The sequence below is a fragment of the Megascapheus bottae genome, chromosome 6 (genome assembly GCF_031878675.1).
Source record: "Megascapheus bottae isolate mThoBot1 chromosome 6, mThoBot2.hap1, whole genome shotgun sequence".
Taxonomy (NCBI): domain Eukaryota; kingdom Metazoa; phylum Chordata; class Mammalia; order Rodentia; family Geomyidae; genus Megascapheus; species Megascapheus bottae.
The window spans coordinates 25,640,996-25,701,943 of record NC_143514.1 but is presented as its reverse complement, the minus strand read 5'-3'; the positions used below and the strand labels follow the sequence as shown (position 1 = coordinate 25,701,943).

Here is a 60,948-nt window from a genome sequence, read left to right as displayed (position 1 = left end):
GCTTTTGGGTGAAAATCCAGAAGAGCCTAGGCCTACATTTATTAGCACTCCTAGTAATAATAACATACTTTTCATGAAGAAACATGCAATTAGGAACAATACACAGACAAGTCTCAGATTATTCGGAAAATGATTGTCCAGAGTATCACATCTGGATTATAAAACTGAATGCTTTCACATTTTTCATACCTCCTTACTATGAGTGATAAATATCTCATTGAAAAATTACTAGAAAAGTATTAGCAATGATATAAAGCCCTAGCTAGTACAGATATGACTGTACTCATCTGGTAAGGAAAATATTCACCATGCACACATCTTAAATGTCTCCGAGCATCCAAACATCTTAAACCAATGTTCTTACACTGCTATTAAAAGGTACTTTTGTTGTCTTGCCCCATCAATCCGGAATCCCTAGTCCTTTTAAAAATTATAATATCCAACATATATAAAATAAAAATCTAATGCTGTAAAAATCTCAAAAATGTAATGTAACAGTGACTATCTAAAGAGCTTCGCTTTATGGAATAGCTTTGAATATTTATTGCCCATATGATTAAAAGAATCTTAAACATGTCGGTTTAATCCTGATGATTTCGTAAACAGAATACCACTAAAAATTTTATTGGCATGAAATACCATACTTCTAGTTGTGTGAATTTTTTACGTCTTAAAGCCTCTTAACATAATCGTGTATATCTATGTACAAAACATACATAAATTTCACTTTATTTAAAACATATGAAAGAGGTAATTCCAAAATCACACTAAACATAATAAATATAGAACTTGCTTTGTTAAAAATCTACAGTATACATTCAAGTAAAGGCTAAATTTCCAATGCCAACTGTATTTGGGACAGAAATTAAACATTTACAATAATCAGTTTCCTAAAAGTGCTATTTGAAATCCCTAGAAATCTCATTCTAGTGTGTTTGTCTCCAACCATACATCCATACATTCCTTTATTCACAGAACCAGACACTTCTGTTACTAAAAATACATATCCAAAGCTTTTATATCCTTTTCAATAGAATTAGAATTTCAGCTCTTTGGGGAAAGACAGGGAAGTCCAAACAAACAACTCAGACATCTTAAAGTATTAGAGATGACTGGCTTTATGACACACCCTGTTTCAACTTAGATGTGAAATCTGATGCACATCTTAATGGAAACAATTCCAGCACACACGTCTAAGGTAGGTCATCTTTTTCCAGATGAGAACTTGTATAGGTTAAGGAGCAGCCACTGTAACAACCTTCCCGTGACCCAGGTCTAGAGGTCACACTCCATTTTTGGTTGGCACATTCTCTCCCAACTTGATTTGGTTTAGTTTCCTCAGGAGTTATACTATTCAGTATATTGATTGAACTGTTGGGAAAAGAAAGAAAGATCTTAATAACTATTTCACCTTCTTAAAAAATACTTTTAAACTGTACCATGTCTTATGCTAGGTAAAAGAGAAGAATATGGAAGAGAAGTGTTTCAAAACTGCCTGATAAATGACTTTTTTTTTTTTTTTGATAAAGTTGAGGACCATACTCAGGGCCTCATACCTTGCCAGGGAAATGTTCTTCTACTGAGTTATATCCCCAGTCTCTAACGTTGGTTTTAACTCTAAAATGGAAACAATAAATCCTAAAACTCTATACATTTTACCAATACTTAGAAATTTGTTTATAATTAATTCAGTCCTGGGTGCCAGCTCAAGTGAGATGGCTGAAAGCTGGTTATGTCAGTGGTCTGGTTTAAGCTATACTGTGTAGAATCCAAAGCCATCTCTCATTTCAATTCCAGTAAGGCATCCTAATTAGATCTTTGCTATAGAATACTCATGTTAAACTGGGGTAGAAGACAGCAAGCAGGACAGTTACACATGAAATCACTGCTGAACATGAGGGACGGACACACAGGGCCTCATGGTCTTGTTTCCTGCCCAGATCTTGGATCTCCCCAGTCTCATCTCAGGCCTTTAGGTACCATGGTCCTGGCTGGGCTGCCATGCCTGTTTACTAAGTTCTTTGTAGGGCCCTCAGTATTTACCTGAACTCCTAAATCCCTTTTCAAAATCATATAAATTAGAGCGCCTTGTTTCTCAGGCCCAACTAGCAGGCCTCCAAGGCCACTGCCTTCTACTTTAACTAGAAGAGTGGGCTGGGAATGCTAGCTTGGCTAGCAAGGCCTTCACAAAGACCTGAATTCAATTCCCAGCACCAAAGAAGGAAAAAAGGGAGAGAAAGAGGGAAGTGGACAGGAAAATGGGAAGGGAGAGGGGTGAGGGGAAGACAAAAAGGAGGGGAGGGAGAAGGAAGAAGCTTGCTGACTTAATTCCTTTGATTTTTTTGTTTCTCCATCTCAACACTAGGAACTCTGATCCCTCTGTGATAAGATCTGTGTTCTTAATGTCAGAAAATGACTCAACAAGAAAAATGTCAAAACACATCACTCTGAGACTGTTTTGAGTTCCCAATGTGCCCCAAGAGCATAGCTCACCAGTGTGAACAGGCCTCACCACCAGCGGGGCACACACACCAGAAGAAACCAACTATGTCCTCTACAGTAACTGTCAAAATAGTTTTCTAAGATTTCCTATAACTCCAAAAAATAAGAGTAAATCTTGAGGCTGTATGGCTAAAATTAAATATTATATATATATATATATACATACATACACACACATATATGAACGTGTAGGTACTGGCAGGGCCTAAAGGGCTCTACATCACTTGAACCACATCCTCAGTCCTGACTGCTTTTGCCCCAGCTAGAAGGATAATCCTCCCATCTCTGTATCCCACACAACTACCTGGACTTTACATTGCATTTTTCAAATATGAAATACAACGGCCTATATTATATGGTTTAGCTCCAAGAATTAGCAAAAGATCTACTATGCTCAATATCATATTCCCAGCACCTAGCACAATGCCTATATATACTAGACATCCTGTAAGTAGTTATGGAGTACATCAATAAATTCTTCTCTAGAGCCTTTATTGTTTGTAATTCTATAAATGTTCTAACTTCTTCATGGGAATGGAATGCAAGAGCAAACACTTTTAGAAATATGTAAAGGCATCACCAATCAAATACCTATGTTCAGATGTACAAGAACGTGCAGTCTGACAGGAACGTGCAGTCTGACAGAAGTCTGAAGTACAAGGTGAAGCAGGAAGAGATTGAGTCAGCTTAGACGTGCAAACTGGAGAGCCAGACATATCATGAGCCTTTTGCCGTGGCCTTGAGGGCACTATGAGACTGTCTGGATCAGAACCTTTACCAAAAAAAAAAAAAAATTAAAAAAAATTTTAAGGAAAGGAAAAAAGGCACCACATAGTGACATAGCTAACTATGTCTGAAAGTCTGAGTGAGATATGCCATCTCTGATGCATATGGTGTAACAGTTTTTCCTTTTTGTGGTGGTACTGGGGTTTCATCTCAAGACCTATGCTTGACAGTTTGGTACGGATAAGCTACAACTCCTGCCCTTAGATAAAATTTCATTTTTATATTGGATTTTATTGTTGGGATAATGTATAGAGGGGTTACAGCTACATTCGTCAGGTGGTGGGTACATTATTTCTTGAACCTTGATATCCTTTTCTGATGTTTTTGTCCCCGTTTCCCTCCCTCCTCCTCCTACCAATCATCTTATTTTCCCCCTTCCCTTCCCTTCTTCAAATAAACCAATAGGTGTGTAGACAGTATACTAGTATTTAAATTCAGATATAGTAACCTCACGAGATTAACTGTAAGTGGAAAAAAAAGAGAGAAAATAAATAACTTTACCTGGTACATTAAGAACAGCAGTCACAAAGATAAACCTCTTGTTTCATTATCCTAGAGTTCATTTTGTTTAGTTTCATACTGTATGACCTTATATATAAAGCTTTTGAGCTATTGCGATCTTCCTGTTTCATTTTAAATATAATATTTCTACATAATAAATTTTCAGGCTGGGAGTATGACCTGGTGGTAGAGTGCTTACCTAGCATGCAGGAAGACCCAGGTTTGATTCCTTGGTACCACATACATAGAAAAAGTCGGAAGTGGTGCTATGGCTCAAGTGGTAGAGCTCTAGCCTTGAGAAAACCCAAGGACAGACAGTGTTCAGGCCCTGAGTTCAAGCCCCAGAACTGGCAAAGAAAATGGATTTTCAAAAACATGACATCTATATGCTACTCATAAAGTTAAAGCTGGGAGTAGTGGCTCATACCTAACTAGTCCAGAAGTAAAGAAGAGAATAATACAAAAGTTTAAGATAAGAATGGTCAAAAAGTTCACAACCAGCTACTCAATAGGCTAAAACCCTTGGAGGACTGAAGTTTGAAGCCAGCCTAGACAAAAAAAAATCTACAAGAGTCTATCTCTGATTAGCAAAAAGCTAGGCTGGTAGCACAGCTCAAGTGCAGAAGGCCAGACATGAATACTGGCAAATAAAAAAAAAAGGCTAGGGGGCGGGGGGAGGCTCCGAAGACCTCATCATCTTAATACCCTGGCTGCAGTGGCATATCCTTGTCATTCCAACTACAGCAGAGGACACAGTAGGACTGCAAGCCAGGGTCATGCTCAGGCTAAAAGTGAGATCTCAAGAAAGGATGAAGGTGTGGTGCAGCAGCTGAGTACCTCTGTTCTAACAAGCATTTGGCTCTGATTATTCCAGTTTCTGTATTGTCAAGAAACCCAAGTACAAAATTATTTTGATATTTATGGTTCTATTATTGACACATTTTTGATCCAGTGGGAAAAGTTGATTTCAGGGTTGAGAACATCGTTCGCTTGTTACAAACCTTGGGGCAAGATCCTGGATTTGATCCCAGCACCACAGGATTAAATATAAATTTAGTTCCAATTAAAGAGCTATCTGAAGGTTTACATTAACTTTTATTTAAATGCATATTTACATTAAAGAGCTCATAGAATACTCACTTCCTGAGAAGGCACTGAAAAGTTTCACATTTTCTGAGTTCTGGTGGTCAAAGGTAGTCATATTTAAGAACTGCTGCTTTAGCCAGCTGGCTCTTTCTTCCTCAAATGCCTTTCTCTACCACAAAAAATGAAACAACAAAAAAATAAGGACATGTGACCAATATTTAACCTCTACACAGCTGCTTGTAACTATAACTTCTCAAGACGTTCCCATTTCTTTTGTTAAATAAACTGACCTAGGAATAAACTAGGAAACAGTTCAATTTAAGAGCAAAAGTCCAAACATCTCAATATACCAATAATCAGAACTGCCACATTAATTCTGAAGGAAAATGAATACAAAACTCAAATGGTGTGTTAGCAGAACTCTGAAAAGATAGCACACACTGTAAGCACAATAGTGTAAACAATAGAAAAATATTCTATACTTCAAATACTAATCATTTGGAAAAAAAACTTCTGGTGTCATCAAGCATTTCTCCCCCCCCTCTACTAAATCGTAAGGCACTGGCAGATGATGTCAAATCTGTCCCTTATGCACACAACTGATGAATCCTAAATGGAACACTCTCTTGGCACCAGGGGAGGGGGACCAAACCACTAACAACAGAAACTGCTATTACTCAGTTTCTCTCCCTCTCCCTCCTCCTCTCCCTCCCCCCACCTCTCTCTGTCAGCTGTGGGGCTTGAACTCTGGGCCTGCTCCTGAGCTCTTCAGCTCAAGGCTACTGCTACTGCCCTAACTCTTGAGCCACAGTGCCACTTCTGTTTTTCTGGTGGTTAACTGGAGGTAAGAGCTTCATAGACTTTAGTGCCTGGGCCAGCTTTGAACCTTGATCCTCAGATCTCAGCCTCCTAAGTAGCTAAGATTACAGGTGTAAGCCACCATGCCTCGCTTCCACTCCTCTCTTCCCTCTCCCCCCCCCCTCTTTTTCTTATTGGTCATGGGGCTTGAACTCTAGGCCTGAGTGCTATGCCTGAGCTCTTAGCTCAAGGCTAGCACTCTACCTGCTGAGCCACAGCACCACTTCTGGTTTTCTGGTAGTTACTTGGAAGTTAGGAGCCTCATCCTCACAGACTTTCTTGCCCCAACTGGCTTTGAACCAAGATCCTCAGATCTCAGTCTCCTGAGTAGTTAGGATTACAGGCGTGAGCCATCGGTGCTGGCTCAGTTTCTTTTTTCTTTTTTGGCCAGTCCTGGGGCTTGAACTCAGGGCCTGAGTACTGTCCCTGAGCTTCTTTAGCTCAAGGTTAGCATTTTACCACTTGAGCCATAGCACCATTTCAGGCTTTATTTGTGTGTATGTCATACTGAGGGAGTCAAACCCAGGACTTCGTGCATGCTGAGTACTCTACCACTGAGCCACATTTCCAGCCCTGGCTCAGTTGCTTAAAAACCATCTTCACCCATCTCAGGGTTTCATTTAGCAAAGGATAACAGGAAGTACAACACATTGCTAAAAAATGTCAACAGGTTGGGCTCCGGTGGCTCATGCCTACAATGCTAGCTTCTCAGGAGGCTGAGATATGAGGATTGTAGTTTGAAGCCAGCCTGGGCAGAAGAGCTCATGACATTCTTATCTCCAATCAAACACAAAAAGCCACAAGTAGAACTATGGTTCAACTGGTAGAACACTAGCCTTGAGTAAAAAATAAAAAAGCTCAGGGACAGACCAGGTCCTGAGTTCAAGCTTAAGAATTGATACAAAAAGAAAAACAGAAAACAGTAGAAGTGTGTCTTTATAACAAACTGCACTGTTGGTGTGTATGTTACTGGACGAGGGACAGAGGTAGGGATTTAGATGTTACTGTACTTAAAAAAAAGTTTTCAGTTATTCAAGTCATGCACAGCAAAATGCTTTAGAGAACTGGACAGCAAAGAAACACATCCAGCTGAATTCTACCTCTATCTCGAATTTTAAAAGCAGTTCTTTCAAGTACCTCCAATCCCAGGCGAATAGCAGCTTCTGTAAAGCTCCGTCTTTCTCTCTCAAAATTCTTTTTTTGCTCTTTAAAAAGTGACCATTCTTCTTTGAGGCGCTCTTTTTCTTCTAGCAGGTAGCAGTCTTGCAGCAGAGAAGTGGTGTCATCATCACACGCAGTAGCGAGCTGCTGCTATTAAATTGGGAAACATAGTAAGTGGCAGGGGACCCATAGACCTCAACAAGCTGGAATGAAGCCAGGATGACAGGTCAAAAGAGTCACTAAGTCAAACTTTTGAGTTTCTCTTTTCCCAAATGTTATCAATTCTAACTGGCCAAACTAAGCACCTAAGGTATATTCTTGTTAGTAGAGAACTTAGCTTAGATTGGAAAAACTCTACCAAGTTTAAGAACCAAATGAACAGATAATCAAATCCACTAATATGCAATGCAGCAAAGCTCTGGGGTAAATTTCAGAAGTGTAAAAAGCTTCAAAAGGTAATCCAAGCCAGGTGTTGGTGGCTCATGCCTCTAATCATAGCTACTCAGGAGGCTGAGACTTGGGGATCACAACGAGGAGCCAGCACTGGCAAGGAAATTAATGGCCAAAAGGGGCTATGGCTCAAATGGAAGCCTTAAGCCAAAAAGCTCAGCGACAGCATCCAGAGTTCAAAACGTCTGATTTAAGCCCTTAAACCAGCACATATGCAAAATAAAGGTAATTCAACATTTACCTGTAAAAGTTGCTGCTGTGTTTTAATCATTTCTTTACATTGCTGAATTTCTAACTCCAGTTTCTCAGTTTCTTGCTCATGGTCTTGTCGTGAGATTACATCTTCATCATTAAAACCTTCCACGTGTACCTTTGAAACTAACACAAACCCAGTAAGCTGAAAGGCTTACAAACAGCCATTAGTAAGTAATTTATGGATGCTTTGAAAATATACTTAAAAATCAAGGCTCTCAGAACTTTTTCTATAATTTCACAGGTTATTTCCTTTGGCCTTTACATTTTCATAAGCTATAATAGAATTAAATGTACATTATTATAAAACAAAATTTAAGAGCAAAGTAGTTTAAGTTCATGACACTATAAATTCATAATCAGGACATTACAGTCTTAGGGTTCTTTTTAGAGTGCCAGAATTTAATTTGTAATCCATATTTATTCAATCAAGACTATGTTCTGATTAAATATAGATGATGTGACTGTACCCATAGAAGAATCCTGATAAATATAACAAATTCATAACCTCTATTTTCTTGTTGAAATTGTTTCAAAGATCAACAGTGCTACAGGTCTTGCTCTCACAATTAAATTCAACAAATTCTAAGTCCAAGCATACTTGCTGTTTACTAACAGCTACGAGTGAGATGTACGAGTGAGATGAGTAAAGTTTTGTAAAGTCATGCTAGAACTATAATAATTTTGCTGAATTCTCTTTTCTATAGAAGGCAATAACATTAAATACATTATTTTGATCGTTTAACGTAATTTTCTTATAATAGACTTCACTGCCTAAGCACAAATCTTAATTTTCCAGATCTGAAACCATGAGAGCTTAACCGAACAAAAACAATACATCTTTATGTTAATGGGTATTGCTTGATGTTCAAGATTTACTAGAGGAAGTCAAAAGCAGGTGGCTAGTAAGTCCAGCTACTCATGGTAGAAATTGGGAGAACAGTGACTTAGGGCAAGCTCAGGTCAAAAGAAAAAAGAAAAGAATAATTTCCCCCATTCTCAACAAATAAACCAAAAGTGGTAGTTTATGCTTACATCCCAGCTACATGGAAGGGATAAGTAGATTATAATTCTGGGCAAAACTGCAAGACCATATCCAAAAAAATAGCAAAAGCAAAAAGTGGTAGAGCACTGAAAAAGTAAACACAGGTCCTGAGTTCAAACCCCAATATTATTATGCCAGGCATGGTGGCTCACGCCTATAATCCTAGCTACTCAGGAGGCTGAGATCAAAACCAGCCTAGGTACAAAAGGACCTGAGACTCTTATTTGCAATTAACCTCTAGAAAATGGGAAAAATGGGCTTGGCTCAAGAGTGGGGTGGTATCCTTGAGCTAAAGAGCTCAGGGACATGGCCCAGGCCCAGGGGTAGGTGGTAGCCTTGAGCTGAAGAGCTCAGGGACAGTGCCAGTCTGAGTTCAAGACCCATGACCCCCCCCCCGCCCCCAAAAAAATGTTACCGAAGGAGATTCAGCTCTTATTTCAACTTTATGCAGCATTTAGAGCAGACAGATTATGTTATCTCTTTTTCAAAGAAAAGCAAAACTCATTTGGGGAGCAAAGTGAGTTTTCTCACTGAAGTTCCTGTTTTAAAGCAACAAGAAAGCCAAGTCATATATTCAAGTCCATCAAACTGAGCTACAAATGTCAGGTCTGGACTCATAAAATGGTTTTGCTGAGTGACTGGAGGTCAATAGCTCACTACTAATACCTCATATTACTGCATTACCTTGGTTATCAAGTTTTTCTACATGACTTTTCAAAATTCTCCACTGTTTTCTGATGCTATTCGTAAGCTGTTCTCTCACAGTTTCACAGGAAAGGTCCCATACACTCTCTCGGCTCAGTTCCCCTGCATCTTCTTCAATATCAGAGATCACCTACAAAAGGAAAACATGAGTTTTACAATAGCCCTACTCAGGCAAGATCACCAAACAGATTATCAGAAACAGACTACTTAAATAATTGTTTCTCTTCTGAGCTGGGAGGAGGGGAGAGGGTGTATGAACTCAGGGCTGAGTATGCTGTCATTCAAGGATGGGATTCTACCACTGGAGACACTGCTCCATCTCCAGTTTTTTGATGGCTTAATTGGAGATAAAAAGTCTTATGGACTTTTCTGCCCAGGCTGGCTTTGTATGAACCATGATTCTCACAGCTCAGTATCCTGAGTAGCTAAGATTATAAGCATAAGCTGTGGACATCAGAACTGGTGCTGAAGCTTATACATATATGACTCAGTGTTTAATATAAACATCCTGGGCAAATGCCATTAACAAAGGATGGAAATGCCTGAATTTAGATCTTTTCAAGTTCAATTCTAATCTAGTTAGTGCTAGACAAGTCATGGAGCCATATTAGTAAGAGATCCTCATTACCTACCTAATGCTGTGTTATATGCTCCATTCACCAAGTCCTGTTACAACATGGGAAAATGCGCTGAGGGTATATTAAGTGCTGTACAGTTAAGAACTGAAACATGAAGTCAGAAGAACAAGTCTCTAATCCTACATTTTCCTCATATTTGTACACAAGAAGAAATCATCTTTCCTTATATTGTACTAACCTATGAAATTATAACAAGTAGTAACTTTTACTGATAAATGATATTACAGAGGATCAAAATAAGATAAAGAACCAAAGAAGAGAATACTGAAAAGCATGTATCACAATGCCACTGAGGTTTGGCAAGGCATTAGGAAACCTGATGAGAATCATGGCTTGAATGTTTGTGAAAATATCACTTCCCGCAATCTTGATGTTAATGGAACAACGTTACACGGAGTAGTCCTACTGATCCACTGCCCCTGGACTCCATAAAAATTTAATAGCCCCAGTCTGACCATCCAAGGCCAAACACTTCCACCAACCAATGTGAGGCAGTAGCTGGTAACACATAACCTAGTATATGACACATTGCCCAGCTTTCCCAGGCTAACCCCACTCTCCAAGTCTACAGAGCCAATAAAAGCTGGAGTTCTGGGACCTCTCATGTGGTGTTCCTCTTGAATCTGCCACTTGATCTGGGTTCATTCTACTTTGCATTCATAGATCAGAGATCAGCTCCTTCTTATGATTCCCACTATATGTCCTTAAAATTCTTTCTCTGTTAAACCAGAACTTTCTGGCTCTCAGATCTGATAACCTCAATCTCTGACATTTGGGTGAGCTAAGCCAGAAGACTTGAGAAGGTGACTGCTTTTTCTCTAAGCACTGATTCCTTATTGGTATGGGAAGATTACCCTTTTCCTCTTTCGTACTGGACTGAAATGAAACTTATAGTGGAGGTATACTCTTCCTCTATGCATAAAGACCAGATTACTACCTATTAATTTCCCTTTTCTATCCAACGCTTCGGCTACAGGGTTAAACTGTAAAGATTTGGGATCTTTCAGTAGTTGTTCCCTCTCCTCCATTTTATTTGTACTAAGATTGTCTTCCTGTTCAAGGTCTTTTTGGAAATTTTGTTACCTTAGCCCTAGTTAGAATGTAACATTCTATAACCCTTAGACACAACAAAACCAAAGATTCCCATTTTAAAAAAATCCAAAGGCAGCAAAGTCTGCTTAATATTTGCAGCTTGTGTGAGAGCCTCAGCTTCGAGCCTTCTGAATAGGTAGGATTATAGATTTCCTTTATTTATGACCCTGTAAACATTTAGATTTTAAGAGGAGCCAGCTCAAATGCTACCTTCTCTGTGATGTCTTCCTTGATTTCAACACAGAACAATCCTTTCTCTACATGTCTGCTGAATTAAAATCTTTTCAGAATTTTCTTTCCAGGAACTATTAACACAATGATCCCTAATCAATCTGTGAACTGAATTTGGCTCCCAAAGTTAAACATTTCATCTCTGTAAAGTATTTCTATTATTTAAAATAACTGAAAGGCTATTTGGCAGAGTGTGGGACCTGTGTTCCCAACGTGGACTGGGATTCAAATCCTTTTTCTGCCATGTTGTATTGGGCAAGCAACTATCGTGCCTCAGTTTCCCCAGTATCTAAATCATCAAATTGTGTTAACATTGTGCACTGCCATCCTTGGAATATACCTTCCACACTGAGAAACACTATGAAATGAAAAAAATGCTCACATCCCTCATCACAGCACTTAGTGTCAACTAATTCCTTGGAAGATTATCTCCACTGCTACCCAAGATGTGTTTGGAAACACACAGGGACATTCTGTGGTGTCACAGTCCAGTGTGTAATCAGTAGTATAAAGACTGTATTAGAAAGAAAAGGTCACTTACAGTTCCTGTGCTATCCTCTGCTCTTTCCCTAGGTTTCTTCTTTTGGGGAGAAAGAAGTGAAATCATTTCCTTTTTCATTTGCTGAAGAACCTTTTTAAGGTCAGCATTTTCCATTAGGATTTGCTTCTGACGGTACTCATAATCATTCAGGAGGATGTTATACATTTCATCCTCGTTCCTGGCTTCTGTTTTACCAGTCCTCCAGGACCCTCTTTTTCCATCAGCTCTCCCCACATAATTTAAAACATCCATGGCTACAAATGTAAAGACACAAAACAAAACCAACTCTTATTACAAAAGCATGTAAACTCTACTACTCAATTTACCTTAGGGGTGCCAACCAACCTGGGGTACAGATTAGAATTTGGGCACAAATCGCCTAATGTCAAGTTCAACCACTCAAGCACTGTGATACTGGTGAGTTATTTTAACTACTAAACCTGTTTATTCTTGACATGATGGGAAGAATAGCAATATATGTCAAAGAAATTATGACTAAAAATACAGTTAATACATTTAACATCACAGAAATGAATGTAGTATATAGTAGTAAAGTGAGCGCTAAATTAATCTTACCTTACCATTACTAGTATCACTACAAAGAATACACAAGTATGGCCTACAGGCCAGCTGCCTAATTTTAATGAGTACAATTTTATTAGGTACTAGTGGCTCACGCCTGTAATTCTAGCTACTCAGGAGCTGAGATCTGAGGATCTTGGTTTGAAACCAGCCCAGGCAGAAAGTGCCTGTGAGATTCTTATTTCCAATTAACCACTCAAAAACTGGAAGTGGCACTGTGGCTCAAGTGCTAGAGTGCTAGCCTTGAGCACAAAGAGGGTCATGGATAGTGTTGAAGCCCAGAGTTCAAGCTCCACAACCGATCAAAAAAAAAATACATATACACAAATATCAGAACATAGCCACATCCATTTGGTTACATATTATCTACAAATACTTCTTCCTTGAAATGGCTGAGGTAGTAGATCTAAAACTAACATGTATATACTCCATAAAACCAAAGACAATTGTCTCTGGACCTTTACAAAGAAGGTGTGCCAAGCACCACTGACATCATCTTCTTCAAAGGAGTCAGGGCTCTTGTGGCCCACAGATAGAAAAGAGCACTTGGCATAGAGGGAAATAGGAGTAATTATGAATTTGCAGCAGGTAAAATCATTACTGAAAGCATTACTTCCAATTGAGTTTGGAATAGGAAACTGACATCTGACTATAAGGGTTTTCTGTTCCACAGTACAAACTTTAATAAAGCTTCTCTAATTAGATGTTACATTTTATATGATCAGTCTTTTATCCTGTTCCTTAACTTTCTTCCTTCATGAATGGACATGTGGCTAACTGACCTTGAAAATCAACGATTATCCACCCTGAATAAGATATGCTAACTTAGGAGGCTAGATATTGGTGGTTCACAACTCTACTCCTAATTTAGCAAGTTGATCTCTGAGGATCCAACTCTACTCTTAATTTAGCAAGTTGATCTCTGAGGATCAAGAGTCAAAGTCAGCCCCAACAGGAAAGTCTATGAGATTCTTATTGGCAATTAACCAGCAAAAAGCCAGAAGTGATGCTGTGGCTCAAGTGGTAGAGCCTTAAGCAAAAAAAAGTAAAGGACAGCAGTTTGGTCTTGAGTTCAAGCCCCAGTACAGCACCAAAAAAATGTACTAACTTAAAATAGCTAAAGTTTTCTATTATTTCATCTTCATCTTCTTTCAATATACATGCATATCTATGTATACATATTTTTGATTTTTACTTTTGTTTTTTGGCAGTACTGGAGTTGAACTCTGAGCTTCATGTTTGTTAGGCAGGCACTCTGTCACCTGAACTACCCACAGTCCTTTGCATTTTGTATTTCAGGTAAAGTCTACCATTTTGGCTGGGGCCAGCTTTGGAAAGTATGTCTTCTATTTGCAGTCTCCTATAGATCTGGGAGTACCAACGTGGCTAGCATGTCCAGCTTGTTGCTTGAGATGGATTCTCACTAACTTTCGGCTCAGACTAGCCTTGAACTACCCTAATCTTCAACCTCCTAGTCTGTTTCCAGAGTAGCTAAGATTACAAGATACAACATGTTCAAATCCACTTCTCAAAAATATTTTAAAATGTTCAGATAACCTCAATGGACTGTCAATGATGGAGTCAGCACAACGGCTTACAAAGAGCAGGCGAGTCAATCATGTGACAGCCTATAATGCATACTCATCCCATTTCAGTTTAGGAGTATCACTGTGAAGAGGAGGCTACAAAGTGCCTGTAATCCACTTGCAAAGTGCTCTGGTCAGTGAACACATAAGACTTCCTATTCCCTAAATTTTATCAGGCCAGCAAAACCACCTTGTATATCATTACTTCTGCTTAAGTAGTTATACTTCAGCAGTCTAGAAAGTTTACAAAAGAATATTACAGCTGGGCATGGTGATGCACACCTGTAACCTCAGCATCTCGGAAGTACACTCAAGAAGTTAGCAAGACTGAACTCACAAACAAGCCACTGAGTTCACTGGCTGACTTCACTGTGGCTGCTGCTACTCAAAAGGTGGAAAGTAGTAGGTTTGAGGTCAGCTCTGGATAAAGCACAAAACCCTTTCCAAACAACCAACTAAAAGCAAAAGGATTAGATGTGTGGTTCAAGCAAACATAGGCTCTGAAAGTCTAACCCCCAGTACTGGGGTAGGGGAACCCATAAAAAGTGTAATTTTTATGGCACATCTTTCTGCTCAGTTGCTTTGAAATGAGAGATACATTTATTTAAAGGGATTTAAAGCTGAGTGTGGTGGCAAATGCCTGTAATCCCAGCAGTTAGTTAGAAAGCTAAAATGTAAGGATTTTAAATTAAAAGGCCAGCCTGGACTACATAGCAAGACTCGTACAAGAAACAAATTCAAGGGGACACAAACAACATAGTCTGGAGAACAATTTCATGAAGTTAATTGTAAAGATGGTTCTCCTGGTATTCTAAAACACATGTTGACTCACATTTTCAGTTCTATGCTATGAAAAATGAGCTTTCTCTGGCTAAATTTTTCTCAATCCTATCATGTTAAACAAACACATGTAACAAAGGAAGTAAACCAAAATGAGTTACTGTTCATTAGTCAGTTGTCTAACTTCTCACTTATAAGGACACATTCTACCTGAAATCACTACATAAAGCAGTTGTGCTCAAACCTCTCACACTTACTACTCACTATACTAGCTAGCTTACTGACCTGTATCTTAGCCAGTTGCTTACCTATTTTTTTATCTTTCTTGTTCATAACAAGCTGATGCAGGCGTTCCTTTAGTTTATTATATTCGCGTTCTTTTCTCTTCATGTCATGATTATATTGAGTAGCTCGACTTGCAATGATATTTTGTAATTTTTGTACCTGAAAAAAAGCATTTTCTATAATATAATCCATAAGCCCAATAAAATTCACAAATTCAAAAAATATAAAGCATTCTAATTAGGCTTATTCCTTTTTCTTTTGGCCAGTCCTGGGCTTGAGCTCAGGGTCTTAGCACTGTCCTTGGACTTTCATAAGGACAGAGCTCTACCACTTGAGCCTCAGCATTGCTTCCGGCTTTTTTTCTATGTATGTGGTTCCGAGGAATCGAACCCTGGTCTTCATGCATGCTAGACAAGCACTCTAGGGCCAAACTCCCGGCCCTAATTCTTTTTTCTTATAATCATTGGAACCATTTTTTTAAGTATCATTAAATGAATTACAAGAATTTTTCTTTTTAATTCTGAAATTCATAGAAGTGCTAACTTTGTAAGTTATCTTCTACACATGTGTTACCTTTCACTATGGTACTTCAGAAACCAGAAACCCCAAGGGAAGTATTAAAATAGAACACCATCTGAAGTAAACAGGGTTCATCAGGTCATTTATTTCACACACTATTAAGTAATCGAGTATGAAAAATTACCTAAATAATTCCAAGGATCTTGGAATTATTATTTAAGTATTTATATTATCTAAGTCCTTATAATTATTATCTAAGTCTTTATAGCTAATAGATACACAACACAGAAAAGAATGTATTTTTATTGCTATTCTAGACAGGGACTATAGGGAAAGCTTCAAAACAATAGTTTCTCCTTGGGTATATAACAGAATAATATTTTCAAGTACATTAATTCATTCAAGTAATCACTAAAGAAGAAATTAGCTTCATTTTAAAAGGAGTCATGATTCTTATCAATAACTAAATTAGAAATTAGAATTTTTTTCAAGTAACCACTAAACACAAAAACTAATATTGTCTTGGAAGTGATTTTTTTTAATGTGAACTGCACCTGCTACCTATTTAATCAAGTAACTGGCTGACTAGAAGAACAATGCCAATGTTTAAGACAGTGAAAAAAGGGACACATTCGATACCAAATATAGTACAACAGACATGAAAGATCTGCACCTCTACCTGAGAAAAAGTAAGTAAACCAGAGGGTAAGGTGGATGGGGTAAGACCCTGGTTATTACCAGGTATGGCTTAATGTAATAAGTCACCTGCATCCCCTGGGCAGGGGACATCGAGAGGCTACTGCAGAGAATGGTTTTGACTGCTCATTACATATGATATAGTGTTATATACATTGCTATGTTGTAAACCATACCAATTTTACATAGGAGGAAGAAATTATTCTTTTTCTTTTTAGGTTCTTTTCTTTTTTATGTAAATGATTATTATGGTTATAACAACAAAAATCCAAAATTCACTTAAGCTTCATGTGCAGAAACTAACAACTCACCTCATCTTTCTCATTTTTCAGTAGCTGATGCAAATTCTTGTTCTTGCATTGTAACTGTCTGTCTCTCTCCTGAAGGCCAATCATTTCCCTTCTGGATGTTTCCAGTTGTTCCTAAAACACCCAGATGCACTTTCAGTATCTGATTCAGAGCATTTGAATTCTTAAAAGGTCAGTAACAGAAGTTGTGCACACTAGCTTGCCACTTAAAACTGAAGTTTAATAGCACAGCAAATTTTTAGAGCAAATATTTTATAGTGCTCAAATTAAAATTATGAACTTTATGTAAATACAAAATTCTGTATGCATACATAAAACAGCTTAAAAAATGACTGATTCCCTTGAAAGAGTCATCGTATTTCATGATGTTGCTACTAGACATTTAGAACGGTCTCTATCTTTTTTTTTTTTTTTTTGGCCAGTTCTGGGGTTTGAATTCAGGGCCTGAGCACTGTCCTTGGGCTTTCTGGAGGCTAGAGGGCTACCACTTAAGCCATAGCACCACTTCTGGCTTTTTCTATGTATGTGATACTAAAGAATTGAACCTAGGTCTCCGTGCATGCTAGGCAAGTGCACTCTACCACTAGGCCAAACTCCCAGACCCTGGTTTTCACTTCTAACAGCATACTTTTGAAGATTTTTCCAGCTACAGCTATGTCACCATCCTCTGAGAGGGTCTGACTTTGGAAAAGAGCTAAGCACAGAGCAGGGTGGAAACACTATTTTATGCATACTTGGTTCAAGTCCCAAAGTTTCTGTGAAGGCCTGTGAATCTGTGTTTTGTTCAGCAGGCTTCTGAGTCTCTTCCCCTCCATCTCAAGCAGGAATACATGCTCTCCCAACAAATTTTCCACTATATCAAAATGATATTTTGGTATATCTTCCTTAATGCCTACTTGCTTTCTGTACCACATCTTTCAGACTGCCTGGAGTCAGACTGCCTGATCTATTACCATTCTTCATTCTTTACATATCCCAGGACTTTCTGGACTATTTGCAGTGCACTGCCTGTATGATAACATTTATTCAAACCTTCATGATGTTATAGAAATTACATGCACCATATGGAATATCTTTTCCAGATGTTAGTAAATCTAAACTCATTTAAATCTCAGCTCAAGGCTGAGCTATGAAACTAGTCCTCACCTCTTATATACCAAGAATAATTAATGAAGCAAATTATTATGGTACTATATGTTGCAATATACTAAACATTACAAATTCCTCACAAGCAGGAGCTAGGGTTTTACTCATACTTAGCATACAGATAACTCAATAGAAATTTAATTTTCTTTTAGAACATAAATATTTCCTAATCTAACATTAATGCTTTCAATAAAGACATTAGGAAGCAATACAGCTGATTTACATAAATTATTTTTGGCTCATTTTTTATCAGTTTAAAGAAAACTTGAAGCTTTAAAAAATAACCATAATACTTATCTGATAGTCAATGAAATTTCTAGCTCTGAGTTCTATAATAATGACATTAAAACACATATTATAGCTAGGTGTCAATGGCTCAATCCTAGCTCCTCAAGAGGTTGAAATTCAAGGATCTTAGTTCAAAGCCAGCCCACACAGGAAAGTCCTTGAGACTTAACTCTAATCCATATTAACACCTGCCACAAGTATCTGATCAATTAACCACCAGACAACTGGAAGTGGAGCTGTGGCTCAAAGTGTTAGAGTGTTATCCTTGAATGAAGGAACTCCGGGACAGCATCCAGGCCCAATGCCAGCAAAAATAACAAAAACCAACAAAAACACATTATATTTAATTTCTACCTTAAGTTTTGCATAGCAGTTCTGTAGATGGTCCATATCACTTCCCAGTTTCAGATTCTGTGTTTCCACATTTTCCTGAGCTAAAAGGTTCTTCCGCTGAAGTACAAGTAGCTCATTCATACAATTTAAAACAGCAACTATATTTAATTCTCTTTTTGTCTCTTTATTTTTGGGTTCTTCATATAATGAAGGAAAACCAAAAGTAGTCAGTTCCTGGAAGGAGAATATATCTTACTAGGTAAACGCTGGCCAAAGGGTATAAAATTTCAGTTAAGAAGAACAAGATCTATTGTAAAACATACCAATGTACTTCAGCAGCAAAGCAATAGTTCTCTGTACAATATCATACAATAGCAATAAACTTTATTAGTGGAAATTGCTGAGACTAGACATAAAGGATTCTTGCTACAAAACTACATTTGAAACATGCATATTAATGATCTCAACAGAGCCATTACACAGTGTATCTATATTTCAAAACGTGTTTGCTTGTCCATTAAAGCCAAGTTAAATTTTTAAAGGCTTGATCCCAGACAAGTTACTGAGAGAGTCTTTTCTGAACTAGAAAACTATTCCCAGATATTTAAGAAAACACTAAATATTCTAAAGAACAAAGAATTTAAAGAACCATGATTATTGTGGACTCTGCTTTCCAATCATCTGTGAGCTGGCATAAGGAGCCTGAGATAATAAGATGGCCCAGCTGCTCAAAAGAGAATATCTTATATTAGACTAGATGATCAACAATGCACCTGTACTTGGTATCTTTTTCTTATACCCTTAATAGTTTCTATTATATAACATGATATATTACCTGATCAAGATATGAAATACTTTGCTCAATATTTTCTTCTGTGCAGAAGGCACTGAAAAAATTGTGCACATTTTTTGATAAAGGTATTGAAGAACAGAGCACTTGCTGTGAGTATAAACTTGATGGAGACATTTTTGTTTCTGAGGTATATTGAGAGATATTTTTGCTTTCTGAAACAATAAAAAGAATTTGTGTAAGTAACTTATTAAAATGGACAAAAAAACTCATAATCTAGCCCGGTGCAGTGGCTCACGCCTATAATCCTAGCTACTCAGGAGACTGAGATCTGAGGGTTACAGTTCAAAGCTAGCCTGGGCACTGAAGTCTGTGAGACTTATCTCCAATTAACCACCAGAAAACTGGAAGAGTTTCTATGGCTCAAGGAATAGGGCAGTAGCCTTGAACTAAGAATTCAGGGACAGCACCCAGGCCCAGAATTCAAGTTTCATGACCGACAAAAAAAAAAACCCAACAACAAAACAAAAACCTCATAATCTTCATTAACCAAAATTGTAAATTACACCTATGTATGTATATATAGATATATATAGATGCATATATTTAAGCATTTTAAAGTCTTTTCAAATTAACACAAAGCCATTTCTTTTATGAAATCTACATACTTTTTTCCAAAAAGAAATATAAAATGGTATATCCAGTAGGTATGCTTCTTAATATGTTCTTGGTGAAAACATACCTTAACTTCCATTAGTTTAGGGTTATAAAAAAACTTTTAAATATATTTACTATGCCACTCAAAGATTTGGTGATCAAAGAGTTAAAGAACCTTATTAGAAGTAAAATTTGCCTTGCTGAGGAAAAAAAAAAAAGACATATTGAAGTAGCCATTGAACATATTTCAAGAACATAAAAATTTTCCTAAAAAGATAATCAGTCTGTTACCATCTAAAAGCACTGAACCTCTATAAATATGGCATATCCTAGCTCTCTATAAGTTTTTTGAGGATCAATATAGGAATTTTATATGCACCTATCTTTCTCATTAGTAACAACTTCAATATTTACAGCAACTATTTCATTTTATTTAAAGAAGGTCACATTTACTGGTTTCCAGTTATTTTAGACTCAGTTTACCTGCAGGCAGACCTGGATCTGTAACAGTCATCCAATCTCCCATAGCAATTTCCAGAGCCAGGATACCTGAGGAACTAGTTCAGCACTGAAACATGTAGAACAGCTGCTGTCAGTCTTCCTTAAAAGACATCTCCTTAAAAGACAAATGACAGAATAATTGTAGGTCATCTAAAATATAAACACCAATATAAAACCAATGTATAGGTATTTAAAACAAAAGGATTTTGCAATATTCATTTTCATGTAGACATGAACTTATTATATAAGTTTCATAGAACTTATATAAAATACATATCACATATATATGTACAAAATAGGTGTAAGAATCAAGATTAAGTTAAACATGCAAAAGGTCTCAATAAAATACTTTCAAAATGAATTCAGTAACATTCAAAAACATACACCACTGATAAAGATGGTTTTTCATCCTTGGTGTGCAAGGATGTGTGGAAACATATCAGTAAGTATAGAATCTTAAAATATGGTCATCTCAGATATAGAAAAGATCTTTGACAAAATTCAATGAGAAAAAGAAACCTTATTAAGATAGTAGCTATAGCAGGGACTTACTTCATAGACAAATCTAAAGCTAACACTGTACTCAATTGGGAAAAACTGAAATAATTTCTTCTGAAGTCAGGAATGAGACAGGACATCCACATTCTATACTAATCAATATAGTGTTTTAATCCCTAACCAGGGTAAGAAAAATATAAATAATAAAGAAATAAAATTATCCCTCTTTGTGGATGCTATGATTCTAAAGACGTGGCCAAAAACCACTTAGATCTAATACCTTTATGAAAGCATTATCAAAACCAACATGTAAAATTTATTACCTTTTTAATAAACCAGTAATGATCACACTGAAAAATAAAGTAACCAATCTCATTCCCAAAAGCCACAAAAAAAAGAGAAAATTTGGGCCAAAGATGTATAATTCAGCAGCACGTTCTCCTAAAAACCACAAGGCCAAGTTCAAATCCCAGTATTGCCCAGAAAATAAATAAATTTGACCAAGAAGGTAAAAGACCTCTACAATGAAATAGAAAACTATATAACACTGAAGAGAGGAACTGAAATAAGACACTAAAAGATAAAGACCTCATATATTCATATTGGCAGAATACTATGAAAATGGCTATTCTAACAAAAACAATCCACAATTCAATGCAATCTCACTAAAATCTTTTATTTTTCTTGCCAGTCCTGGGGCTTGAATTCAGGGCACAGTACTTAGACACTTTTTTAGATGTTGGAATTTATTAAATACCACTATGTGCATAATAGTGTAATTTTATAAAAATTATACTTATTTTGGTTACAATTACTGTTGTTCCTGACATTGTACTTTTGTACTTAGACACTTTTTGTTCAAGGTTAGCACCCTGACACTTGAGCCACAGCACTACTTCCAGATTTTTCTGAGTATGTGGTACCCAGAAATCAAACCAAGGGCTTCGTGCATGCTAGGCAAGCACTGTACCACTAGGCTACGCTTCTGGACCCTCACCAAAATCTTAATGATATTCATCACAGAAACAGAAAACTCAATTTAAAAAATCATATGGAAGGGCTGGGAGTTTGGCCTAGTGGTAGAGTGCTTGCCCAGCATGCACAAAGACCTGGGTTCGATTCCTTGGTACCACATGCATAGAAAAAAAGCTGGAAGTGGTGCTGAGGCTCAAGTGGTAGAGCTCTAGCCTTGAGAAAGTCCAAGGACCGGGCTCAGGCCCTGAGCTCAAGTCCAGGACTGGCAAAAAAAAAAAATCATATGGAAGCACAAAAGACCTTAAATAATAACAATAAAAAAACTGTGAACAGAAAGAACAATGCTGGTGGTATCCTAAAATCTGATTTCAAATTATCCAACAAAACTATCATAACAAAATCCGTTATGTAAACCTATGGACAAGATCCAGAAATAGACACAGCTATTGTCATATTATTTTTGATAAAAGAATCACAAACAGAACGTTGGGGGCAAAAAGACACTCTTTTCAACAAATAATACTGGGAAAACATGAAGAACAAACAGTGAGATACAAAAAATCAATTCAAACTGGATCGAAAGACTGTAATGTAAGATTTGTAACTAGAAAAGTAAAAAAGGAAAACACCTGAAGACAAAGTATTCTGAATGACATTTCAATTGCTCAGGAAATAAGAACAACTGACAGTTTGAGATTGAATCAAATTAGTAATCAATTACAAAATTTAAAATAAAGAGACAAACCTACAGAATAGAAAATGTAACTAGCAACTCATCAGATAAAGGGCAAATATCCAGAAAAAGAGCCCTAAAAGCTAAACACTCCAAAGAACAATCCAATTAATACACATGAGCAAATGAATAGTTCTCAAAAGAAGTATAAATGGCCAAAAATATATTTTAAAATGTTCAATATCCCTAGCTTTAAAGGAAATATAAATGAAACCAACACTGAAATTCCATCTCACCTCACTCAGATCCTCAATCAGATTCCTTAGAGATACAACTAAAGATTCTGCTCACAGTTTCAGAGGTTTCAGTCCATCACAGTGGGGAGAGAATGGTGTAGCTGTGTGGTTCATGTTACAGTGGCCAGGAAAGGAGCATGCCTGCACATTCTCCTGGGGGTAATTTCACATTACTTCATATATATGGCATTGGAACCTGCCTCAACTCACAATGTTGTAGTACATATATTATATCCTTTAAAATAAAGGTATAATTTCTATTGATGTAGATGGGAAGGCCAGAATTCCTATGTTTGTCCTAAAAATATATTAACAAAACTTTTGAATTATAATTTTCAATGCTGGCACAAATGGAAGGAATGAACTGTTCTTTGAACAGCAACTTGTAAATACCACCAGCAATTTGGCAATATTTAACAAATGTCTTAAAGATGAAAATATTTCCCCAGCATAAGAAAAACAAGCCAAATGAAATTATTAATGACAACTGGCAATTGATTGCAAGGTTTGGGAGAGGAGGAGGAGGAAGGGTGAAGACTGCAGGCAAACTGGTGACACATGACAACACTTTGGGCAGATGCTAGAGAAACAAACTTAAAACCCAGAACACCAATGTGTTTGAAGCACACTAAGCAAGGCAAGAAGGTGGGAAGCTGGATTTCTCCGTAGTGCAATGCAAATTTGTTGAAGGGTTTTAGAGGAAAAAAAGATTGCCCAGACTACACACTATAGCTAGAATGTAGTCAAGCAATAGCTAATGCTATACTTCAGTTTCAACAGGAGAGGCAGGAACAGGTGAATGCTACAGAGAAAGAACTGCCACGACTTAGACTGAAATGGAGCGAAAGAGAAGTCTATCAGATTCATATGTCTAATTACAACCCCCCCACACACACAAAACAAGTCAGAAGTGCAGCTGTGACACAACACTAGCCTTTAGCAAAAATGAACAAGGAAAGTGCCCAGGGCCATAGTTCAGTGCACTGAGTTCAAGCTCTTAAGTCCAGGGGGGAAAATCCAGAAATCCATTTCCTTATTAAAAACAAAAAACAATAGGTTTGTGGAGGAAAATGATGAGAGGAAAACAAATTATTGGCATTTTTTCCAAGATGTTTTTTATTCTTCAGTTAAGATACAATAAATATCTTTCCTTTCTCCCTACACAGAATAATTAAAACACCAAAATGTATTACATAAACTATTCCCCAAGTCTTATGCTGGTAATCTTTCTCTGTGAATTTCACTTATCTCTACAAGTGTATACCTTAAATTGCTCCCTGTCCAGGTCTAGTTAAACATTCACAATGAAAACCAATACTCCATTTTGAAGTCATATGAAATAAAGAACTTACTAACAAGATGGGATTTTACATAATCTAAACGTGTCCACAAAAGTGGTGCTGTGGCTCAAGGGGTAGAGCACGAGACTTGAGCTGAAGAGCCGGGGCACAGAGTTCAAGCCCCATGACCAACCAAAAAAAAAAAATTAGTGTCCACGAATCTAGTGCTCTACCATTTTGAGCCCACAGCACCTTTTCTCATTTTCTGGTAGTTCGTTGAGATAAGTGTCTCATGGGACTTTCCTGCCCAGACTGACTTGAACCATGGTCCTCAGATCTCAGCATCATGAGTAGCTAGGATAACAGGTGCCGGGTTTATTTTTTACTTTTCTCAACAACAGAAAGACACCATTTTATTCACTACTTAGACAGCATGTATACAGTTATGTAACGACTTCCTAGTCTCTAATCAAGTCTTCATGATAGAAAACATGATTAACTACACTAAGTTATAATAACTTGAGGTAGTGCTTTTGAACTACTATATCTTTCCTATATGTTGCGAGACATTCTAAAAGTACCAATACCACATACTTCAGATATAAAAGAAGCAAGGGCAGTCTGGTCTTTTCAGGGAAAATGATTATGCAAACTTAAGGATTATCTAGCAGCATTTTCTAGATAGAATCTGGATAGAACACTGATAAAGCTACCCACATATGAACTCATTACTCTTCTGGAAGAAAAAGTCTTCTTACTAAGTTTCATAATCCTATCATTCTTTGCTTCTAGGATCTTATTTCATGTAAATTCTTCTGTATCAAAGCCAGAAAACTTGGACTGAGAGGGATTACACAGAATTGCCCAAGGGTTACATTTCTCATTATGAAGGCAAGACACATCTCAGTTTTCCAAATTCTATGCTCCTTTCCTTCCACCGCCATGCAATCTGCCAACGTTTTGCACACATCTAACTATAGCAACTAAAAGAAATCCAAGATTTCCTATCAAATTTAAGAGATTTGATTCTTGGAACCCATTTTAAATAAGTTCATTCTGAGCATAATGAATCTTACAAGAAAATTTGCCTCTGCTTCACCAGAAACAACAGCTTCTTTGTTTAGAAACACTTTATCCTAGAGTAAATATTAATGCCAATGTTGAAATTAAGCTTACAGACTGTCAGAAAAACACTGACAGTTCTAGTTAATGACACTTTTTTTCCTATTAGAAAAGTTCCTTAGCTAATTCATGTTCATCTGTCTACTGTAAAAACTCAGTATCTTTTTGCTGTTGCTTATGGAGGGAGTACACTATTGGGTATAAACTTAGGGTCTCACTCTTGCTAGGCAAGATTCTACCATATGAGCTATGTACCCCAAGAATTTTTTTTTTGCCACTCCGGGCTTGAACTCAGGGTCTGAGCACTATGCTTGGACTTTCTCAAGGCTAGAGCTCTACCACTTAAGCCTCAGCACCATTTCCGGCTTTTTTCTATGCATGTGGTACCGAGGAATCTAACCCAGGTCTTCATGAATGCTAGGCAAGCATTCTACCACTAGGCAAAACTCCCGCCCTGTTTTTTTTTGTTTTGTTTTTTAAATTCAGGTAAGACCTTACCTTTTTGTTCTGGTCTAGCCTCGGACGGTGATCATTCTATCTATGGCCTCCTGCATAACAAGGTCATAGACACTCATGATCATGTCTGGCTTATTAGCTGAGATAGGGTTTCACTAAGTTTTTTTTGCCTAGGCTGGCCTCAAAACCATGATCCTAGGATTGTAGGTCTAAGCTATCTCACACAGCACAAGACCCAAGTTCTTAACACACATCAATAACTTGTAGTTTACTGGGGTTTGAGTAGGTGGCCTCTGAGATGACACCCCCGGCTCCCATTACCCTTGCTCCTGGTACTGTACAGTGTAGCCAACTTCCTGACACACAGCAGCTACTCAACAAACGTCTACACAATGAAGCAAGTCCCTTCAGCTCGGTGCTTTCAGCTGTGCTTTTACCTCTCCTTAAAATGTCTTCTCAGAGCACAGCTCACCCCACATTCAACTCCTCCACCAGGCCTTCTCCCTCCTACTCCTGCCTATGAATTCTAGCTTCCACATTTGTACAAGTTTGCCTCACATTTTCAGGCTACATACATATGTACCATTATCTTTACTTTGCTGTACTCCCTCCCTCTCACAACCCTTGACAGACTGAATAGGCAGTGAATACTCAAGAAACTCACCCATCACAAAATAAAATGTTCACATTGGCAGGTAAACATGTATAAAAGAAAACAGCAATGGGAAAAATGAGCCAATCTTTCAGGAAAATAAAAAAGATTACTCTGACTGGGTGCCTGTGGTTCATGCTTGTAGTCCTACCTACTCAGGAGGCTGAGATTTCAGGATCTCAGTTTGAAGTCCCTGTGAGAATCTTTTTTTTTTTTTTTTTCCTTTTTGCCAATCCTGGGCCTTGAGCGCTCAGGGCATGAGCACTGTCCTTGGACTTTCTCAAGGCTAGAGCTCTACCACTTGAGCCTCAGCACCAGTTCTGGCTTTTTTCCCCCTATGTTTGTGCTACTGAGGAATTGAACCCAGGTCTTCATGCATGCTAGGCCAGCACTCTACCACTAGGCCAAACTCCGGTCCCCCCACCATGAGAACTTAACTCCAATTAACAACTGTAAGTGGCACTGTGGCTCAAGTGGTAGAACATTAGCCATGAGCACAAAGAAGTGCAGGGACAGCACTGAGTTCAAGCCTCACATTGGACCAAAAACAAAAAGGAGGGGATCATTCTAATTTCTATGTCTATTTCCCTTGTTGTCCCCCAGTTTCCCCTAATATCTATAAACTAAAAGAAAGCCCAGCACAAACAGTATCTTCATTACCACAGTCCTGCCCACAGTACACTACTTTAGTACACTACTGTAGTTGTTCTTTTCAAGTTCACTTGAAATGCAAACTTGAGAACTGAAAAATGCCTATCTGATTGGAACTGTAGAACAAAATTTCAAATCAGGTGGCAGAAAATAATAGCTTTTCATTACACAGGAACACTGTGTACACAATCTGCACATCTAAATATTGTACAAGATTTTTTATGAGTGCTAAAATCTAAAAGAATGGAAAGTTTTTAACTAAAACTACAAGTTTCTGATTAAAGTTTTAAAACATAAATCCCAAAGTTAAAGCTACCAGGTAGTTGGGATAAAAAAATTATTTAAATTCAATACTGTAAAAAAGTCAAGAAAAGACTGGTACGGTGGTGGTAGCTTACCTGTAATCCTAGCTACTCGGGAGGCTGAGAACTGAAGATCAAGGTTCAAAGCCAGCATGTAAATTAAATGGTAAAAACCAAGCCTTTAAACATTAGTTCTATATTATAAATGTAGTCATAGAAAGTATTCATTGATCAAAGTCAATTGCTGGTGTAATCCTAGTTACTAAAAAGGCTGATACGTCAGGATCACAGTTCAAAGCCAGCTCCAGTAGACAAATCCAGACATGTATATTTGTGAAACTAAGGAGCAAAACCCTAGAATGATAGGAGTGGCTTAATTGATAGGTAGAGGCCAGCTATGGACAAAATAGCTAAGCAAGAATATCAGCAAGGCCCTGGGTTCAAGCCCTCAAACCAACACAGACACACACACACACACACACACACACACACACACACACACACACACACACACATTCATTTATCAGCACAAAGTTCCAGGTATAATTTCTGGTACTAGCAAAAAAGAAAATCCGCTACTGGCATACTTTAAATGTTACTCTCAAAAACTAAATATAATTAATATTGAGACTATCGTTTAATTCCATTATAAATGCCTGTGCTACTTAAAACTCACTGTTTGTATTCTCATAGAATGACTAAATTCAAACTCTTAGAAAATCTGCTTTTCACAAATTTAGTATCTAAATTATTTCACTAATGTAGCATAATAGTATCGCTATTTTCCAGAAGTAAGGTCTTCCTAAGTAAAATTTTAATATATACCAAAATGGACAAAACTCTAAAATTTATATTAGCCAGTATTAGCCTATTAATTAGCTTTCTTGCTGATGTTCTGGCAATTAGAAAGACAGTGAAGGATCACAATGGAGTGGCATGTGACTGCCTTCCCTTACTTCTCAAGACCAGTTTCAGATAGTTTCCTTTACAGAATAGGGATGGAATACCTTTTTTTTTTTTTTTGTCATCTGTCATGGGGCATGAACTTTGGGCCTAGGTGTTGTCCCTGAGTTCTTCAGCGCAAGGCTGGTATTCTACCACTTGAGCCACTGTACCACTTCCTGGAATACCTACTTCTTAAGGTTTATGTAGATATTTAATAAGACAGTAAATGAAAATTAAGTAATGTCCACCTGAGACTGATGGAGAAACATGTGCCAGACATTGCTGTTTAGAAGTGCCTATTTACAATGTTTCTAAATCTTTAGTCAAATCTCCTAATGACTGTGTTATCATGCCACTAATTCTTTCACAGATTTAAAAACACTGAGGCAGAGAGGTTAGGTCATGTGCCTAAGATCACAGAGCTAACAAGAAACAGAGCCAAGAGTCCGGCCCTACCTCAGACTGGAGACCACTCAACCATCTCTCCTGTAGTGAGAGGCTCAGGATGGAATCTCCACTACTACTCTTTAAGGACAGACTTCAGTCATGTCTTCTGACTGGGTGTAGTATGAAGACAAAAATGTGGTGAAATATTTCATATGTATATACACCACTGGATTACAGGAAACAATCTCAATAAGGCTTCTAGCCAAAATTTGTCATCAGAAAACTGCCCTCTTTTTAGTATATCAAGGGAGCAAGAAGTTACATGTTCGGTACCATTGGCTCATGTCTATAATCCTAGTTACTACTCAGGAGGCTGATCCGAGGATCCTCATTGGAAGCAAAATCACGGTTCAAAGTCAGCAAAAGTCCAAAAAGACTATATCTCCAAAAATGCAAATAAGGGCTGAGAGTTTGGTAGAGTGCTTGCCTAGCATGTAAAAGATCCAGGTTTGATTCCTTGATACCACATACATAGAAAAAAGCCAGAAGTGATGCTGAGGCTCAAGTGGTAGAGCTCTAGCCTTGAGAGCATCCAAGGACAGTGCTCAGGCCCTGAGCGCAAACCCAGGACTGGCATAAAAAAAAATGCAAATGGTACTCAAAAGCAAGGTGAAAGTTAATGTGCTTAATTTATGTAACACTTTATATTTGTTGAAAGGCAGCATGTCTTTGGAGAAGTTGGATAAGAGTTATGGGAAAAATAAGCCAAGCTTCCAAAGTATTCAAGATAAAAAGCTATTTGCAGAGAGTGGTATTTATGTGGACAATAGCAATTTTGTGACACTAACACAGTTAATCCACAAGGTTTCATGATATGGAATGCTCAGTCCTACCTACATGTAATGTAGGTAACCTTGAGTAAGTTCCGAGTACTGAACTCTATTAATCCCAAGTATTTACCATTTTTCTTCAACAGTAGTCTCCTTGAAGCCATATTCCCAAGTATACAAGGTAGTTAAGAACCCACGCACTAGCTTATTAGGTGACTGTAGTAAGCAAGAAAATAAACTCAGAGCACATACTAAATGCCAGCTTTGGCTCCCACAGGATGTCACCTAATCCTTTAAATGGCTCTAGGAACTAGATATAGCCCTATTTTGTTATGGGAAAAGACTGGGCATCTATCTATGAACATAAATAAACAAAAACTCAGCTAATTATCCTATCTTTGGCCTGGTGCAGATGGCTCATGCCTATAATCCCAGCTACTCAGGAGGCCTGGGTCTGAGGATCAAAGTTAAAAGCTAGCCAGGGCTGTTGTGCACAAGAGTCCAATTTCCAACTTAGCAACAAAAAGCTACAGAGAGGAAGTGTGGTTCAAATGCTAGAGCACCAACTAGAATGAAATAGGCAAGCAAGAGCTAGAATTCAGGTCTGTGTACTACAGCACACATTCACATGCACTCCCCTCCCCCATTTTTCTGCTTTTTCATAGCACTGAGATTCTTCACTATACTGTAACTGAATGGAACTGTACCTTAATGAATACCCAATCCCCTGGTCTGATTATTTGGCCTTTTTTAATGTTTCTGAAGGTTTCAGTAAAATATCTTTCAAGTCTGCTGGGTGCTAGTGGCTCATGCTTGTAATCGTAATGACTCCAAAGACTGAGATCTGAGGATCGCAGCTCAAAACCAGGCATGGCAAGAAAGTCTCTGAGACTCTAATCTTCAATAAACTACTCAGAAAAAGATGGACTATGCTAGCCTTGAGCAAAAAGAAGCACAAGGACAGTGCACAGGCCCTGAGTTCATCCCTCGGGACTAGCTGTGTGTGTGCATATTTGCTTTATTAGTACCTGGATTCCTGGACTGTCTATGTTCAAAACACTTTTGGCAGAGAGACTCTCCTCAAGCAAAATGTAAATGTAATTCCTCTAAATGAAACCTCACGTGGGTTGCTCACCACCTGCCAAAATTCACAGCATTGCCCCTGAACCTTAACACAACGACCACCAGCCTCAACTCAACTCCACCGCCACACACTGCCACCACCTGCAATCCCTTCATCTGGGGCTGCTGCAGAAGGCATCAGCTGCTCAGGGAAATCCTGTCAAGAAGCAGCTGAACAATACATTTCCTAAATATAAATTCAAGGCTGCACTCATCTTTTTATCTGTAGGTCTGGCAAAAAAAAAAAAAATCTTAGTGTTTTTTTTTTTGTTTTTTTTGTTTTTTTTTTTTTGTTTTGCCAGTCCTGGGCTTGAGCTCAGGGCCTGATCACTGTCCTTGGACTTTCTCAAGGCTAGAGCTCTACCACTTGAGCCTCAGCACCACTTCTAGCTTTTTCTATATATGTGGTACTGAGGAATCGAACCCGGGTCTTCGTGCATGCTAGGCAAGCACTTTAACCACTAGGCCAAACTCCCGCCCCCCCCCCCAAAAAAATCTTAGTCTTTAATGAAGGAAAAAATACTAACAAAAAACCCAGTAAATCTGCATATATGCTATACAAACTATTGACCTTCCCCAGAAGGTGTGATTACAGCCTGTTTCCTATTACTAATAATGGGTATTTATTCTATTCCATCCCATCCACTTACCAATTCCATTACCAAAGAAACCAAACAGACCCATGCTCAAAATCTCTTTTGTGGCATGAGCAAATAGACAAACCAATAAGCCATGTTCACAGCTATCATAAAACAGAAAATACCATTTAAAAGCTTTGGAACATCTCCAGTTGGAAAGTCTGTTGCCCAGGGCGCTCTTCTAAGCACAAGGTACCCTGCTTCAGTTTCCCAAGTAGCTGGGATTACAGATGCGAGCAAGCAGACACAGTTTATTGCTCCGATTTAAGTATGTGAAATAAATTCTAATCACACAACATTTAAGGGGGAGGGAGGGGCTGGGAACTCAAATGTGTACTTTTTTTTCTGTCCCAATAATGGGTCTTGAACTCAGGGTCTGAGCACTGCTCCACAGCCCTTTTGCTCGAGGCTGGCAATTATACCACTTAAACCACATAGTTGCACTTGGAAATAAGTCTAGTAGATTTCTGCCCTGATAGGATTTGAACTGGGATCCTCAGGTCTCAGCCTCTTGAGTCACCTAGAATTACAGGTATGAGCTATACCGCTCAAATGTCTACTTTTTCTGAGACCCATGTCATAGCCATTTTAGCCAAAGAAAGCATATGCAGGGATTTAGGACAGCTCTAGCTATATAACCTGACTTTGTTCTGAATTTAAGCCTTTGATAATCTAAACAGTTAAACCATTTCAGTTCTACACATATTGGCCTCAGTCTGTTCAGAAAGTAATAGCTTAACAAGTCTTGTCACAAGACACAATGTGTTATAAGAGATCTTCGCATTTCATCCTAGAATAGCCCAGTCTTTGCAGTTATCTTCAAGCTGCTTTACCCATGTCATTTAATCCTAGGGCTTTATTATCTTCACTGTACAGATGGGGAATGAGCGGGGAAGGAAGGGTATAAGATGACTTGGCTGAAGAGGCCCAGCTTGTTACCAAAAAAGCCCTGGTCCTTTTCACAAAGAACCATTTTGTTTGAGCAACTACTATGGACAGTAATCACAACATAGAATCAAATTATACATTAGCTTTTCCTGTTTAGCTTTAGACCCTCAGGTTGAGCGTTCAGGAGTAAGAGCTGCGATGTCTTAAGTTCTGTGGGCTGCATCAGAGTCAGTTTTGATCTAAACTTTAAAGACATTTCTTTTCTCTCTTTTCAAATATTATTTAGGTATGTAAATGGAGGGGGAGCCATACAGGCCTTTCTGTTTCAGGGTCAAATAAATTTTTCTACCATTTCCAGTCTCTCCAGAACCCTGAGGGATTTCGTGGCACTGTCCATTTTCAGCCAATTCTAGACCCAGACTCTAAATCAATTTCCATATCCAAGAAGCTCTCACCCTTAGGCTTCTGCACTGCCCCATTTAGGAATGTCTTCTAACCACCCACGCATCATGGGGATCAGGAGAGGAAGCAGTCCTGTGTCACCAACAGGATCAGCACTACTGGTGAGTTTAGCATTCAGAACCTAAGCGGGGTTGTGAATATAAAGATTGCCCAATCTGTGCTGAGAACCAATTATTTAGGCGATTCTAAAGATGACATGCATGACTGGGCAAACAGTACGAGTTTGGCAAGGGTGCTGGGCGCTCACAATTCGTTTTACTGCTCCTAAGTGAAAAATTTTCCAGGCCGAAAACATTCCTCAGCCAAGCCTGTCTGTTACGATGATGTAAGTGCTTCCCCAGACTTCACCAGAGCGCGACCCGTGCACCCAGGAACTCGGTTTTTTACTGCAGCCGGCACTGGGAATCGCCAACCCCGCGTGGCCCGGCCGCCTCTCGGGAGCCTCCCCAGCCTCCCGCACGGCTCCGCGTCGCCCCTCCGCCCCTGCCCGGAGCCACCTCGCTTCCATCCCCGGAGAAGGTCTGACACTCCCGGACTGGAGCTCGGCGGCTGCGCCCCGCATCAGGTGCGGTTCCCCGGGCGGACACTTACCTTCCAGGAGCAACCGGAGCCCAACGCTCGTCAGCGCCTCTCCAACGGCCCCAACGGCCGCCACGCCGAGCCTCAGGCCGAGAACCGGGGCGCCCAGCCAGGTGCCGCAGCGCACCTCCACGCCCGCCCGTCCCCCCACCCCCGCGGCTCCCACCCCGGCGGCCCGCCCGGCCGCCCGCGATCGACCCCAGCCCCGCCGGCTCGGCGCTCCGCGGGGGCCCGGCGCGTCACAATCCCCACCGCGGGCGACCTACTCACCGTCACGGTCCCCGGGAGCAGCCGGGGACTCACGGTTAGCAGCGTCCTAGCCCCGCGGGCCCCCGCACCGGCGCGCCGGGACGCAGCGGCTCGAGCCGGCCGCCCCTCCTCCGCGGCGGGCTCCCGCCCTCCCCGCCCCCCGGCCGGCTGCGCTCCGCCCCTCGCCGCCGGGCTCCCAGGTTCCCACCCCGCCCCCTTGCGCCGGAGCCGAGGGCTCGGACGCCTGCGATTGGCTGAGCGCGTTGCTAAGTGATGAACAATCACGGCCTGTATTGGCTAGGTGTGTGTTGGGGGCGGGGAGGGAGGGGGTCGGGAGCCTCCTCCTCACCTCCAAAAAACCCGGAGAAAAAGAAAACCTTATCCTCGCATCCCCGGCGGCGCAGCTGCGTCCCAGGCACCTGTTACGCCCGGGGACTCACCCGCCCGGGCCCCGCTCTGCCCTGCGGGCCCGGCCCTGCCCTGCCGCCCCTCCCCACGCCCTGCGCGTTCCAGGTCCCGCGCCCCGGGGTGGGGGGGAGGGGAGGTCCCCCGGGCCGATTTAGAACACGTTTTCAGAATGTCCACGGAACCCCGACACCCATCCTCGCGGCCCATCTGAAGCTCCCAGAAGAGAGCCGCGTGCGTTTTCCGAAGTGGAGAAATCAGCCTAACAGCAGCCCAAGAGCCGGCGCCCAGAATTAGGTCAGGCCCCAGGGAAAGGAGGTTAAAGCCTTGGGAATCGCGTGCGAGCAAAACAAGCCAACTCGTAGAAAGTTAACAACTAAAATGAGGGCCCAGAGACGGACCTTGGGAGAAGACCGACCAAGGCGGAGACTGAGAAATGGCACTTGTGAACTAGAAGGGCTGGCAAAGGCGCCCTGCCCCCCCAACCCCTAAGTCGACAAAATGTGCAAAGGCAATGTATGTCTTTACCGCAGGTGGCCCTTTCTCTTGTCACCCTAAAATTCCCCCGAGGAAGGAAAGGGCTGGAGAAATCACAAGCATATGCCTTGGGGTGTACACACACAGATGAGCTCTGTAGGGACAAAGGGTAGCCCAGGGGTTTACTCAGGAGAAAGGAGGCTTGGCTTCGAAAGGAGGCTTCTGAGGGCATTTTTGCGAACAGTATGCAAGAAGTAGAAATACTCCAAAAAACGACAGGGGCGAACTTCGTTCCCTCCCAGTGTAATCGTCCATATACCCAGTTCTGGATGGAAGACGGAAGAAAGCAGGCCATGTTGATAACTTCAGCCCAAAGAAACCCTCTTTGCCAGAGGAGACATGTTGGGCCCTGGTAAATGATAGCCAATTAAGATCTTTACCTGCCTTGTAAGGATACTTTTGGCACAGGGCAGAAGCTAGAAAACAAAAATCCAGTTAGAGTCAATGACTATCTTGTTTCCTGCGGTTAGGAAACCATCCCAGATATCACACCACTTCCCATATCTATATCTATATCTATTGACAGCTGTTTTTTGAACTAGTGCTTAAGACTGCATTTTGACCATTTCACCTTCTTATTCCATGATTAGGTAAATAAATCCATTTATTGAGCAAAGTCTGACATATCCTTTTGCGACCTCGGCTGGATCTTGGGCGAGCACTGGAAAGCTGGGCCTGAGTCAGACTTGTCTAACCACTTTCCACACAAGAACAATTACTGAGGACCCCAAAGAACATTTCTTTGTGTGGTTATAACTATTGATATTTACTATACTAGAAATTAAACACTGAAAAGCCTTTGTACAACTTAAAACAAAAATTAGTGATTAAAAAGTAAAATTTAATAAAAAAGATTGCCAAAACATTAATAAAAAGAATGGTATTAAAAACAAAAAGGACATAATTCTATATTCAGTCTGTGGTGATATTTCTGGAAAACCCCATTGTTCACTCATAAGAGAATGAGAGTGAGCAAGTCAAATAACATCCTTGTATTATAATAAACTAGTTTTGACCCTGTTGATCCTGCAGACCCCTGCCCAAGGGTCCCCTAGACCATACTTTGAAAACCACTTTTCTAAATCTACCTGTCTCTCTCTTCTGGGGACTAGTTGAGGGGCAGGACTGAATATGTAACATAGTTCTGGTCAGTACATATAGGAAGTGGTAAGGGGAAAGCTTCAAGGGAAGGGTTGTATCCTGCCTTCCCTTAACTTATGACCTTGGCCCTCCTCTGTTAAACAGCACATATTTGGAGTCATTGTGGTACATTTCCCTAAGCCATGAGAGAAAAGCAGGGAAAATAAACACAGAAAAGGTATCCCAAAATCCAAATGTCACTGACCAAGAAACTAAATTAACCTTTACTGGCTCTGCCTATCTCCAGACTGCTCAACCCCTGAAACACTAAATGGCCTATGGCTCAAGCCTTTTGGTGGTCAGGTAGTCAGTTACTTGTTGCTAAGGAGATCCTGATTGATACACAGGATCAGGTAAATAGTTTGGCTAAAACTCTTAAGAACACTTTTAGCCCAGGACTGAAAGATATTGGGCTTGAGAATAATTTGCTATGATAAGAAAAAGGATCAGGTGTTTTCTTTTTTCTTTTTTTGCCGGTCCTGGATCTTGAGCTCAGGGCCTGGACACTGTCCTTGGACTTTCTCAAACCTAGAACTCTAACACTTGAGCCACTGCACCACTTCTGGCCTTTTCTATGTACGTGGTACAGAGGAATCAAACCCCAATCTAGGCAAGCTCTCTACCACTAGGCCAAACTCCCAGCCTGGATCAGGTATTTTTCTTTTCAGCTTTGTTTGCTTTTCCTTCAGTAAAATTAAGGAGATATGACTAGAAAATTTGTGGTAGTTTTTCAGAATATCAAAATTGTTCTTCTATAGTCTAAGGGAATGTGGAAATTCTTATAAAACATAATCCATTCATGTCACATCTTTGCATCTTTTGTATTAAAGCCAAAATTCTTGCCAGCTACAAGGTTCTTTGTTTAATTCAAGGTGATGTACAGAGGAGTTACAGTTACAAATGTGATGAGATAATGAGTTCATTTCTTGTAGAACATCATTGTCCACATTTTTCTCCCACTTTCCCTCCTGCCCCATCCCCCTCCTAAGTTATAAAGTTCATTTCCAACAGTGAATATCACTGTTGCATTGGTTCTCCCTTTGTCCTTTGTCTCGTCATTTTGTTGTTCCCCTTTCCTTCCCTAATTCAGATAAAAATATGGAATGCTTCACAAACTCGAATATTATCCTTGCACAGGGGCCATGCTTAATTGTCTCTGTATCATTCCAATTTTACTACATATGCTGCTGAAGTGAGCATTATAAGGCTCTTATGACCTGCTCTCCACCTACTTACTTCTCTGACTTGTCTTCCAGATCTATCAGTTAAGATCTACTCTAAGTATTGCATGCATAATAGTTCCTCAGTGTTGTTGGGCAGATGCCATCCCAGGACCTCTATATAAACTATTCCTTCTGTTTAAACGTTCCTCCCATTGACATTTGTATTATTTACCTTGCCCCTTTCAAGTCTGCTCACACGTCACCTGTGGGGCGCGTCTCATCAGGGAAATGGAAGCCTATGTTGTAGAAGAAGGCCTAATTCGTGGCCCAGTGCTCAATCCCTGGTCTTGGGACCGCGCCTGGCTGAGATGGTGCCTGCTGCCTGGTTGGACCAGGCTCTCCCACTCCTAGAGTAAGGCCACCTCTGGGATAGGCCCCAAACCCTTCCACCCTCTGGAACAGCACATGATTCCTATGTTAGCTGAATGGACATCCTCAATGAGAGTACCTCCCCGCCCTGCCCACCTTTGTGCTGATAGGCTCCTGCATCCTATGTTAGCTAAATGGACTTCCTCAATAAAGGAGTTCCTGTCTTGACGGTTTCCCTGACATGTCTGATTGTTCTCCTGCAAGGGAGGGCCAGGTGCGGGGGAAGTCGGCCCTCTTCTTTCTTGGCTTGTCCTGGTTGGGGTGTGTTCTCTCTATCCCTCCTGCGGGTCCGGAGGTACCAAGGCCTAAAATCCCTGGCAGTCACTGTCTTTATGATATCAAGCCAGACAACATTAGTTAATATTAAAACCCCCTATCAGGAAGCACAAAAATGGTGGGACAAAGGGCAATCTAATTCAGTAAAGATATTTATTAAACACTTTTTTGAAAATGAGCTATACGACTTGGGAGAGGGATGTTGGGAGGGAAAAACCTGGGAGAAAACAAGTGAAGAGGTGACACTGTTCAAAAAGAAATGTACTCATTACCTGTAACCCCTGCGTACATCACCTTTACAATAAAAATTCAAAAAACAAAACCCCACCAGTTCTCCAAACATCACCTACTTTGTTCTACACAATCTTCAGCCATGCTTTATAATTTAATTATTTGATTTCTTATTTGTCTCTGTCCATTGGAATATGAGCTCTTCAGGAAAAGATTAGGTCTGCTATGTTCATTAATACATCTAGAATTTTGTAATTACTGTTCAATAAACATTTGGTGAAATTGAAAGTGTGGCTCACGTGGTAGAGCACCAGCTGTGAATGAAAAAGCTAAGTGACAGTGACAGTAGGCCCTGATGTCCAAGACTCATGACCATGGTGAATAAATAAATTTATAACAGAAAATGAGTGTTTCTTATTTTAAGGTGAGCACGTTAGCGGGCTGTATGCATATTTCTGTGATACAGCTCAAATGGTGAAACTTCACTGGAGAAACGAATGCTTTCTTTAAGAATAAGTCTGACATTTGAAGCAATCCAAAAGTCATTCAGAGCCAAGTTTCATAACTACATCCTGGAGCCAAATGTTAAAATGCTAAACCTGTGTTTTCCCTATTAAGTTATTGCATTTGGGAGGATATAGTCAAAAAAACCAAAATATGTTTGATTGTCTAAGAAAGATAGTAAACTGGCATAATTTCCAAGAGGAGCTCTAAAAATGCATAGTGGTAATTGTGGAATCACTCTATATGTACATCTACATATACACATGCATCTACATATACATGTATAGCTCATGGACAGCATACAAACCCTGAATTCAAGCCCTAGCACTGGTGGAAGAAAGAAAGAGAGAGGGAGGGGAAGGACAGGGAGTGAAAGAGACAAAGAAGGAAAGAGAATAGGGAGGAATAAGGAAGGAAGGAACAACTGTCTTGTATGATGGATGTAATCTTTATAAAATAAAAATTGTCCATTCTATAAGATTTTACATTGACATATTCAATTTCCTTCTTTCACCAGTTAAAACTCCTATTTTTTATGAGATGATTTTAAAAAAGAATTTTTCTACTATGAATCATACACCAGAAGGCTAAAGTTGTTGTGATCAGCCAAACAGTTTGTGTTTTTATTCTGAATTTGGCAATTCAATTTGATTTTATGTCTCATTTTTTGTTTTATTTTATTAGGCAAGGTATCTTTTCTACATTGTCAATGAAGAAGAAATGTGAGCACATTCTTCTTGATATATTTTATTTCTTTCTTTTAAACCTTTATCAATGATGGCATTAAATAATTGCTCAAATTAGAATAAATTACAATCTTATATAGACTGTGTAAAAGATCCTCAAAATATATCAGGTTTGGGAAACTTTGATCTCAAATGACTATCAAGAAGCAGAACCATGTTGGGAGAGCATGGCAGGAGAGGGAAGGGGGAGGAGCACAAAGGGAAGGAAGAAGGGTGGACAAAGGCAGTCATTATATTCAATGTATAATATGTGAAAAATCGAACTACATAACTTAAAATAAGGACAGGAAGGGGAAAAATCAGGGAGAAGGATGGAAAAGGTGACAAGGAAAAAGATGCGATGTACTCATAACTCAACTTGTCGAACTGAAGCTTCTTTATACAACTAAATCATCATAAAATGAAAAACTTTAACATCAACTAACTAATCTGCAGTACTGATTTTAAATAATTGCTTTAAACCTAGTGTCAAGTATGAATCTGCCTGTCCCTTTAAGAAGAAAAGCAATCCTGTTCTGGTTGCTGGGCTCTCATGGATTTATTTTATCTTAGCAGCTGTTCCTGAAGTGGGCATTATGCAGTTGAAAATTTTCAAGCTCTTTATTTTGCTTTTCAACTTGCACATGCTAACAATTAAAAAAAAATTAGAATGGGATGTGGAGGAGGGGATAATTAGAAATAGTGGGAAGATAAAATAATATCAGGGGTGAAAAATCCTCTAGTTTTCATTGAACAAAGGTAACACCATTGAACATGATCTGTCTGCAGCTCTAGCAACAGTAGCAAGGCCTCAACCTCTGAGTGCTAAAAGTGGACTGATATATTTAGCAGTAAGCGTGTGGGGGTGGGCATTGAAGGAAGCATCATAAATGGAAACCATGGAAATTTCTGTGACTATAAAATAAAATGGAGAAGAAAACATGAATACTTCTCATCCCCCTGGACATAAGCATATTACAAATTTTACCTAATGTGTCAACTCTTAATAACGAAAAAAGTCTTAAAACTCACTGTTTTTTTTTTTTTTACAGTATTCCTAACAGCAAAAACTCTGGGCACGAGTCATGGCTCTGTCATGTATTTTCTATAGAAATGTGTGCTTTTGTGTGCTTGCTTAGGAAAGAAAGATGTACATCAAACTTCAACTTATTTTGTCTATCACATTAAGGCTTACATCATATTAAATCAGTTCCTAATATTAACATGAATGATTTATTAAGTGATCACTACCTGTCAAGCACTCAGCTGTTTCATATATCAATCCATTTAATACTTTTAATAACCGTGTGAAATAAGGGTCATTCTTCCCTGTATTTCCAGATAACAATTTAAACACAAAGAGTTTAATAATTTATCTAAATAGTGAATTGCATAGCTTTCCTCATAACCATTCCATCATTACCAATCTGCCTTAACTTCTGTTGTTCTCTAGTCATTTTTATTCTAAAGACTTCTGATTAACGGAACTCTTCTTGGAGTGGTACCTAGAATGGATAATTTTAGGGGAATTAATTCCATATCCTTGACTTTCCCTACACATTTTCCTACAATGGTCTTCCTGAGAGCTGTGAATGTGCTTGTGGCCTCTTTTCCACCACCTCCTTCACAATTGCCAGGTTTCCACTCAAAAGAAAGCCATTCTTGCAGATCCAGATGTTAGAAAATCTATAGTAGCATCTACAAAGAGAAGAACTTGTGATGACTAGAGAGCAAAATTGTCACCTGGTTAGAGCATGAATCATCTCTATTATTTAAATTTTGTATAACGTAAGTTACTTCTGCAAAGATATTTCATTGGGATAGTTACATGCCTGCAAAGAAAGTAGTGTAATCAAAGTAGTATATACATTACATTTACATATTTATTTATTTGGTTCTATTACCAGGACTTGAACTCAGGGCCTCACACTCTTACTTAGCTTTTATGCTCGTCTAGTGCTCTATGACTTGAACCATTCCTCTATTCCAGCCTTTTACTGGTTCATTAGACGTAAGGGTTTCACAGTCTTTTCTGTCCAGGCTGTCATTGAATCGTTACCCTCAGATCTCAGTCTCCTGAGTAGTTAGGATTATAGATGTGAGCCACCAGCCTCCAGCTATATAAAACTCTTTCTTCTTAACACTCTGTGCTCCTCTCTCCTCTCTCTTCTTGTTAAACTGGTTTTAGTGGATCATAATATTACCTAGAGAACTTTAACACTGAGAATCTTAGGGTCATAGGTAAATAAAATCACATGAATATGTAGCTAAAATAGCTACTGTAAAGAATGATCTAGTGACCAATAACATTTTTTCTACCATTTTGTGATCAATAACTTTAAAAGCATAAAAATATGCAACACAATAACATTCTGTGTGAGAAACACAACAAATCAAAGAAAGTCTGGATAAGTGGGACTGCATTAAACTGCAGAGCTTCTATGTGGCAAAGGACATAGCTAACTAGAAAGACTACAGAGTGGGAGAAGATCTGGACTAATCATACAACAAACAAAGACCTCATATCTAAAGTATATCAGCAGCTCAAAAAATTGAATCACTCCAAAACTAATCTCCACAGAAACAACCATCCCATTAAAAGATGGGCAAAAGACTTAAAGAGAATCTTCTCTGAAGAGGAAATAAGAATGGTCTATAGACACAAGAAGAAATGTTCAACATCTCTGGCCATAAAAGAAATGCAAATAAAAACAACTTGAGATTCTACCTCACTCCAGTTAGAATGGCCATGATCAAGAAAACTAATAACAACAGATGCTGGTGGGGATGTGGCCAGGAGGGATCACTACTACACTATTGGTGAGAGTACAAACTCCTTCAACCACTATGGAAAGCAGTATGGCAGTTCCTCAAAAGACTAAACATAGAGCTCCCCTATGACCCAGCAATTCCACTACTTGGCATTTACCCAACCATCCAGAAACAAGGACATACTAAATCCACTAGCACAATGGTGTTCATTGCAGCACTATTTACCATAGCAAAGATATGGAACCAACCCAAATGCCCCTCAGTTGATGAGTGGATCAATAAGATATGGTATTTGTACACAATGGAATTCTATGCTGCTGTCAAAAAGAATGACAATCACCCCATTTGTAAGGAAATGGAAGACTTAGAAAAAAATCATATTAAGTGAAGTAAGCCAGACTCAAAGGAACATAGGCTCAATGGTTTCCCTCATTTGTCATAATCAGTAGAAACCGTGGACTCTCCTAGCAGAGATTTACAATAGAGCAAAACCTAGAGACATAAGGCCATATAGTATGATGCTAAATGAAAGAACCTCCAGGATATAGAAACAAAAGCCATATAATGAGTGATTGTTGTCCTTAATGTACTATGTTATCTCTCATCTCTTTTGCTGTTGCTTGATTATCTCATACTGTTACAGAATTTCACCTTGTTATTTGATATATTGTATGTATGTTTATTTGGTTATTTGAGAAAGGATAGGGAAGGGAGGAAAACAAGATAAGGGCCAGGGATGGTGGGAGGGTAATGGAGACCAAGACATGAGAAAGGGTATCAATGTTTGTGAAGTAATGCATCTTCTATCTGGTGAGTATAATGTAACCCTTCTGTTAATTACAATAAAAATACATGAAAAAAATAACATTCTGCGTGAGACATGAAGTAAAAATGTGATTCCCAGAGGAAAATGGAACAAGGTAAACTTTCTGATTTTTCTTATAAAGCAGGTTTATGTATATTAAAAACAGATAGTATTGAATTATAACTCACTGTAGGACTTAGATTCATAGGGAGACATTTAAAATAATCAGTTGTTTTTGCAATGTGCTAGAAATCACACCCTTTGCAAGCTTGTGATGAGAAATTCTAAGTGGCAATGTAAAAAAAATATGGAAAGGATACAAGGCTTTCCAAGCTTCTTCAGGAAGATAAGTGGGCCAAAAATGTTTGAAGATTACAGATGTCCCTAGGCTTCTTAAAATCTAGTCAAGGTCACCATGAACACAGACATTTTACATAGGAAAGCATAGTGCCTGTGTGAAATGAAATGCATTGGTGGCTGCTCTGAATATCTGAGACATTAGCAGAAACCTCACAAATCAGAACAAAGCTTATATTTACCCAAACTCATTTGTCTTTAGGTTATTCTAGTTGTGTTTTAGTCAGGTGCACAAGCAGCTACGATTGCTTTGTTGTTAAGTTGTTAATTGGAATGGGACAACCTGTTATATAAAAGTTGAATACTTGTTGGTAGACCATGACATTTGAAATATGATATAAAACTCAGCATTAATATGTATATACTTCTGAGTAAAAATTAAAGTACTCCCTATGTTTGAAATAATAGTCCATCTATTTCATCTGTCAAAATGTATCTCTTATGTAGCTTTTCCTATATACCAGCATTGGTTATAGCATTTCCCAAAATAGAGAAAAGACTTGCAAATTTTACAATTATGCTATCAAGGGAAAAATAAGTTGAATAGAAATTTCTTAGTATGATTTGAATTCTTACTTTGGCTATGGTTTAATTTTCTGTATAAAACTGTTTTTCTTTAAAAGAATGTTTATATGACTAGCTTGTTGATATAAATTTAAAAAACATTCTTAAAATAAATTTATTTTGTACATTTAAGATAAACTATTTGATGTATAGCTATGTGGATATGACCCTATAAGATTATGCTAAGTGAAATAAACTCCAAGATACAGAAACTGGAGGTGTTTCTTTTTTTATATATTTTTATTGTAATTAATAGAAGGGTTACATTATATTCACCAGATAGAAGATGCATTACTTCACATACATTGATACCTTTTCTCATGTCTTGGTCCCCATTTCCCTCCCTCCCACCCCCACCCCTCATCTTATTTTCCCCCCTTCCCTATCCAATTTCAAATAACCAAATACACATTTATCCAATATATCAGATAACAAAGTGAAATACTGTAACAATATGAGATAACCAAGGGACAGCAAAAGAGATGACAGATAACATAGTACATTAAGGGCAACAATCACTCATTATATGGCTTTTGTTTTTATATCCTAGAGGTCCTTTCATTTAGCGTCATACTGTATAGCCTTATGTATCTAGGTTTTGCTCCATTGTAAATCTCTGCTAGGAGAGCCCAAGGTTTCTACTGATTATGACAAATGAGGGAAACCATTGAGCCTATGTTCCTTTGAGTCTGGCTTACTTCACTTAGTATGATTTTTTTTCCAAGTCTTTCCATTTCCTTACAAATGGGGTGATGTTGTTCTTTCTGAGGGCAGCATAGAATTCCATTGTGTATAAATACCACATCTTGTTGATCCACTCATCAACTGAGGGGCATCTAGGTTGGTTCCATATCTTTGTTATGGTAAATAGTGCTGCAATGAACATCATTGTGCTAGTGGATTTAGCATGCCCTTGTTTCTGGATGGTTGGGTAAATGCCAAGTAGTGGAGTTGCTGGGTCATAGGAGAGCTCTATGTTTAGACATTATTTTTTGTTTTCTTTTCCTTTTAAAATTTACTTATTATCTTTAAATAGGGGCTTTCCATTTAACAAAGAAGTTTATGAATGTAATGCATCTTGATCAATGTCATAGGGTTGTTGTTTTTAATGCACTATGTGAAGTTATTTTTTTCTCTTTTTTCCCCATTTATCCCCATTTTTCACAGTTATCCCCATTGTCATTGCATTTGATTTTTAACCCCATTTATTTTGTATACATTTATCTGAGTCAGGGAAGGGAAGGGCAACGACAAAATGATGAGACAAAGGACAAAGGGTAAACGGATGCAACAGTGATGCTCACAAGACAATATGTTGGAAATGAACTTTACAGCTTGGAGGGAGGGATGGGGGAAGGGAAAGTAGGAGATAAATGGGGAGGCGGTAACAATGTTCAGCAAGAAATGTACTCACTACCATATATATATATATATAATATAACTCCTCTGTACATCATTTTGACAATAAAATTAAATAAAAAGACATATATATATATATATATATATATATATATGACTGGGCATGATAAGCATGATTGGAATCCCAATTACTTGAAAAGCGGAGATGAGGATTGCAGGTGAGGCCAATGTCCAGGTAAGGAAATGTTTGTAGGAACCTATATCAAAAAGCAAATCAGGCATAGTGGAAGATACTTGTAATCCCAACTACCTGGACAGTAAATGTAAGAAGATCATAATCCAAAGACAGCCTAGGGAATAGTATGAGACCCTATCTAAAAAGTACCTGAAATGTCAAGTACTAAGGACAGGGATAAAACATCAGAATGCTTTCTTAATAAGCACAAGTCCCTCAGTACTACTGAAAAAGGAAAATATATATATATATATTTATATTAAATGATCACCAAAGTGAAATAAACAAACATATACATCATCTCACACACTCATTTCTCCCACTCCTCTCTCTTGCAAGAACAGCAGCAATCTACTCAGTTAGTAAAACTCCTGAATACAATGCAGTATTATTAATCACACAGCTCATATTGCACATTCAATCTTAGCTTCAAACACTGGGAAATCACTAACAGATTTAGAGCAGCAACCAACAGATTTGGGGATGCCTGATTATCATTGTACAAAGAACTCTCCTGCAGAAATGTGGAGGATGGATTTGACAGAGGAGAGATTAGTGAGAGAGATCAGTTGGGAGGCAATTGAAACCATCCAGGGAAGAACTGGTGAGGAACTAAATCAACCAGCATGGACTGATGGCAGACGACTCAAGTCATTAGGAAGAAGGATAGACAGCATTACTGACTCAATTGGATTCCAATCTATTTAATCCCTGTTTTCTCCTTACCTCGAATTGCCTGACTCAAGTTCCAAGAATAATTGGAATGATTATTCCCTCCCTGTAAGCAACCACCAGATCACTCTGTCTTGTCTTAATTATTTATCTCAGTGATCTCAAGATGGCCAAATATCCCAGCTTACAACTCCCATTCTTGCCTCCCTCTGTCGTTAGGAAATTTCCCTCTTAGATTGGTTCCTTCCATTTCTATTTTGCAGAGGCCACTGAAGTAGTGGGCCTCATAAGCAATGGCCCATTTTCTCTCAGGTTCATAATCATTGGGCAGCAGGTGATATTAATGGCATCTTGCACCTCACTGACCCTTTAAATCATTGTCCTTTCCTTATTTCCTTCCTTTGTTTGTTCTGGGGCTCATGTCATTATCCTGTACCTCTATGTTAGTCATCTTTCTATTACTGTAACAAATATCTAAAGCTATCAAATTACAGAAATAAAATGTTTATTTGAGCTTGTAGTTTGGGAAGTTTCATTCAATGATTAGTTGGCCCCGTTGGTTTTTGTCTCTTTCAAGAGCAGGTGGTATAGCAAAGTCATTGCATTATGGCTAGAAAGTAAAGGAGAAGAAGGCTGAGGTCCTCCGATCTTCCTTGAGGACTTGCTTCCAATGACTTAAAGACCTCCCAATAGGCTCCAACTCTTAAAGCTCCCATAGCCTCCCAATGCCATACATATGCTAGCAAAACAAGCCTTTACTACACAAATATTTGAAGGAAACTTAAAATCCAAACCAGAGCAACTTTGCTCCTGCCATCCTTGCTATGGTCATCTTTTGCTTCTCATCACTTCCACACGTTCTTGGAGATTTCAGTATCATATTTATTGCCTTTTCTCTATTCACCTGTCATTAATATCAGGAGTAGTAATATTTAATGAAGATGGCTCATTCAATCCTGTGGTCTCTGCATGCATCAGCATCTCTATTCCTGCAACCATCTTAATCATCTTCAGTGGTTGTTCCCAGGCAGTATCATTTATAATAACTGCACTCTTTATTATCATTGTTTCAAGCCTCTAGTCCTTACAATTTCAGTTCATACTCCTTCATTCCCCAGGTCAAAATATTTCCAACATTTTCTCTAAACTATTGAACCAATCTCATTATCAAACAACCATCATTTAAAAATATCTTCCTTAACTCTATTATTTTCTCCAAGTGTCACATTGTTTTCCTGCTTCTCTTTACAGAAAATCTCCTTAAAATAATTATCTGGCCTCACTGTACACTGAAACATTGAGGTTTACATGCCACTAGGGAAATTCTTTTGATTAAGGTCACATTTCCAAATCCAACAGCGAATCAGATGCATCTTTTCATTTTATTCAGCTTCTAGACAGTATACACCATAGTTGACATAAGTTCTCTATTTGATTCCTAATATTCCAGCAATTCTGTTTCCTTCTTTCTTCATTGCCAGTCTACTCAGATTCTTTTGCTCATCATTCTTGTTTTGACCTTCAAATTTTGAAGTATATGGTAGACACAAACTGAAGGGCAATCCCCAATGAATCACAATTGGATGATATACTTCCTCTGAGTGTAGGTGGAATCTGTCTTGCTTTTAGATAATAAAAATGGACAATGGTGAAAGTACTTTCCATGGGTCAGGCAGTCATCTGAAAGGAGGCCTTTCCTCCTTTTTTAAATTTGTACCAGTTCTGGGGCTTGAACTCGGGACTTACATGCTGTCCCTGGGCTTCTTTTGCTCAAGGCTAGTGTCCTATCACTTGAGCAACAGCTCCACTTCCAGCCTTGTACTAGTTAATTGGAGACAAGAGGCTCACAGACTTTCCTGCCTGGGATTGACTTTGAATGTGGATTCTCAGACTCAGCTTCCTAAGTTGCTAGAATTACAGGAATAAGCCACTAGAGTCCAGCCCCATGCTTTTCCTTTTAAGAGGGCTTTTCAAATATTTGCTTTGCAAAGCCATTGGACTCTTCTAATTAGTGTCTTCTCTGGTATGAAAAAACATTGTAAAGTGTTTTCCTAAGTCACTCTTAACCATTCTAGACTATATATATGTCTCCTCTTATCCATTGTCCTGTCTTCCTGATGGTGAGGCAAGGGATAGGTCTGGTTAACTTGGTAAGATATTACATTTGTAAAAATGAGGTGATAGTGGCCTAAAGAATTCAAGGAAAGATGTGATAGGAAAGTACATTCTTCGATATTTAAACTGCAACATTACAAATAGTAAATTTAATATGGACAAAATCAAATGATCATCCCTATTTTCTTTCTTATTTTGGATTAGACTTGCTTTTGTGGTCATCACCAGTAATACACAGTGACACCTCCAAGTCCCTTAGAGACCAGAATTCATAAGTTCCACCATGTATGGCTGCTTCTTGAGGACAGATGCAAGCAACATTAAGTGAACGAGCACAAAATTTTTTTAGGGGACAGAAAGTTGGCAAATGAGGTGCTACTGAACCATGGCAGAGGGAGTAATAAGAGAGTTAGTTTCCTATTGCTGCTGTAATAAATGACCAGCAATCACAAACTTAATGGCTTAATATAAAACCTACCTTTTCTTTCCTTAGCGTCAAATAGTTGTACAGGGATTGCATCTTGGTCAGTGTCACCACTTTCATCATTTATCTTCTCCATTTACCTCAGTCCCACTCACCTCCTCACTCCCTAGCTCTATTTTCACACATGTACGCTCAGTATTATGATGATGACCATATGTACCCACTATCCCTGACTTCATTTGTCTTCCCCATTCCCCATATCCCCATAATCTTCTCACATGGCAGGCTTCAGCTAAACTGTCTGTTAATTATTCTAAGGGTTTACAGCACAGACTCCTACCCCTGCATATACAATATTTTTTTCATATACCATATTTTAATTAGTTGGTTGTGTATATATGTATTTGGCTTTGTGTGCATTGCCATATAATAACACAATACATAGTCATCTTACAATTCTGTACATCAGAAGTCCAAAATAGGTTTTACTGAACTGAAGGCTAAGCCTTACTCCCTCGAGAAGCTGTAGTACAAATCTGTTCCCTTTCCTTTTCCTCTCTACTTTCTAGAGGCTACTTGCTTTTGCTCCATTCTCCTTCTTCAAATTTGTGTGACCTTCCTTATTCTTGTAAGGACCTTGTGACAAATTGGTCCCACCCAGACAAATTCAGGACAATATTCCCATTTTAAATTCCTAGGCTTACTCAGGTCTGTCAATAGTCTCTATTGCCACAGAATGTAATCATTTCATATGTTCCAGATAATAGAGCCCAGATGCTTTTGGCAGGGTTAATAATAGATGTCTGAGTACCAGAGTATAAAGGAAATAAGTCAGAGGTGAGGTTGGGGATGGGGGGAGGAGGAGAGGCCCAAGCTTTAGTCAGCTAACTGGCATGGGAAGCCATCAGGGAAGGAATTTGATGTGGCATAAATTTTTAACAAGGTTACTTTGAATGCTATATGGATAATAGAGATCAAGATGCCGAAGTGGGAGCAAGGAGATCAATTAGAAGGTCATGGCTATGGCTCAGGAGAGAGGAGATAAGGGTAGACTTGGGAAGTGCTGCTTAGCTTCTCTGTGGTTTAGAAGTCTTGCCATAAAATAAGGCTAGTGTTATGGGGTTATATGGAGCTAGCAAAAATGCACACAAGGAGTCAGTGTAGAGGCACTTTATTCCAAAAAGTGCTCGTTAAAGAGTAGCTATGTCCTGGAGGTATAGCTCAAGTGTAAGAGTATCATCTGAGCAAGCAAGGAATGCAAGAAGTGCTAGACCCTGAGTTCATATCCCAGTAAAAAGGAGAAATGAAAAGTAGGTGGTGGGGGGGGGGTCCCCTCAAGAAAATGAATGTGATTGATGGAGGCTGAATAATAGTGAAATACTTTAGGCCTGTGTAAGAAAAGAAAGACTATGAAGACCAGTAAGGAAAACTAGCTGGCCCAAGAATATCAGTAATTATCAAGAAGTTCATTCAAGAAGTGTAAGGAGAAAGAGCCACTTTCTGCCCGTAAATAACTAGAAGAAGCAGCTCAGAGTGTAGTGAGAAAGGCAGGGGGAGGCTGACATTATGCATCCCTGGAGTTCTTGAAGTTGGGCATGAGGTGAGGAGAACAAGCAGATGCATCCTAAGACTTAGCTTCAAATCCTATCACAGTACTTATGGATATACAATTTGGGGCAAGTCTTACAATCTCCTATTAATTTATTTATTTCCCTTAAAATGGTCACAATATCACATATTACTATTGTCCCATAGGGAAAAGATAAAATAACAATAGTACCATTCAATGTTCATACATTCACAATCCTATCTCTGGGTATAGAGATGACTTAGCTGATTGCTACCCTGTACATACTGGGCTGAAGACAATGTGACACCTCCTTCCCCAGCTCTGTTTTCAAAAAGAGTTCTCAGCTGAGAGTATATCAAATGCAGCCTAGTGTTAGTTCTCCCAGGGGAGGGCCCACTGGTCTGTCTTCTCTACTGAAGCCTGAATGGAAGTAAACCAGACATCCGATATATCTCATCCGATGAGAGTCACTCTCAGAGGAATATTCTGAATCACACAGAGAATGGGAACAGATTAGTATGTGATGAATCCCAGGGCACCACACTTTATCTGGTAAGACAAAGAAATAAGAAACACAGGAGCTGGACACAAAAAGCAAGACAAATTAATGTATATAGGTGTTAATGTGTTCCTTTGTTTTGAGACAAGTGGTAAGTCGTCTGTAATGAGATGTCTGTGTCTGGGTAGAAGGTAGTGTGGGAAGGAAGAGGGGCATGCTTGTTCAATAGAACAGGTGTGATTTTGATCTCACAGGCCAAACCTTTGAGAGACTTTGGAAATGAAGGTGACTCCATCCTCCCACCAAATCTTTGTTATATATTGGTTTCATTTTTTGGCAGGATTCTATTTTTCTGTAGGTGTACAGATGGCTGAAGGAGAAAGATTTTTTCCTAAATGAAGTTTAGTCAGTCCTGATAGTATATACTTATAAACTCAGCACTCAGGAGACTGAGGCTGAAGACTGAGAATTCAAGCCAGCCTCAACTATACAGCAAAATCCTGTCTCAAAACAAAAAAATTAAAAGGAAATACATGTGGACAGTAACTACAGGAGGCAATAAGGGTCTGAGGAACATATTAAATAATGGGGTAAAGATTAGCATTGACAGGAATGTACAAAATCTATGGGACAGATGATGTGAGTTGTTGAATAAATAAAATGCAAGGGAAAAAAAGAAGATAGGGAAGCCTTCAGAATAAAATGGCCTTGTGCTCTCTCACTTAGCTTTTTCATTCAAAGCAAGGGTTCTATTACAACTCCCACTCTGGGGCTTGTTAATTGGAGATAATTGCTGAGCTAGCTGCAAATTTTGAACCTCAGGTCTCAGCATCTTGAGTAGCTAGGATTATACGCATGAGCCAGCAATATTGGATAAACTCTGCGTGTGTGTGTGTGTGTGTGTGTGTGTGTGTGTGTGTGCGCCAAAACTGGCTTGAACTTAGGGCTATTACTTGTCTTTTTCTTTCAAAGATGGTACTCTACACTTGAGTTATGTCTCCAGTTCCTGAAATTCTTTAAAAAATTAAATATTTGGATATTTGATTAATCATTTCATAATATGGATTTGTCACTTATACCTCAGTAAAGCTGGGAGAAAAATCAATGAGACAATTGGGCAAATTTAAGCCCTAGATATTTGAAAAATTAAGATACTTTTGAAATATATACTGAATATTTATAAATAAAATATTTTAATTTTAGATTCTGAAAACACTCCGTTCTTCTCTTGGCAAAATGAAAAGCAGCCCTGTTCGGTGCTTGGGTGCAAGTGACTCTGTGCCTGTAGTTTGGGAGTGTGACCCTCTCACATACAAGGGTACACTTGCCTGTCAAGCAAGCCACCCTGAAAAAGGGTTGGGGAGATAGATGGTGAGATGGCTCAATATCAGCTCAAGTTTTACTCAAGAGCGAAAACTTTCAAAGAGGGTCCAGCAGAAGCTAGACCTCACTGCCACATACAGACTGAGGGACTGAGGTATGTATTGGCGAGGGCAGAGGAGGGGGAGTAGAAGGCTTTATGGTTAATCAGTAGAAAAACACTGACAGAATTGTTTAGGTGGAAAAACATTTTGCAGTTTGGGTGTATGAGACAAGTTGTGAGGAAGTGTTAAGAATGTATCTCTCAGCCAGGCCAGGAGGCAGGAGCTGATAATGAGTGTAAAGGTTGCTAAGGAGAGATTGTTAAGAAAGTATCTCTTGATCAAGCTGCGTAAGATATGCAGATAAGACTCAAGTACAGAATGAATGGAGAAGAGATAGGGTGGTGGAATTTCCTAAGTAGGTGCTTGGTGACCAAGTACCTCTAACATCTAGTACTGGAATTAATTAATAAATTAATTAGTAAATAGAAGGTGTGGTTCTATGTTATTGGCAAAGGAAGGAAAAAAGGAAGGAAGGTAGAAAAGAAGGGAATGAAGAGCCTCATATCTAAAATATACTTACAGCTCAAAAGATTGAATCTCCTAAAAACCAATCTTCAAAGAAACAACCATCCCATTAAAAGGTGGGCTAAAGGCTTAAAGAGAATCTTCTCTGAAGAGGAAATAAGAATGGTTTACCTACTAATGAAGAAATGCTCAACATCTCTGGCCATAAAAGAAATGCAAATCAAAACCACTTTGAGGCTCCACCTCACTCCAGTTAGAATGGCAATGATCAAGAAATCTAATAACAACAGATGCTAGTGGGGATGTGGCCAGGAGGAATCACTACTACACTGTTGGTGGGAGTGTAAACTCATCCAACCACTATGGAAAGTGGTTCCTCAAAGACTATGACCCAGCTTGGCATTTACCCATGTCTTGGCATTTACCCAAATGTCCAGAAACAAGGCCTTACTAAAGCCCCTAGCACAACAATGCTCATAGCTAAGATATGGAATCAAGCCAGATACCCCTCAGTAGATGATTGGATCAAGAAGATGTGGTACTTATACACAATGGAATTCTATGCTGCCATCAGAAAGAATGACATTGCCCCATTGGTAAGGAAATGGAACAACTTGGAAAAAAAAAAACATATTAAGTGAAGTAAGCCAGACCCAAAGGCACATCGGCTCAATGGTTTCCCTTATTTGTATAATTAGTACATATCTAATACTCTCCTAGCATAGAATCAAAATCTAGGTACATAAGGTCATATAGGATAAGATTAAATGAAATGAACTCTAGGTATGGAAACAAGAGGCTTATCTTTGTTCTTAATACACTATATTATTTCTTCTTTCTCTTTTTCCCCTAACGGTTAATCTCATGTGGTTATTGTATCTGATTTTGTTACCTGGTATATTGTATATATATTTATTTGTTTATTTGAAATAGGGAAGGGAAGGGGGAAAACAAGATGATTGAGAGGGGGTAGAGAGAGGGAAACAGGGACAAAAACATGAGAAAGGGTATCAATGTGTGAGAAGTAATGCACCCACTACCTGACGAATGTAACTATAATCCTTGTATACATTACCCTGACAACAAAAAATAAATAAAAGAAAATAGAAAAAGAAAGAAAAGGAAGGAATGAAAGAAAGAAAGAAGGAAGGAAGGAAAGAAAGAAAGAAAGATGAAAGAGGGAGGGAGAGAGGGAGGAGGAAACAACTAGAACCAGAGTGTACATCAGTGGTAGAGAGTTCACTTGGCATGTGACAGGGCTCTGGATTCTAGTCCCAGAACCAAATAAACCCAAAATGTTAGCTGTTACTATTTTTCTTTAGTTAATAGGCTTGAGTCTTGGCCTACAAAATATAAAGCAACGCTTTAATTTTTCCTTTTGTTTTTGTACCTGAACTTCTCTATTCATTTTCATTTTGGGCTCTACTGGGGTTTGAACATGCACAGGAACCTATGCTTGTTAGGCAAGTGCCAAGTACATGGGCCACTCCCAGCCCTGCAAACCTTTATTTTTCTGCAACTGGAATGTAATCTTTTTTCAGTCCTATTCTTTCCTAGGTGGTAGGAAAAAAATAACAAAAATCTGTCGGTTCTGATATCTTGCAAAGCTTTAGTAACTATCTGTTAGCTGAAGCAACTAGGAAAGGGTGAGTAGGAATGAGAAAATGTCCCAGGTTAAAAGATCCCATTATAAAACTTAAGAGGAGTACACCCTGGGCCAGCGATAAAGATTTAACAGCCCCCAAACCTCTAAGGCCCATTACCCATTTCAAGGAAAGTCAAACAGGATCAACCTGAAATTCATAAACACCCAGTGAAGCCTCTAAGCAGAAGCCTTACCATTTAGGGAGAGCCACTGAGGAAGGGCAATGATTTCTTCTAACCCTAAGTCTCACAACTTCCACATGATGGACTCATTCTACAGCTTGCTTCATCCTGTGAGGTTTACTGATCTTACTTAGGCCTCTGATCCTTAATGGAACTGTCCCGTCACCCCTGTCAGTGGAATTGTTTTCCTACTAATTCATTCTTTACTACCTTCCTCTTCATAGTTCTTTTGCTGCATTGTCTGCACATCTTAACTTAGGCATTATAGGAAAGAACCAAGAAACATCTAGAATACTACGGTAATATTTCAACTCAAGCGTTGGAAATAGAGGTATGGGGGGGGTGTATCAGAAGCCTTCTGTCGCATATTCCATCTGCTGAGACTTCCACCATCCTATGAGACATTCTTTTTTTCTGTCTTTGGGCTGGGTGGGGCTCAAATCTAATCTCAGGCTATTAGGAATCATATACATCGACCACAGTGTCAAATCTATGGTCTTTGCTTCTCTGTGATTTTTTTCACTCTTGGGAGTTTCTACTTGGAAGACAAGACACTGATCTTGGCTTCATTGAGCTGGGCAATGTGGGCGAAGCTTAGCACCCCATCACCTCCATTGCTCCCCAGTCCAAGCTAAGGTCAAGAGCTGTAGAAGTGCCTCCTTCAAAACTCACAACAAACCTGGCATCGGCAGCTCATACCTGTAATCCTGGCTACTCAGGAGGAGGCTGAGATCTGAGAATTGTGGTTTGAAGCCAGCCTGGACAGGAAAGTCTGTGAGACTCTTATCTCTATTAAACTACCAAAAAGTCAGAAGCAGGGCTATGGCTCAAGTGGTAGAATGCTAGCCTTGAGAAAAAGAAGTTCAGGGACAGTATCCAGATCCTAAGTTCAAACCCCATGACCAGCACCAAAACAAACAAACAAAATAAAAAACACCCGAAACTATCTCTACATTTCCATCATTTCTCTTCAGCTCAGTCTTCTCTTAGAATTCAAGAAGCTCCCATTCTTACTCATCAATTTACCTGCACATATTTTGTGCCCTTTTGAACTTCAAACAGCAAGGGGGCCTTTTCTTTGTTTTCTCCCATTCATAGCTTCATTAGTGTTTTTGAAGCAATGATTACAGAAAGTGAGCTGACTAAATGAGGGAAAAATGATAGGGGGGGTATGTCTGTAAACATTTTAATTGTTTTTCTTTTCATCTTAACAAGGCTTAAATGAAAAAAAAAAAAGCATGTAATGGAGTTACTTAAGTTTCCTTAAGTTCCTATGTTTAGTTAAGGCAGCTACCTATGTTACAGAACAGTCACAGTGAGACTCCTGTGTGTCGGTTCCTGAGTCAGTCTGTAAAGGAAGCGGAGCAGCTGGGAGTGTGGCCTAGTGATAGAGTACCTGCCTAGCAAGCTCTGAGAGCCTTGGGCTCAATTTCTTCATATCACATACACAGAAAAAGCTGGAAGTGAAAGTGAGTGTTAACCTTGAGGAAGCTCAACGGCAGTGCTCAGGCCCTGAGATCAAACCCCGGGACTGGCAAAAAGAAAAAAAAAAAAAAGATCAGAAGAGCTCTCTAATGTGTTACCAAATCAATTTTCACTTCCTAACTAAGCCATTTTTTCCTTCTAGGAGTCATGGAATTAATAAGAAGATCGAGCATGTATGTATGAAAATAGAACAATGAAACCTGTTGAAATTATTTTAGGAAATTGAGAAGGGAGTATAATAGGAGTGTGACTGATTGAAATACATTGTAAACATTCAAGGAACTCCTCTCCTATAACTAATGCATACTTAAGCAACAACAAAAATAATACCAAACACCAATTAAATAGTGAAGAAAATTTGTCTTATTTATTGTTGGCCAAGAACTGGAAAAGTGAAAGATTAAACTTGAAAATCAGCCAGGCAATGGTGGCTCATAACCAGAATCCTAGCTACTCAGGAGTTGAGATCTGATGATCAAGGTTCAAGCCAGCTGGGCAGGAAAGTCCATGAGACTCATCTCCAATTAACTACCAAAAAGCTGGAAGCGGAGGGGTAGCGCAAGTGGTCGAGCACAAGCCTTGAGCCAAAAGCTGAGGGACAGTTCCTAGGCCCTGTGTTCAAGCTCAAGGACCCACCCCAAAACAAGACCCCTGTATTCAAGCTCAAGGACCCACCCCAAAACAAGACAGTACAAAGAAGGAAAAAATAAAAGCAACTTGAAGATCAACTTTTCAATCCTTGCAGGTTGGAAGATGATAACAATAGAATAAAAGCTGTTGGGGGTAGGAGAATAAGGTAGAGATGCTAGAGGAAGAAACTGAGAGGAATTCAGGCACTGCCTGCTTTCATTTTTCTATTTCTAAAAGACAAAATAGAAGCCAGTGAGTTTTAATGCTGTGCCTTTACAAATCATGCTGAGAGAGAACAAAGGACTCCAGGATATGGAAACAAGTTTTGTGTTTGTTGTTCTTAACCTACTGTGTGAGGTTCTTTCTCTCTCTCTCTCTCTTGCTCTTCTCCTTATGCCACAGCACCACTTCTGGTTTTCTGGTGGTTAATTGGAGATAAGACTCTCATGGCTTCCATGCCTGAGCTAGCTTTGAACCTTGATCCTCAGATCCCAGCCTCCTGCCTAGCTAGGATTACAAGTATGAGCCACTGCTGCCCAGCTGATTCTTGGACTTCATTTCCCAATCAAGCTTCATGGGTCTATCAGTATGAGCTCGCAAAGTACTCTGGCTGGAAACATGAATGAAATGTGTGGTTGGGTGATGTGTGATAAAAGAAAACCATGAATAGTGGCTTTCGATTGAATAAGCAGAGAACAGAATACAAAAGCCTTTTATTAGTGGGTGGCTAGGCACACAGAATGTGGTAACCAGTATGGAGAAGACATTGTGTATGTGCATACATCTTAGGTTAAATGCTGCTGTGTTATTACTGGTCTAATGAATTTTAAAAGTATTGTTCTAACACAAATCCAGTGGACAACAAAGACAAAGAAATTCTGCTGCTACTGCTGAAAATGTGGCTACCACCAGCATACACACACAGACAGTCTTGTACTTTGGACCCAATTAAAAACTCAAAACAAACATCTCTTTGAATGCATAGCTGTTAACACACATTGAAGATCAAGAGAGAATGTATTATTTGTAGGCTAACAGTCCATGTCTGTACACCTGTTTTCAGTCTCACACATTTCCAGAGTTTTCAAGTTCCCTGAAAGCAAAGAAAATGATTTATGATACATTTCCCTCCTTATATATCAGATTTTCCCTACCAAAATGTAAAGTTGAAACTGTCTTTATTTTAATTACTAACAATTATGGAGCTGATGGCAGAATCAGGTCATTGACTAAAAAGAAAGATTTCCTCATGGAAGCTGATGGTATATTCTTCCTTTTCCCTAACTCCAGGGCATCATTTAATCATCTACAGACTAGTTAAGGGAGTCAAAGCCATTTCTATAGGAAATCTAAACAAAGGAAGTATTCAGGTGATTTCCCTTCTGGAGATTGAGGATGGGATGTGAAAAATGAAAGGAAAAAAATATGTTTTCAGCAGTGGATGGTGAAGAGGTGAAGCTCTAAGATTCTCCAACAAAGAATTGAATGAAAACACTCCCCAAAATAAAAGCTACAAAGATGGAGCCAGACGCTGGTGGTTCACGCCTGTAATCCTAGCTACTCAAGAAGCTCAAATCTGAGGATTGCAGCACCAAGCCAGTCCAGGCAGGGACATCATGAGACTTTTACCTCCAGTTTACCACCAGAAAACTGGAAGTAGGGCTATGACTCAAAATAGTACAGTGAAAAAGTTCGTGGACAGTACCCAGGCCCTCAGTTCAGGCTCCATTATAGACATAAACAAACAAACAAATAATATATCCAATAAAAGAGTTTAATAAAGAGAGAAAGAAAACTATTAAGAGAAAGAGTTGGCTGAGCTAAGTGACTCAAAAGCCAACATGGGGTCAAAACGTTCCAGTATAGGAATTCATAGTAGTGAGAGAGACCTGATATTAGGGAAATATGGGATCATAGCTTGACAAATTTCAGACCGGATATGTGCAAGCACAAAGTTGCTGTGATTTTCAGTGAATGTCTGAGATGCAAGGCATTTGCATGAAGCCTGAAGTAGGAGTTGTTCGTGTAAAGGTAAGATTACAATGCATGCCTTTCCACTGTGAAAGTGCCTTGGTTTGGTGGTTTGGTTAAAACTGGTCCAAAGTTTTTCTATATCTAGGGAGTAGTCCTATTCTAACTGTAAAAACACCACTAATTACTCCCATGGAGGAGTGGCTGCAGGAGATACCAGTTAGGAGATAGGACTTGTGAGTGTGTTTTAGGCCTGAGTAGGAAAAGGAGTTGCTTTCAGCTTTCTTTTCCAATAGTACAAAGATTACTTTGCTCTAATAGTAGACTACATACACTTCTCAAACTATATTTTTGTGAAAAAAGTCTGTCTATACAACCCTTAATAAGGAAGAATATGAATACAGAAAGAAACACCTTCAACTAGGAGACATAAAAATATTTTTAAAGAAAAATGATTACCTCTTTGTGACCTTATTTTCCTATATTTTTAACATTTGATTTTTGCTTGTGTCTGAGTACTTTTTTAGTTATACAGAGGGGGATTCATTGTGATATGTCCACTTATGTACAATGCATTTTTAGCAATCTTAAAAATCTTCTATCCTTCCTTTTCCTCCTTTTCTTCCTCCTCCTCCTCTTCCTCTTCCTCTTCCTCCACCTCTCCTCCTCTCTCTCTCTCTCTCTCTCTCTCTCTCTCTCTCTCTCTCTCTCTCTCTCTCTCTTCTTTCTCTCTTCTATGTCTTTTCTTTTCTTTCCAGTGTTCTTCCTGGTGCTTGAACTCCATGCCTGGGCATTGTCTCTGAACTTTCATTCTTGTTCTCAAGGGTAGCCATCTACCACATGAGCCATGGTTCAACTACTGGCACCTGGCTTCATTCTCTTTTCTATTTCCCTATTTCTCCCTTTGGGATAGGAATGTTTCTTTGTACTATCATATCTTGAAAGTACATAATTTGTGGAGTTGTGTATGTGTGAGTGTTTACTCACATATAAAAGCTTCCTTTGAGTCTTGAGGGAGACTTTAGATTTGGACTTAATAGAAATGGGCCTGGAGTGTGGCCTAGTGGTAGAGTGCTTGTACCTTTTATTTCTCTTCCTTCTTATTTTTGAAATAAAAAAAATCTATCCTCCTTATATACAAAGGTCTAATGGCATTATTATATTACTGCAGTTTATGTCTAATAAAATATATACATGTATGAACACAAAGGCATTTAATGTAATTTTTCTATTAACTTACTTTATTGAATTTTGACCAAAAGTTAATCTGACTGATTGAAAATGTAAAATAACAAAAGAAGAACATATACTGAAGATAGTTTGGGAAGCAATGAAAGAGAAAGAAAGGAAGAAAACATATAATCTATAGCAGCATGAGGCATTCACTTTATAAAGCTGCCAGACTTACCCATCCTTTGCCACTCAGCATGAATAAGAAGGTGCACTCTCATAGAAGTAAAGCTCTTAGCCTAGCACTGGTGGCTCACGCCTGTAATCCTAGCTACTCAAAAGATAGCAATCTGACAACAGATATTCAAAGCCAGTCCAGAAAGACAAATCTAAGAGATTCCTATCTTCAGTTACCCAGTACAGAAATCAGAAGTAGAGCCATGGCTCAAGTGACAGAGCATCAGCCTTGAGGGAAAAAAAAGCCAAGTAAGAGTACAAGGCTGTGAGTTTAAGCCTTAGGACTGACACTAAAGAAAGAAAGAAAAAGCTATCCTGTCCATAGGGAACAGAGCTCTCTTCACCACTGCTAATTTTCCAAGAGGAGGCACAGAATTCTCTCAAGTATCCATGAAAAGCCCTTACTGGTAGGCTCAAAGAGAAGCTTCAAATTGTGTTTTAAACTGTACATGAAATGAAATATGAAAGATTAATAGTTTCAGGACAGAATTAGCATGGAGTTGTCTCCTCCGTGCTTTGTTGAGGTTTACGGGTTGCTACCTTCCGTGGCTCTTTTCCATAGTGAGAGAGAAGTGCCTCTGACTCAGGAACAGGGTGGAGAGCAATGGTCTCCTGTCACTTCCGCTGCGTCACAGCTTGAAAGCTTGTTCTGCACAAATGTTAGTACTCAGTTGAGGCTTTACAACACTTCTTCCATGACATCAATGTCCCATTTTCCTATCCCCCGAGGAGGGGTTGCAATACCAATTCTCACAGGTCAGCAGGAAACACAGTCCACCCATCAGAATGTAAGGAAATGGACAACCTCCTTTCTGAGTTAGAGAAATAAAACATTTGTGTGGGGAAAATGTATATGTTTGTATTTGCAAATGGCAGACTTTTATACACTTTCTATTAACTATGTAAATTAATAGTTTTTAAGGACTTGTGTGCAGATACCATATCAGGTGAGGTGATACGATATTGAATAAAATTCAGTATCCAGCCTCTAAATTCTAATTGTCAAGGGGATTGATATGTAACTACCATAGAGCAACGTAAAAAAAATCTTTTTGTGTTGGTACTGGGACTTGAACTTGCCGGGGCCTCCCGGCAGCAAATTGGGGTTCCTGAAATAAGGGGCAGGGACTGGAAAAATTAGAAGAGAGACAAACACATCGGGTCCAGGAGGTCTGCAGCCCAAGCAAAAACTGCCGCCTCGTTTATTCTTAACACAAAGTTTTTATCCCCTCCCGAGACCAGGGCCCTCCCAGGTGTTACATCCAGATCGTTAATCAGGGAGCTGTTGAGGGTTACATTCATATGGTAAATCTCAGATCAATTGAACAGGAGAAGGCCAAAAAACAACAAGACAATCAAGCAATTATCTGATGCAAATCAAAGTACAGTTTGTTTCCACTCTTGCTCCCGACATATCCCCCATCTTTATTTTTAAAAGAAACACAAGTGCAATTTCTATTCTTTTCACTATCTCTAATATCTCATTATCCTGTCTCACTTTCCAAAAATGACTGGTCCCTTCATCTAAAGGGGATAGATGGGCGGAGATTCGGCTTCTGTGACTTCTTCAAGCTGACTCAGGGGCGTTGTCTCTGTGCTTGACCAGGGACCTTAAAAAGCCTAGCCTATTTAT

General features: G+C 39.0%; 1 protein-coding gene and 1 non-coding gene across 4 annotated transcripts; both read right to left on the bottom strand.

The window, feature by feature from the left end:
- Positions 1-1,100: 1,100 nt before the first annotated feature.
- Positions 1,101-33,773, bottom strand: Ssx2ip (SSX family member 2 interacting protein). 3 transcript variants are annotated; one of them, XM_090334506.1, is made up of 13 exons: positions 33,674-33,773; positions 20,302-20,434; positions 19,207-19,376; positions 18,393-18,605; positions 16,608-16,718; positions 15,105-15,240; positions 11,849-12,102; positions 9,326-9,476; positions 7,586-7,722; positions 6,871-7,044; positions 4,930-5,044; positions 3,094-3,274; positions 1,101-1,371 (listed from the first exon to the last, which is right to left on the bottom strand). In XM_090334506.1, exons 2-13 carry the CDS (start codon positions 20,342-20,344, stop codon positions 1,194-1,196), a joined length of 1,863 nt encoding a protein of 620 aa, XP_090190632.1. In that variant the 5' UTR covers positions 20,345-20,434; positions 33,674-33,773; the 3' UTR covers positions 1,101-1,193. The 3 variants fall into 3 exon arrangements, with proteins under 3 accessions (XP_090190632.1, XP_090190633.1, XP_090190631.1); XM_090334507.1 differs by lacking the exon at positions 33,674-33,773 and adding an exon at positions 33,346-33,441 and having other exon boundaries at positions 6,871-7,041; XM_090334505.1 differs by lacking the exon at positions 33,674-33,773 and adding an exon at positions 33,346-33,440.
- Positions 33,774-36,498: 2,725 nt separating this feature from the next.
- Positions 36,499-36,606, bottom strand: LOC150061573 (U6 spliceosomal RNA). Its single transcript, XR_016536094.1, has one exon. It is a non-coding gene; the product is annotated as a U6 spliceosomal RNA (small nuclear RNA).
- Between the last annotated feature and the right edge of the window lie 24,342 nt (positions 36,607-60,948).

Coding starts and splice junctions, on each gene's coding strand:
- Ssx2ip (XM_090334506.1), bottom strand. CDS start 20,344: ATGGGAGATTGGATGACTGTTACAGATCCAGGTCTGCCTGCAG. Junction 19,377..20,301: donor AGATCCAGGTCTGCCTGCAG/GTAAACTGAGTC, acceptor TTATTGTTTCAG/AAAGCAAAAATATCTCTCAA. Junction 7,045..7,585: donor CACAGCAGCAACTTTTACAG/GTAAATGTTGAA, acceptor CCAATTTAATAG/CAGCAGCTCGCTACTGCGTG.